This window comes from Oncorhynchus kisutch, linkage group LG21 (genome assembly GCF_002021735.2).
Source record: "Oncorhynchus kisutch isolate 150728-3 linkage group LG21, Okis_V2, whole genome shotgun sequence".
In the NCBI taxonomy this organism is placed as follows: Eukaryota; Metazoa; Chordata; class Actinopteri; order Salmoniformes; family Salmonidae; genus Oncorhynchus; species Oncorhynchus kisutch.
In genome coordinates, this window is record NC_034194.2 from 43071402 (window position 1) to 43138901 (window position 67500).

At 39.0% G+C, this 67500-nt stretch overlaps 1 protein-coding gene across 6 annotated transcripts; it reads right to left on the reverse strand.

Annotated features, from left to right (window-relative positions):
• Positions 1 to 11412: 11412 nt before the first annotated feature.
• nme6 (NME/NM23 nucleoside diphosphate kinase 6) lies at positions 11413 to 42275 on the reverse strand. 6 transcript variants are annotated; one of them, XM_031800196.1, is made up of 6 exons: positions 42205 to 42275; positions 41587 to 41681; positions 24666 to 24768; positions 18394 to 18433; positions 13319 to 13479; positions 11413 to 12524 (listed from the first exon to the last, which is right to left on the reverse strand). In XM_031800196.1, the coding sequence occupies exons 2-6, from the start codon at positions 41677 to 41679 to the stop codon at positions 12373 to 12375; spliced, it is 549 nt and encodes a 182-aa protein (XP_031656056.1). In that variant the 5' UTR covers positions 41680 to 41681; positions 42205 to 42275; the 3' UTR covers positions 11413 to 12372. The 6 variants fall into 6 exon arrangements, 4 of the variants coding, with proteins under 4 accessions (XP_031656056.1, XP_031656059.1, XP_031656060.1 ...); XM_031800199.1 differs by having other exon boundaries at positions 42076 to 42232; XM_031800200.1 differs by lacking the exon at positions 42205 to 42275 and adding an exon at positions 42127 to 42145.
• Between the last annotated feature and the right edge of the window lie 25225 nt (positions 42276 to 67500).

The window sequence follows — 67500 nt, forward strand, 5'->3', positions numbered from 1 at the left end:
TTTGTTTGAAACCAGCCGTGGTGCTGATTGCCTAAAGACACAGGCTCAGGGAGGGGGCCTTTTAAAACTGGAGCGAGACGAGGAGAAACCCGTTTGGAACTGCACAGAGACGATATGAGCCAGAACAACTGTGAATAATCAACGTTCTGAAATACCTCTCCCCTGTGTCTTCCTCATAGGTACTGATTCCATTACAATCTACCATGCATAGCAATTCCCCCATGAGTGGGTCTGTGTGTGTGTGTGTGTGTGTGTGTGTGTGTGTGTGTGTGTGTGTGTGTGTGTGTGTGTGTGTGTGTGTGTGTGTGTGTGTGTGTGTGTGCGTGTGTGTGTGTGTCCTCTTTACCATGTGCAGTAAAAAATAGGCCTTATTTAATCATGTTTGCGTGGTTGTTAGGTGTTAAATACCATTTTTATGTTAAATAAAAACAAGACTCACTTTAAGTTTGAGAAACACTATATTGTATATAGACAGCACCTTCCAGATCGGCCTACACAAGAGACATAAAGAACTGTAAATAGATGGACTTCCATTATCACCTGTCCTGGTAGAAACAATCCTGTCAGGGTAGTTGGACAGACGAGCGAGTGTTGTCTTTGGCAGGACGGGCAGGCCACCACTTTGCTCTAATGAAAAGAAGAAGAAGAAGACGGCTCATTAGCTCTGGGTCCTGACGGATGAGGAGGACAGAGCCCCCTCCACCTCTCTCTCTGTGTGTGTGTGTGTGCGTGCGTGCGTGCGTGCGTGCGTGCGTGCGTGTGTGTGTGTGTGCATGTGTGTGTAAGAGAGACGTCTGATTTATCGTAAAATATCTGTGAGTATCTGTTGCAATGTAATGACATTCTGTTTCAAATACCTCAACTTGAAAAGCAGCTGGTCAAAATGCTAAATACGCAGACGCGCGAACTCGCACGCAGACATGGTTTTTCTGCTAAGGGGACAGGACAACTTCACCGCACCAAAGGGACGTTGGACGGGGCCATGTACCGTCAAATCTTGGGTGAGAACCTCCTTCCCTCAGCCAGGGCATTAAAAATGGGCCGTGGATGGGTATTCCAGCATGACAATGACCCAAAACACACACGGCCGAGGCAACAAAGGAGTGGCTCAAGAAGAAGCACGTTAAAAGGTCCTGGAGTGGCCTAGCCAGTCTCCAGACCTTAATGCCATAGAAAATCTGTGGAGGGAGCTGAAGGTTCGAGTTGCCAAACGTCAACCTCGAAACCTTAATGACTTGGAGAAGATCTGCAAAGAGGAGTGGGACAAATTCCCTCCTGAGATGTGTGCAAACCTGGTGGCCAACTACAAGAAACGTCTGACCTCTGATTGCCAACAAGGGTTTTGCCACCAAGTACTAAGTCATGTTTTGCAGAGGGGTCAAATACTTATTTCCCTCATTAAAATGCAAATCAATTTATAACATCAATTTATAGTGTTTTTCTGGAGTTTTATTGGTGTTATTCTCTCACTGTTCAAATAAACCCACCATTAAAATTATAGACTGATCATTTCTTTGTCAGTGGGCAAACGTACAAAATCAGCAGGGGATCAAATACTTTGGTTCCCTCACTGTAGGTGTTCCTATTGTCCAGGTGGGAAGGGGCAGTGTGGAGTGCAATAGATATGGCATCTTCTGTGGATCTGTTTGGGGCGGTATGCGAATTGGAGTGGGTCCAGGCTGTCTTGGATGATGGTGTCGATGTGATCAGTCTTTCAGCGCATTTTATGACTGCAGATGTGAGTTCTGTAGCCAGGTTACCTTAGATATACAGTGGGGCAAAAAAGTATTTAGTTAACCACCAATTGTGCAAGTTCTCCCACTTAAAAAGATGACAGAGGCCTGTAATTTTCATCAGAGGTACACTTCAACTATGACAGACAAAATGAGAGAAAAAAAATTCCAGAAAATCACATTGTAGGATTTTAAATTTATTTATTTGCAAATTATGGTGGAAAATAAGTATTTGTTCAATAACAAAAGTTTATCTCAATACTTTGTTAAATACCCTTTGTTGGCAATGACAGAGGTCAAACGTTTTCTGTAAGTCTTCACAAGGTTTTCACACACTGTTGCTGGTATTTTGGCCCATTCCTCCATGCAGATCTCCTCGAGGGCAGTGGGCAGTGAGGGCAGTGAACGACCTCCACTCATCACTGTAAAACGCTCCCTGAAACACTTCTGCGAGCAGGCCTTTCTAATCGACCTGGCCGGGGTATCCTGGAAGGATATTGATCTCATCCCGTCAGTAGAGGATGCCTGGATATTTTTTAAAAATGCCTTCCTAACCATCTTAAATAAACATGCCACATTTAAGAAATTTAGAACCAGGAACAGATATAGCCCTTGGTTCTCCCCAGACCTGACTGCCCTTAACCAACACAAAAACATCCTATGGCGTTCTGCATTAGCATCGAACAGCCCCCGTGATATGCAGCTGTTCAGGGAAGCTAGAAATCATTATACACAGGCAGTTAGAAAAGCCAAGGCTAGCTTTTTCAAGCAGAAATTTTCTTCCTGCAACACTAACTCAAAAAAGTTCTGGGACACTGTAAAGTCCATGGAGAATAAGAACACCTCCTCCCAGCTGCCCACTGCACTGAAGATAGGAAACACTGTCACCACTGATAAATCCACCATAATTGAGAATTTCAATAAGCATTTTTCTACGGCTGGCCATGCTTTCCACCTGGCTACTCCTACCCCGGACAACAGCACTGCACCCCCAACAGCAACTCGCCCAAGCCTTCCCCATTTCTCCTTCTCCCAAATCCATTCAGCTGATGTTCTGAAAGAGCTGCAAAATCTGGACCCCTACAAATCAGCCGGGCTAGACAATCTGGACCCTTTCTTTCTAAAATTATCTGCCGAAATTGTTGCCACCCCTATTACTAGCCTGTTCAACCTCTCTTTCGTGTCGTCTGAGATTCCCAAAGATTGGAAAGCAGCTGCGGTCATCCCCCTCTTCAAAGGGGGGGACACTCTTGACCCAAACTGCTACAGACCTATATCTATCCTACCGTGCCTTTCTAAGGTCTTCGAAAGCCAAGTCAACAAACAGATTACCGACCATTTCGAATCTCACCATACCTTCTCTGCTATGCAATCCGGTTTCAGAGCTGGTCATGGGTGCACCTCAGCCACGCTCAAGGTCCTAAACGATATCTTAACCGCCATCGATAAGAAACATTACTGTGCAGCCGTATTCATTGATCTGGCCAAGGCTTTCGACTCTGTCAATCACCATATCCTCATCGGCAGACTCGACAGCCTTGGTTTCTCAAATGATTGCCTCGCCTGGTTCACCAACTACTTCTCTGATAGAGTTCAGTGTGTCAAATCGGAGGGTCTGCTGTCCGGACCTCTGGCAGTCTCTATGGGGGTGCCACAGGGTTCAATTCTTGGACCGACTCTCTTCTCTGTATACATCAATGAGGTCGCTCTTGCTGCTGGTGAGTCCCTGATCCACCTCTACGCAGACGACACCATTCTGTATACTTCCGGCCCTTCTTTGGACACTGTGTTAACAACCCTCCAGGCAAGCTTCAATGCCATACAACTCTCCTTCCGTGGCCTCCAATTGCTCTTAAATACAAGTAAAACTAAATGCATGCTCTTCAACCGATCGCTACCTGCACCTACCCGCCTGTCCAACATCACTACTCTGGACGGCTCTGACTTAGAATACGTGGACAACTACAAATACTTAGGTGTCTGGTTAGACTGTAAACTCTCCTTCCAGACCCATATCAAACATCTCCAATCCAAAGTTAAATCTAGAATTGGCTTCCTATTTCGCAACAAAGCATCCTTCACTCATGCTGCCAAACATACCCTTGTAAAACTGACCATCCTACCAATCCTCGACTTTGGCGATGTCATTTACAAAATAGCCTCCAATACCCTACTCAACAAATTGGATGCAGTCTATCACAGTGCAATCCGTTTTATCACCAAAGCCCCATATACTACCCACCATTGCGACCTGTACGCTCTCGTTGGCTGGCCCTCGCTTCATACTCGTCGCCAAACCCACTGGCTCCATGTCATCTACAAGACCCTGCTAGGTAAAGTCCCCCCTTATCTCAGCTCGCTGGTCACCATAGCATCTCCCACCTGTAGCACACGCTCCAGCAGGTATATCTCTCTAGTCACCCCCAAAACCAATTCTTTCTTTGGCCGCCTCTCCTTCCAGTTCTCTGCTGCCAATGACTGGAACGAACTACAAAAATCTCTGAAACTGGAAACACTTATCTCCCTCACTAGCTTTAAGCACCAACTGTCAGAGCAGCTCACAGATTACTGCACCTGTACATAGCCCACCTATAATTTAGCCCAAACAACTACCTCTTTCCCAACTGTATTTAATTTTTATTTATTTATTTATTTTGCTGCTTTGCACCCCATTATTTTTTATTTCTACTTTGCACATTCTTCCATTGCAAAACTACCATTCCAGTATTTTACTTGCTATATTGTACTTACTTTGCCATCATATGGCCTTTTTGCCTTTACCTCCCTTCTCACCTCATTTGCTCACATTGTATATAGACTTGTTTATACTGCATTATTGACTGTATGTTTGTTTTTACTCCATGTGTAACTCTGTGTCGTTTTATCTGTCGAACTGCTTTATCTTGGCCAGGTCGCAATTGTAAATGAGAACTTGTTCTCAACTTGCCTACCTGGTTAAATAAAGGTAAAATAAAAAAATAAAAAATAAAAAAGTGATGTTTTGGGGCTGTTGCTAGGCAACACGGACGTTGTCGATGCACTTCTTAATGAAGCCGGTGACTGACGTGGCAAACTTCTCAATTGTTTGGTTATGGCCCTATACAGGTCTATGCGTGCGGTCTTAGTGCCAGCATCGGTTTGTGGTGGTAAATAGACAGCTATGAAAAATATAGACGAAAACTCTCTTACCATAGTATGGTCTTAGCTTATCGTGAGGCATTTTAACTCAGGCGAGCAGAACTTTGAGACTTCCTGATATTAAAGATCGTGCATCAGTTGTTGTTAACAAAGAGAAACACACCTTCCCCCCCCCCCCCCCGTGTGTGTGTGTGTGATAACAACTTAACTGAGCTGTGACTTCCCTCTTGTGGACATAATAGTGAACATCATACTCAAAAAAATAAAGTGTGAACACAATTCAGATTCACCCTTTGGGTTGTGTTATTATTGAAATCAAACTGTACAAATAACCATAACTGACACAATACATTTGACTCACACAGACACCTCACAGTGAGCTGTTAGAGCAAGTGCTTCTGGGATTTTAGATCCAGTAGCATGAACATGTTTTTAGTTTTCAATTGATTTCAATTTAGATCGAAACCTCCCATATAAAATAAAGAATACTAATTGATTTTACAATGAGCAATTCATTACAATGTAATTAGATGTAATGCGCAATGTAAAAAAAATACATTCAGTGTGATGCTTCATTCCAGAGAAGAGCAACCTACTAACTGCCAGTAAACTGTATGGTTTTTTTCTCACTATAGTCCATGTCGAGAAGAGACACAGGAAGATTTCTTACGTGTTTTATATAAATGACATTACAAGCTCATAATACTGCATGTGCTCATGGTGCTCTTTCACGCTTGTCGCGCCAGCCCACGCGCCAGTACACAGACACACACAGTCGGCGACAGGACAGTGTCATTATTGACACAACATGTTTGCGGTGTGTCGCTGGTGGTACTCATTCGGAATCGAGAGAGGACAGGAGAAAACATAGGAAACCGGCGGATGTCCTTAAATACGATAGTAAGTAAATTTATGCAAGGCCAATGCTTGTTAAATCTTTTTCTGTCATATGAATACGCACGAAAATGGAAGGGTAGGCTACAGTTGACTGTAATCCATTCATGTTTAATCATTCATTTAGAAAAGTTGTTTTCTGTCGCATCTGTCTCATTTTCTATGGAAACGACATAAAGCCTTGCTTTATTTTGACCGGTTATTATTACCACGAGGATAGACTTGAGGTCCTGTTATCCTAAACAGCTGTGAAAATCGTATGCTACTGTTATTAGCCGTAACCTCTGTGCCAATACAACACATGCATAGACTACATATTTCGATACATTGATAGGTAAATCCAATAGTTATTTTAATTTAGCACTGAAAAAAACTGTCAAAACACATTGACATTGAAATAATCAATTAAAGCTGCAATATGTAATAAACTTGTTTTGGTGACCCACCAAATTCACATAGAAATGTGTGTGTTACAGATCTGCCATTCTCATTGAAAGCAAGTCTAAGTAGCGGTAGATCTGTTCTAATGTGGACTATTTCTATGCTTCCCGTTCTTAAGTTTAATCTTTTACTTTCGGTTTTGTACACCAGCTTCAAACAGCTCAAAATACAATAATTTTTGTTTATGGAAAATATTGTAATGACCAGACTAGATCATAAAGTAACAATTGTCCAGACAGAAGGTTGAGTTTACGAATTGACTGTTTATTAACCCAACTTTAACACAGGCTACTGTTTGGCCGTAGCCCACGCCAAATAAATGAAAGATACCCCACAAACCAACCTTGAGCTCCTCTTGTGAAGTCCAGACGTAAGAGGGAGAACAATGGCTAAACCTGGTCTTTACTTCCAATGCTCCATCCCCCTGCCCAACCCCCCTCCACGCCATTCCGCCAACCACCAGGATGCCCGGCATCAGAACATTCCAGGCATTCCTGTGATTGGCAGATAGCAGGTTGATTGGCATGTCGGACCCCGCGAACACTGGGAACTGGTAAGTACAACACAACCACCTACTAGCCTAACACATAACACACAGCTGTCTGTGCGGGTCGCTACAATATCCACATTTTTTTTCTGCCTCATGATGCCATCTATTTTGTGAAGTGCACCAGTCCCTCCTGCAGCAAAGCACCCCCACAACATGATGCTGCCACCCCCGTGCTTCATGGTTGGGATGGTGTTCTTTGGCTTGCAAGCCTCCCCTTTTTTCCTCCAAACATAACAATGGTCATTATGGCTAAACAGTTCTATTTTTGTTTCATCAGACCAGAGGACATTTCTCCAAAAAGTACGATCTTTGTCCCCATGTGCAGTTGCAAACTAGTCTGGCTTTTTATTATGGCGGTTTTGGAGCAGTGGCTTCTTCCTTGCTGAGTGGCCATTTCAGGTTATGTCGATATAGGACTCATTTTACTGTGAATATAGATACATTTGTACCTGTTTCCACCTGCATCTTCACAAGGTCCGTTGCTGTTGTTCTGGGATTGATTTGGACTTTTCGCACCAAAGTATGTTCATCTCTAGGAGACAGAACGTGTCTCCTTCCTGAGCGGTATGACGGCTGCGTGGTCCCATGGTGTTTATACTTGTGTACTATTGTTTGTACAGATGAACGTGGTACCTTCAGGTGTTTGGAAATTGCTCCCAAGGATGAACCAGACTTGTGGAGGTCTACATTTTTTAAAATCTGAGGTCTTGGCTGATTTCCCCATGATGTCAAGCAAAGAGGCACTGAGTTTGAAGGTAGGCCTTGAAATACATCTACAGGTACACCTCAAATTGACTCAAATTATGTTAATTAGCCTATCAGACGCTTCTAAATCCATGACATCATTTTCTGGAATTTTCCAAGCTGTTTAAAGGCACAGTCAACTTAGTATATGTAAACTTCTGACCAACTGGAATTGTCAAACAGTGAAATAATCTGTCTATAAACAATTGTTGGAAAAAATGACTTGTGTCATGCACAAAGTAGATGTCCTAACCGACTTGCCAAAACCATAGTTTGTTAACAAGAAATTTGTGGAGTGGTTGAAAAATTAGTTTTAATGACTTCAACCTGTGTATGTAAACTTTCGACTTTAACTGTATTCTAGTCATGGCTCATCCTATATAACTACTGCTGTCCACTTCATATGTATATACTGTATTCCAGTCATCGTTAATCCTATATCATTTATTTGGGGGGGGGGATTATGTGTGTATTGTTTGTTTTGTATTTCTAGGTATTACTGGACTAGAAACACAAGCATTTCTCTGCACCTGCGGTAACATCTGTGTACAAGACCAATAAACTTTCATTTGACACCGAACGCCATTTGGACTATTGGAGGACGAGAAAGACAAAGACAAGACCATAGAGATAGATTACTATAGAGGAAATCAGGTTTGAATCCGCTGCACAATTTGTCCACCATCTTGCCTGGTACCAGCTCTGATAAGCTCTGATAAGACAGTTCTCTATGGACACGATACTGAAGAAAAACCTTTTTTAAAGCACAAGAGGAGGAACTGAGCTGTACTGTACCGGCTAGCTGTTAGGAACTGAGCTGTACTGTACCGGCTAGCTGTTAGGAACTGAGCTGTACTGTACCGGCTAGCTGTTAGGAACTGAGCTGTACTGTACCGGCTAGCTGTTGGGAACTGAGCTGTACTGTACCGGCTAGCTGTTAGGAACTGAGCTGTACTGTACCGGCTAGCTGTTAGGAACTGAGCTGTACTGTACCGGCTAGCTGTTAGGAACTGAGCTGTACTGTACCGGCTAGCTGTTAGGAACTGAGCTGTACTGTACCGGCTAGCTGTTAGGAACTGAGCTGTACTGTACCGGCTAGCTGTTAGGAACTGAGCTGTACTGTACCGGCTAGCTGTTAGGAACTGAGCTGTACTGTACCGGCTAGCTGTTAGGAACTGAGCTGTACTGTACCGGCTAGCTGTTAGGAACTGAGCTGTACTGTACCGGCTAGCTGTTAGGAACTGAGCTGTACTGTACCGGCTAGCTGTTAGGAACTGAGCTGTACTGTACCGGCTAGCTGTTAGGAACTGAGCTGTACTGTACCGGCTAGCTGTTAGGAACTGAGCTGTACTGTACCGGCTAGCTGTTAGGAACTGAGCTGTACTGTACCGGCTAGCTGTTAGGAACTGAGCTGTACTGTACCGGCTAGCTGTTAGGAACTGAGCTGTACTGTACCGGCTAGCTGTTAGGAACTGAGCTGTACTGTACCGGCTAGCTGTTAGGAACTGAGCTGTACTGTACCGGCTAGCTGTTAGGAACTGAGCTGTACTGTACCGGCTAGCTGTTAGGAACTGAGCTGTACTGTACCGGCTAGCTTGTCGGCCATATTGAAGACATAACACAAAACGGATGTTCCTGAAGGAAACCAGTCTTGAAGTAGGTCGGTTTGTAATGTATATGTTTAGTATTTCAATAGGCAACTCGTTTGGTAGTGTTTGTTTTGTCTTGACGGATATTGTTTTTTTTTTAAACTGTAGACTACAAAGTATGTCTTCTACATTGAAGAGGCACTTTTTTTGGGGTGAACGAGTGACTTTATGAGTTGAATGTACGAACTAGTGACTGAATGAGATGACTACACATCTAGTATCAGCTCTACATGAAGAGAGCTTGATTCGAAACAGATGTATCTGTGGAGTATGATCATTTATACCCTTCATCTATTGCTACAGTAGCGTCAGAAGATCCTCCGTACAATTCTCACAAAGTTTTAGAATATTGGTTTTAAATGTACATGTTTTTTTCCCCCACCCTCATCAATGTACCGTAACTATGACTACCATAATTGCTGGACTATTAAGCGCACCTTGAATATAAACCGCACCCACTGAATTATTTAAAAAATATGTATTTTGTACATAAATACGCTGCACGTGTCTATAAGCCAGGTGTCTACCGGTACATTGAAACATGTCTATAAGCCAGGTGCCTGCCGGTACATTGAAACATGTCTATAAGCCAGGTGTCTACCGGTACATTGAAACATGTCTATAAGCCAGGTGTCTACCGGTACATTGAAACATGTCTATAAGCCGGGTGTCTACCGGTACATTGAAACATGTCTATAAGCCAGGTGCTTGCCGGTACATTGAAACATGTCTATAAGCCGGGTGTCTACCGGTACATTGAAACATGTCTATAAGCCAGGTGTCTACCGGTACATTGAAACATGTCTATAAGCCAGGTGTCTACCGGTACATTGAAACATGTCTATAAGCCAGGTGCCTGCCGGTACATTGAAACATGTCTATAAGCCAGGTGTCTACCGGTACATTGAAACATGTCTATAAGCCAGGTGCCTGCCGGTACATTGAAACATGTCTATAAGCCAGGTGTCTACCGGTACATTGAAACATGTCTATAAGCCAGGTGCCTGCCGGTACATTGAAACATGTCTATAAGCCAGGTGTCTACCGGTACATTGAAACATGTCTATAAGCCAGGTGTCTACCGGTACATTGAAACATGTCTATAAGCCAGGTGTCTACCGGTACATTGAAACAAATGAACTTGGTCACTGTCTTCCTCCTCCTGTGCACTGAAACCACTGAAGTCATCTCCTTCGGTGTCGGAGTTGAATAGCCTCAGAATTGCTTCATCCGATGTTGGATCGTTTTCATTGTCGCTCTCGTCACTTTCATCCGGAGGCAAATACCCCGGTGAGCTCATGCTGCCCCTTCAACATGCAGCAGTCCAGCCTTTCGAAACCCGTTGATGATAGTGGATTTTTTGACAATGCTCCACGCTGTCAGGACCCACTGGCAGACTTGACCATAAGTTGCTCTTCGCCTGCGGCCCGTTTTAGTGAAGGATTTCTCCCCACTTGTCATCCAAGCCTCCCACTGAACAAGGAGCGCCACCTTAAATGCACGATTTACACTGATGTTGAGTGGCTGCAAATACTTTGGGCCATCTGCTTTTCTTCCCTCTGAAAGCCTTTGTTGTCTTTTTGCACTGAGTCAGTTCCTCACGCTGCTGTTTCCAACGTCTTATCATCGACTCATTAAGGCCAAGGTCCCATGCAGCAGCTCTTTTCCTTTTCCAACAGCCAGATCGATCGCCTTCAACTTGAAAGCTGCATCATATGCATTTCTCCGTGTCTTTGCCATGATGAGGGTGACAAAATTACTACCGTAATCAGAATGATGGGAAGTTTGAGCGCGCTCGATTTTACGTCACATTATGTGACGGTGCTCAGTTTTTTGGCGGCATGAACCTTGTGAAAGCGGGAAAAAATAAATTAGCCGCGTCATTGTATAAACCGAGAGGTTCAAAGCGTGGGAATAAAGTAGCGGCTTATAGTCCAGCAATTACGGTACACACATCTCCAATTCAAATTGAAAAATGTACAATGAAAGCAGTTGGCAATGGCTTAGGATTTCCCTGGGTTGAACGATACATATTGAATCTGAAAAGGGGAAACGAGGGTCACAGGTCACAGCATACAAACACAGCAGTTTTCAATTGCGTTTTTCTATTTGATGGCAAACCGCCTCAGTTAGTATACGGTCTATTTCTACATTCTAAAGTAACAGAGCTTGTTGGTAACCTTTGTCAGGTCGTTTTGGCTCTTTAGTTGATGTTTATCGATATGGACAGTGGACATTTGTGCTGACAATAAAACAGATGACGTGCGAGTGCTTTGTGGTTTAATTTCCTTTTTTAAAGTCATGTCATAGACGTTGCATTATTTACGTAGTATCAACTACAGACAATTGTGATTGGAATATTGTCCATGGTGCATAATGTTGAAGTACATCTTTATATTTTCTACATTGTAGAATAGTAGTGAAGACGACAAAACTATGAATAACACATATGGAATCATGTAATAACCAAAAACTATTTTATATGAGATTCTTCAAAGTAGCCACCCTTTGCCTTGATGACAGCGTTGCACTCCCTTGACATTCTCTCAACCAGCTTCATGAGGTAGTCACCTGGAATGCATTTCAATTAACATGTGTTCTTTGTTAAAAGTTCATCTGTGGAATTTCTTTCTCATGAGGACCGCCACAGGAAAGGAAGACCCAGAGTTACTTCTGCTGCAGAGGATAAATTCATTAGAGTTACCGGCCTCAGATATTGCCGCCCAAGTAAATGCTTCCCAGAGTTCAAGTAACAGACACATCTAAACATCAACTGTTCTGAGGAGACTGCGTGAATCAGGCCATCATGGTTGAATTGAGTGGAGGAAAAGCAGCCAACAAGTGCTCAGCATATGTGGGAACTCCTTCAAGATTGATGGGAAAGCATTCCAGGTGAAGCTGGTTGAGAGAATGCCAAGCGTGTACAAAGCTGTCATCAAGGGAAAAGGTGGTTACTTTGAAAATTCTCAAATATAAAATATATTTTGATTTGCTTAACACTTTTTTTTGGATACTACATGATTCTATATGTGTTATTTCATAGTTTTGATGTCTTCACTATTATTCTACAATGTAGAAAATAGTAAAAATAAAAACCCTTGCGTGAGTAGGTGTGTCCAAACTTTTGACTGGTACTGTTATAAACTCTTACTGAGATATTTTATGAACGCAGGCCCCTGGTCCAGTCAAGAATTTGTTTAAATGTTTAAACTGAGATCAGCAGTTAGCTGTGAACTGGTAACGTGTTTATCTGTTTCCTCTGGTTGTCCTCCATGCGTCTCTTCCTGAACCTCAGCTCCTCTCTCTCCATCCACGTCTCCTGACTGAAGTCTGGGAAGAAGAAACTGATCTCCCTCCGCGCCGACTCTGCCGAATCTGGAAACGGGAAGAATTTTACAATTCCTTTATGAGAAGAATTTTAATTAGCCCAAGCTTGGGAAATTTACTTTGGCATGTTATTACACAAGATTATCACACAACATCAAGAGTTTATTAAAGGGTTTATGGAAATGAATATTAGTAGAATCAACTAAATCTTTAAATGACATTGATGTTATTAAAGTTATGGCATACAGTTTATGGTCAGGAGTCTCAACCACCAGCACCAGACAAAATATGAAGATAAAGTTGTATATGGGCTGCAATGCCCCCAAAGTATTGTAGACTGCAAATCAGTAGAGGAGATTACTCAAATGATTCTGGTTGTCTAATACAAAACCTATATTGATAGCTATCACACACAATTAATACCTAGATTATTTGATTGACAGCTATACATAACTGTTGTGGGTGTTGTGTGTGTGGTCCCTCATACAGAAACATTGTGTGTGTATAAATGTGTGTGTGTGTGTGTGTGTGTGTGTGTGTGTGTGTGTGTGTGTGTGTGTGTGTGTGTGTGTGTGTGTGTGTGTGTGTGTGTGTGTGTGTGTGTGTGTGTGTGTGTGTGTGTGTGTCCCTACATTATCAGGACCAGAATGTCCTAACAAGGTAAGAAAACAAGATTTTATTTTTGAAGTCTGGCCTTTTTTCTCATGTCCTGTATTTGTTAAAATTGTTAAGTCCTGCAAATGTACGTAAGAAAGTATGTGTGTGCCTGCCTGGGGGCCTTACCAGACCCACAAGAGCCCTGGGGGCCTTACCAGACCCACAAGAGCCCTGGGGGCACTTACCAGAGCCGTGTGTGGTATTCCTGGTGTCAGTGAGTCCATACTGGGCTCTGATGGTTAAGGGAGAGGTATAGCGGGCCCTGAACACCTTGGTAGGACCCATCAGTTCTCTCCAGTGGGTTATGGCGTCCTCTCTAGCCAGGACGTAGGCCCGCATCGGACCACTGAATCACAACAGAGCAATGGGGGGGGGGGAAGGTTCAGACTAGGGAGTCTTTTGACAAAGAGTTCCACCTAATCTGTGTGAAGTAGGATACAACAGCACAAGAGTATCATCTTTAAAATATCCAGCCAGTGATGGCCTCAATTTATATTTGCTTTGACTACAGGTCAAAATGCAGTGGTTGCTTAAAATGTCCGTATGATGAAAACATGGTAAAAGACCAGGTCCACTCAGAGACATCCTACTCAAAGACCCCCCCCCTCCCATCGATACCCAGTAGCCAACGGGTGGTAAAAGACCAGGTCCACTCAGAGACATCCTACTCAAAGACCCCCCCCCCCTCCCATCGATACCCAGTAGCCAACGGGTGGTAAAAGACCAGGTACACTCAGAGACATCCTACTCAAAGACCCCCCCCCCCCTCCCATCGATACCCAGTAGCCAACGGGTGGTAAAAGACCAGGTCCACTCAGAGACATCCTACTCAAAGACCCCCCCCCTCCCATCGATACCCAGTAGCCAACGGGTGGTAAAAGACCAGGTCCACTCAGAGACATCCTACTCAAAGACCACCCCCCCTCCCATCGATACCCAGTAGCCAACGGGTGGTAAAAGACCAGGTCCACTCAGAGACATCCTACTCAAAGACCCCCCCCCCCTCCCATCGATACCCAGTAGCCAACGGGTGGTAAAAGACCAGGTCCACTCAGAGACATCCTACTCAAAGACCCCCCCCCCCTCCCATCGATACCCAGTAGCCAACGGGTGGTAAAAGACCAGGTCCACTCAGAGACATCCTACTCAAAGACCCCCCCCCTCCCATCGATACCCAGTAGCCAACGGGTGGTAAAGGACCAGGTCCACTCAGAGACATCCTACTCAAAGACCCCCCCCCCCCCTCTCCCATCGATACCCAGTAGCCAACGGGTGGTAAAAGACCAGGTCCACTCAGAGACATCCTACTCAAAGACCCCCCCCCCCTCTCCCATCGATACCCAGTAGCCAACGGGTGGTAAAAGACCAGGTCCACTCAGAGACATCCTACTCAAAGACCCCCCCCCCTCTCCCATCGATACCCAGTAGCCAACGGGTGGTAAAAGACCAGGTCCACTCAGAGACATCCTACTCAAAGACCCCCCCCCCCCCCCTCCCATCGATACCCAGTAGCCAACGGGTGGTAAAAGACCAGGTCCACTCAGAGACATCCTACTCAAAGACCCCCCCCCCCCTCTCCCATCGATACCCAGTAGCCAACAGGTGGTAAAAGACCAGGTCCACTCAGAGACATCCTACTCAAAGACCCCCCCCCCCCTCTCCCATCGATACCCAGTAGCCAACGGGTGGTAAAAGACCAGGTCCACTCAGAGACATCCTACTCAAAGACCCCCCCCCCCCTCCCATCGATACCCAGTAGCCAACGGGTGGTAAAAGACCAGGTCCACTCAGAGACATCCTACTCAAAGACCCCCCCCCCCTCTCCCATCGATACCCAGTAGCCAACAGGTGGTAAAAGACCAGGTCCACTCAGAGACATCCTACTCAAAGACCCCCCCCCCCCCCCCCCACTCCCATCGATACCCAGTAGCCAACAGGTGGTAAAAGACAACCCACCCCCCCCCCCCTCTCCCATCGATACACAGTAGCCAACAGGTGGTAAAAGACAACCCACCCCACAAAAGGAGAAGACAGTCGAACCTATAAACAAAACAAACAAAAAGAAGCATAAAACATCCTTGAACGTTAAAACAAAACACGGCTCTACTTCAAGCTGTGATGTAACCACCAACACTCATCTATGTATTCTTTCAGGAGTTCAGAACGAGAAAGAAAAGAAAATAACATGGCCGGACCGGACCGGGCCGGGGGCCCCCCCCCCCCAGGATCGGTTGCCGCGGCAACCACCAACCCGTTGTTTCATTTCATATCCTTCCTGTTTGGCCCTGTCCGGGGGTGTCCTCGGATGGGGCCACAGTGTCTCCTGACCCCTCCTGTCTCAGAGCCTCCAGTATTTATGCTGCAGTAGTTTATGTGTCGGGGGGCTAGGGTCAGTTTGTTATATCTGGAGTACTTCTCCTGTCCTATTCGGTGTCCTGTGTGAATCTAAGTGTAAGTTCTCTAATTCTCTCCTTCTCTCTTTCTTTCTCTCTCTCGGAGGACCTGAGCCCTAGGACCATGCCCCAGGACTACCTTACATGATGACTCCTTGCTGTCCCCAGTCCATCTGATCGTGCTGCTGCTCCAGTTTCAACTGTTCTTCCTTATTATTATACGACCATGCTGGTCATTTATGAACATTTGAACATCTTGGCCATGTTCGGTTATAATCTCCACCCCACATAGCCTGGTTCCTCTCTAGGTTTCTTCCTAGGTTTTGGCCTTTCTAGGGAGTTTTTCCTAGCCACCGTGCTTCTCCACCTGCATTGCTTGCTGTTTGGGGTTTAATGCTGGGTTTCTGTACAGCACTTTGAGATATCAGCTGATGTACGAAGGGCTATATAAATAAATTTGATTTGATTTGATTACCGTTTGCTGCCTATGACACAGGCTCGTGTCCCAAATGGAACACTATTCCCCATGTAGTGCACTAAACTTAAGCGGCTTAAACCTGACTCAAAAGTAGTACACAGCATAAGGAATAGGGTGGCATTTGGAGCCAAAGGCACGGGAGAACACCTTTAGAAGCCAGAGAGGCTGCCCTGCATGGGGGGGGGGGTCTATAAATGAGCTATGTCCTCCTCGGTGCCCAAGCCCCTTTATGAATGAGCTGACGACAACAGACACCCAGACACCCCCCACAGAGCCTCAAAGACTGGATGGATAGAAGTGGTTCGTATGACTGGACAGATAGAAGTGGTTCATATGACTGGACAGATAGAAGTGGTTCATATGACTGGATGGATAGAAGTGGTTCGTATGGCTGGATGGATAGAAGTGGTTCGTATGACTGGATGGATAGAAGTGGTTCGTATGACTGGATGGATAGAAGTGGTTCGTATGACTGGATGGATAGAAGTGGTTCGTATGACTGGATGGATAGAAGTGGTTCTGGTTCATATGACTGGATGGATAGAAGTGGTTCGTATGGCTGGACAGATAGAAGTGGTTCGTATGACTGGATGGATAGAAGTGGTTCGTATGACTGGATGGATAGAAGTGGTTCATATGACTGGATGGATAGAAGTGGTTCGTATGACTGGATGGATAGAAGTGGTTCGTATGACTGGACGGATAGAAGTGGTTCTGGTTCGTATGACTGGATGGATAGAAGTGGTTCGTATGGCTGGACTTATAGAAGTGGTTCGTATGGCTGGACTGATAGAAGTGGTTCGTATGACTGGATGGATAGAAGTGGTTCTGGTTCATATGGCTGGATGGATAGAAGTGGTTCGTATGACTGGACGGATAGAAGTGGTTCTGGTTCGTATGACTGGATGGATAGAAGTGGTTCGTATGGCTGGACTGATAGAAGTGGTTCGTATGGCTGGACTGATAGAAGTGGTTCGTATGACTGGATGGATAGAAGTGGTTCTGGTTCGTATGACTGGACTGATAGAAGTGGTTCGTATGACTGGACAGATAGAAGTGGTTTGTATGACTGGACAGATAGAAGTGGTTCTGGTTCGTATGGCTGGACGGATAGAAGTGGTTTGTATGACTGGACGGATAGAAGTGGTTCATATGGCTGGACAGATAGAAGTGGGTCATATGACTGGATGGATAGAAGTGGTTCGTATGACTGGACGGATAGAAGTGGTTCGTATGACTGGACAGATATACGTGGTTCGTATGACTGGATGGATAGAAGTGGTTCGTATGACTGGACAGATAGAAGTGGTTCGTATGACTGGACAGATAGAAGTGGTTCATATGACTGGATGGATAGAAGTGGTTCATAAGACTGGACAGATAGAAGTGGTTCGTATGACTGGACTGATAGAAGTGGTTTGTATGGCTAACTTTTCTAATCAATACAGTTAGGCATTTTTAAAATGCTCACCTCCTGGGCCCAGTCTGCACAAGATAAGGGTTTAGCTGTCCTAAAGTTAAGTACATTTCCAAGAAGAAATCCTAAAGCATTATTTTCAAGAATCCCATTTCTTCTTATCTTTTTTCTTAGGAAGAAATTTAAGAAAAACCTAAAGAACATTTAGGTAACTTTATTGAGGAATAGCAACTTTGCTTAACTTTCTTCTTAAGTCTATAGTTAAGGGGGAAAAAATGGCAGTTAAGAAGATATTTCTTCTTCATTTTATTTAACCTTTATTTAACTAGGCAAGTCAGTTAAGAACAAATTCTTATTTACAATGACGGCCTACTGGGGTACAGTGGGCAGAATGACAGATTTTTACCTTGTCAGCTCAGGGATTCGATCAGGCAACCTTTCGGTTACTGGCCCAACGCTCTAACCACTAGGCTACCTGCCGACCCAAGTATCCTTAAGGTTTTGTGAATCCGGCCCCAGTACTTGAGTTTCCATGTGATTGCATCTCAGCAGTATGAATGTGACAACGCCCGCGTTTACACAGGCAGACCAATTCTGATTCTCTTTCCACTAATTGATCCGTTGACCAATCAGATCAACTCTTTTGTCCAATAATTGGACAAAATATCAGAAGTGGACGAAGATACGCCATCGAGTCGAAGTGACATACTGTGTTTAGTTGTCAAGATGCTTTTGTCTTCACATTCAACAGCGCTTGCATCACATCACAGTGGGAGATAAAGGTAAATATGTGACAAATACAATTTGATAAAGGGGAAGTTATACAATGAATGAGTCAGAGGTGTGTGTCTCAAACAGCAGCCTATTCCCTACAAAGTACACTACTTTAGTCCAAATAGGGTGCCATTTGGCACACACATTAAAGTTATGTTCGCTACATTAAAGTGTGAGGAGAAATGACTTGAAGCTTACCTGGACATGAACTCAACCAGTCTTTGGTAGAAGAACCGTCCTGAGAGATGAGACAAAACACACAAAGACGCATCAACGATATATAGTGGTTCTACGTGGTGATACGAGGCGGTTCTATGTGGTGATACGTGGTGGTTCTATGTGGTGATACGTGGTGGTTCTATGTGGTGATACGTGGCGGTTCTATGTGGTGATACGAGGAGGTTCTATGAGGTGGTTCTATGTGGTGGTTCTATGAGGAGGTTCTATGTGGTGATATGAGGTGGTTCTATGAGGAGGTTCTATGTGGTGATACGAGGAGGTTCTATGTAGTGATATGAGGAGGTTCACAACGCAGAACGAACCACGCTACAGCATACAATAACATTCTAGACGATTCTGTGCTTCCAACTTTGTGGCAACAGTTTGGGTAAAGCCCTTTCCTGTTTCAGCATGACAATGCCCCCTTGCACAAAACGAGGACCATACAGAAATGGTTTGTCAAAAATCGGTGTGGAAGAACTTGACTGGCCTGCACAGAGCCCTGACCTCAACCACATCAAACACCTTTGGGATGAATTGAAACGCCGACTGTGAGTCTGGCCTAATTGCCCAACATCAGTGCACCGACCTGACTAATGCTCTTGTGGCTGAATGGAAGCAAGTCCCCGCAGTAATGTTCCAACATCTAGGGGAAAGCCTTCCCAGAAGAGTGGAGGCTGTTATAGCAGCAATGTTCCTACATCTAGTGGAAAGCCTTCCCAGAAGAGTGGAGGCTGTTATAGCAGCAATGTTCCAACATCTAGTGGAAAGCCATCCCAGAAGAGTGGAGGCTGTTATAGCAGCAATGTTCCTACATCTAGTGGAAAGCCTTCCCAGAAGAGTGGAGGCTGTTATAGCAGCAATGTTCCAACATCTAGTGGAAAGCCTTCCCAGAAGAGTGGAGGCTGTTATAGCAGCAATGTTCCAACATCTAGTGGAAAGCCTTCCCAGAAGAGTGGAGGCTGTTATAGCAGCAATGTTCCAACATCTAGTGGAAAGCCTTCCCAGAAGAGTAGAGGCTGTTATAGCAGCAATGTTCCTACATCTAGTGGAAAGCCTTCCCAGAAGAGTGGAGGCTGTTATAGCAGCAATGTTCCTACATCTAGTGGAAAGCCTTCCCAGAAGAGTGGAGGCTGTTATAGCAGCAATGTTCCAACATCTAGTGGAAAGCCTTCCCAGAAGAGTAGAGGCTGTTATAGCAGCAATGTTCCAACATCTAGTGGAAAGCCTTCCCAGAAGAGTGGAGGCTGTTATAGCAGCAATGTTCCAACATCTAGTGGAAAGCCTTCCCAGAATAGTGGAGGCTGTTATAGCAGCAATGTTCCAACATCTAGTGGAAAGCCTTCCCAGAAGAGTGGAGGCTGTTATAGCAGCAATGTTCCAACATCTAGTGGAAAGCCTTCCCAGAAGAGTAGAGGCTGTTATAGCAGCAATGTTCCAACATCTAGTGGAAAGCCTTCTCAGAATAGTGGAGGCTGTTATAGCAGCAATGTTCCTACATCTAGTGGAAAGCCTTCCCAGAAGAGTGGAGGCTGTTATAGCAGCAATGTTCCAACATCTAGTGGAAAGCCTTCCCAGAAGAGTAGAGGCTGTTATAGCAGCAATGTTCCAACATCTAGTGGAAAGCCTTCCCAGAAGAGTAGAGGCTGTTATAGCAGCAATGTTCCAACATCTAGTGGAAAGCCTTCCCAGAAGAGTGGAGGCTGTTATAGCAGCAATGTTCCAACATCTAGTGGAAAGCCTTCCCAGAAGAGTAGAGGCTGTTATAGCAGCAATGTTCCTACATCTAGTGGAAAGCCTTCCCAGAAGAGTGGAGGCTGTTATAGCAGCAATGTTCCTACATCTAGTGGAAAGCCTTCCCAGAAGAGTGGAGGCTGTTATAGCAGCAATGTTCCAACATCTAGTGGAAAGCCTTCCCAGAAGAGTAGAGGCTGTTATAGCAGCAATGTTCCAACATCTAGTGGAAAGCCTTCCCAGAAGAGTGGAGGCTGTTATAGCAGCAATGTTCCAACATCTAGTGGAAAGCCTTCCCAGAATAGTGGAGGCTGTTATAGCAGCAATGTTCCAACATCTAGTGGAAAGCCTTCCCAGAAGAGTGGAGGCTGTTATAGCAGCAATGTTCCAACATCTAGTGGAAAGCCTTCCCAGAAGAGTAGAGGCTGTTATAGCAGCAATGTTCCAACATCTAGTGGAAAGCCTTCTCAGAATAGTGGAGGCTGTTATAGCAGCAATGTTCCTACATCTAGTGGAAAGCCTTCCCAGAAGAGTGGAGGCTGTTATAGCAGCAATGTTCCAACATCTAGTGGAAAGCCTTCCCAGAAGAGTAGAGGCTGTTATAGCAGCAATGTTCCAACATCTAGTGGAAAGCCTTCCCAGAAGAGTAGAGGCTGTTATAGCAGCAATGTTCCAACATCTAGTGGAAAGCCTTCCCAGAAGAGTAGAGGCTGTTATAGCAGCAATGTTCCAACATCTAGTGGAAAGCCTTCTCAGAATAGTGGAGGCTGTTATAGCAGCAATGTTCCTACATCTAGTGGAAAGCCTTCCCAGAAGAGTGGAGGCTGTTATAGCAGCAATGTTCCTACATCTAGTGGAAAGCCTTCCCAGAAGAGTGGAGGCTGTTATAGCAGCAATGTTCCAACATCTAGTGGAAAGCCTTCCCAGAAGAGTAGAGGCTGTTATAGCAGCAAAGGAGGGACCAACTCCTATTTATTGCCTTACCTCCCTTATCTTACCTCATTTGCACACACTGTATATATACCTTTCTATTGTGTTATTAACTGTATGTTTGTTTTACTCCATGTGTAACTCTGTTGTTGTTGTTGTTTGTGTCGCACTGCTATGCTTTATCTTGGCCAGGTCGCAGTTGTAAATGAGAACTTGTTCTCAACCAGCCTATCTGGTTAAATAAAGGTGTTCTCAACCAGCCTACCTGGTTAAATAAAGGTGTTCTAAACTAGCCTACCTGGTTAAATAAAGGTGTTCTCAACTAGCCTACCTGGTTAAATAAAGGTGTTCTCAACTAGCCTACCTGGTTAAATAAAGGTGTTCTAAACTAGCCTACCTGGTTAAATAAAGGTGTTCTCAACTAGTCTACCTGGTTAAATAAAGGTGTTCTCAACTAGTCTACCTGGTTAAATAAAGGTGTTCTCAACTAGTCTACCTGGTTAAATAAAGGTGTTCTCAACTAGTCTACCTGGTTAAATAAAGGTGTTCTCAACTAGCCTACCAGGTTAAATAAAGGTGTTCTCAACTAGTCTACCTGGTTAAATAAAGGGGAAATAAAATCGAATTGTGCTTTTAAAGCTGTAGTTGAAGCTGTGCCTTAAAAAGCTTGTCACAGTTAAAAGTTGTTCAAGCAGGAAAATGGATCATTAATTTCTAGCAGATTTCCACATAATAAACATGGGTCTGTCGGACATTTTAAGTTTGTTGTGATTGTAGCGGCTACAACTGGACAAGACATTTTATTACCAGACGGTGTCCATAGCATTCCTTCGGTTTGGCTTAACCTTCAGCTGCGTGCTCGGAAGAAAACACATAGAGAATACTGTGGCGACCATTTGTGCATAACTCCGGATATTGACTCTGCCACACAAGCTTTTTGTGGCAGAGTCGATGGAGCGCAGAGCTACGAGCCAGAAGTTTGAGGGATTCGAGCCGCACTCCCTGCCTGTTTCATTACACTGGTGTCAGGAATATCACCACAGACGAGCTCACTCTCCCTGCCTGTTTCATTACACTGGTGTCAGGAATATCACCACAGACGAGCTCACTCTCCCTGCCTGTTTCACTACACTGGTGTCAGGAATATCACCACAGACGAGCTCACTCTCCCTGCCTGTTTCATTACACTGGTGTCAGGAATATCACCACAGACGAGCTCACTCTCCCTGCCTGTTTCATTACACTGGTGTCAGGAAGATCACCACAGACGAGCTCACTCTCCCTGCCTGTTTCACTACACTGGTGTCAGGAATATCACCACAGACGAGCTCACTCTCCCTGCCTGTTTCATTACACTGGTGTCAGGAATATCACCACAGACGAGCTCACTCTCCCTGCCTGTTTCACTACACTGGTGTCAGGAATATCACCACAGACGAGCTCACTCTCCCTGCCTGTTTCATTACACTGGTGTCAGGAATATCACCACAGACGAGCTCACTCTCCCTGCCTGTTTCACTACACTGGTGTCAGGAATATCACCACAGACGAGCTCACTCTCCCTGCCTGTTTCATTACACTGGTGTCAGGAATATCACCACAGACGAGCTCACTCTCCCTGCCTGTTTCATTACACTGGTGTCAGGAATATCACCACAGACGAGCTCACTCTCCCTGCCTGTTTCACTACACTGGTGTCAGGAATATCACCACAGACGAGCTCGCTCTCCCTGCCTGTTTCATTACACTGGTGTCAGGAATATCACCACAGACGAGCTCACTCTCCCTGCCTGTTTCACTACACTGGTGTCAGGAATATCACCACAGACGAGCTCACTGTCCCTGCCTGTTTCACTACACTGGTGTCAGGAATATCACCACAGACGAGCTCACTCTCCCTGCCTGTTTCATTACACTGGTGTCAGGAATATCACCACAGACGAGCTCACTCTCCCTGCCAGTTTCATTACACTGGTGTCAGGAATATCACCACAGACGAGCTCACTCTCCCTGCCTGTTTCACTACACTGGTGTCAGGAATATCACCACAGACGAGCTCACTCTCCCTGCCTGTTTCACTACACTGGTGTCAGGAATATCACCACAGACGAGCTCACTGTCCCTGCCTGTTTCATTACACTGGTGTCAGGAATATCACCACAGACGAGCTCACTCTCCCTGCCTGTTTCACTACACTGGTGTCAGGAATATCACCACAGACGAGCTCACTGTCCCTGCCTGTTTCATTACACTGGTGTCAGGAATATCACCACAGACGAGCTCACTCTCCCTGCCTGTTTCACTACACTGGTGTCAGGAATATCACCACAGACGAGCTCACTGTCCCTGCCTGTTTCATTACACTGGTGTCAGGAATATCACCACAGACGAGCTCACTGTCCCTGCCTGTTTCACTACAATACATATAAAGCTAATGTGTTTTCTATGGTAGAACCATATCTAGCTTATAAAATGTACCTGCATGTTCCGAATAGAACCCATAAAGATACGTTCTAATTTGACGGTAGAACCATCTAGAACCTTAACTGCATGTTCCGAATAGAACCCATAAAGATACGTTCTAATTTGACGGTAGAACCATCTAGAACCTTACCTGCATGTTCCGAATAGAACCCATAAAGATACGTTCTTATTTGACGGTAGAACCATCTAGAACCTTACCTGCATGTTCCGAATAGAACCCATAAAGATACATTCTTATTTGACGGTAGAACAAACTAGAACCTTACCTGCATGTTCAGAGTAGAACCCATAAAGATACGTTCTAATTTGACGGTAGAACCATCTAGAACCTTAACTGCATGTTCCGAATAGAACCCATAAAGATACGTTCTAATTTGACGGTAGAACCATCTAGAACCTTACCTGCATGTTCAGAGTAGAACCCATAAAGAACCCTCGGATGGGGCCACAGTGTCTCCTGACCCCTCCTGTCTCAGCCTCCAGTATTTATGCTGCAGTAGTTTATGTGTCGGGGGGCTGGGGTCAGTTTGTTATATCTGGAGTACTTCTCCTGTCCTATTCGGTGTCCTGTGTGAATCTAAGTGTGCGTTCTCTAATTCTCTCCTTCTCTCTTTCTTTCTCTCTCTCGGAGGACCTGAGCCCTAGGACCATGCCCCAGGACTACCTGACATGATGACTCCTTGCTGTCCCCAGTCCACCTGGCCATGCTGCTGCTCCAGTTTCAACTTCCACCTGACTGTGCTGCTGCTCCAGTTTCAACTGTTCTGCCTTATTATTATTCGACCATGCTGGTCATTTATGAACATTTGAACATCTTGGCCATGTTCTGTTATAATCTCCACCCGGCACAGCCAGAAGAGGAATGGCCACCCCACATAGCCTGGTTCCTCTCTAGGTTTCTTCCTAGGTATTGGCCTTTCTAGGGAGTTTTTCCTAGCCACCGTGCTTCTACACCTGCATTGCTTGCTGTTTGGGGTTTTAGGCTGGGTTTCTGTACAGCACTTTGAGATATCAGCTGATGTACGAAGGGCTATATAAATAAATTTGATTTGATTTGATAAAGATGCGTTCTAATTTGACGGTAGAACCATCTAGAACCTTACCTGCATGTTCAGAGTAGAACTTCTCAGAGTCCTGTCTCCTCCACACCAGGTCTTTGGACCTGACAATGATGAAGTTGTTCTCTAGGATTCTCTGGTGAAGGGCCTGGAATGTAGAGAAGTATATATTACTTCCTATTCTCTAGGATTCTCTGGTGAAGAGCCTGGAATGCAGAGAAGTATATATTACTTCCTGTTCTCTAGGATTCTCTGGTGAAGGGCCTGGAAGGTAGAGAAGTACACAGTGCCTTGCGAAAGTATTCGGCCCCCTCGAACTTTGCGACCTTTTGCCACATTTCAGGCTTCAAACATAAAGATATAAAACTGTATTTTTTTGTGACGAATCAACAACAAGTGGGACACAATCATGAAGTGGAAAGACATTTATTGGATATTTCAAACTTTTTTAACAAATCAAAAACTGAAAAATTGGGCGTGCAAAATTATTCAGCCCCCTTAAGTTAATACTTTGTAGCGCCACCTTTTGCTGCGATTACAGCTTTAAGTCGCTTGGGGTATGTCTCTATCAGTTTTGCACATTGAGAGACTGACATTTTTTCCCATTCCTCCTTGCAAAACAGCTCGAGCTCAGTGAGGTTGGATGGAGAACATTTGTGAACAGCAGTTTTCAGTTCTTTCCACAGATTCTCGATTGGATTCAGGTCTGGACTTTGACTTGGCCATTCTAACACCTGGATATGTTTATTTTTGAACCATTCCATTGTAGATTTTGCTTTATGTTTTGGATCATTGTCTTGTTGGAAGACAAATCTCCGTCCCAGTCTCAGGTCTTTTGCAGACTCCATCAGGTTTTCTTCCAGAATGGTCCTGTATTTGGCTCCATCCATCTTCCCATCAATTTTAACCATCTTCCCTGTCCCTGCTGAAGAAAAGCAGGCCCAAACCATGATGCTGCCACCACCATGTTTGACAGTGGGGATGGTGTGTTCAGGGTGATGAGCTGTGTTGCTTTTACGCCAAACATAACATTTTGCATTGTTGCCAAAAAGTTCAATTTTGGATTCATCTGACCAGAGCACCTTCTTCCACATGTTTGGTGTGTCTCCCAGGTGGCTTGTGTCACTCTCAACGGTCTAGCTCTAGCTGGGATGTGTGAACCCCACCTTTATCCTCTAGACTCTTTGCTTCACCACTAATTGGTCCTTGAGTTATTATTAAGCACTAGTCCTACCAGTCTCTATATGATTTCCCTGTGGTTGAGTATTTCCCCTCTGTGATGTATCTAGTTTAAAGTGTGAAGACCTTTAGTCAACTTAGTCTCACTACTCTGCCCGTCGGCTATGTATCGCTTGGAAAATAAAACTTAGATCGATCGATAAGACAATTAAATGAATCACTACTGGACACACCTTCCTCCTTGTCTTTTAATGGTAACTCATTCTGTCATAGAGCATTGATCCCCGTTTCCAGTGTCCCGGTAGCGGGGAGTGTCAGAGTTGTTATCTCCCGTGCCGTTAACTGTCTTTGAGAGATCCTTTTACTCGAGACAAAACAAGACTACCGTTTATTTTTGAAAACACTCTGTTTTTTGTCTTTTACAATCAAACACACTTCAAAATACACAATTTGTTACTCGGTCACACACAACGTTAATCAAAAACATGCAAATGCCTTAATGCTCTTATAAAATGCCTGGTACAATGATAACACTTATCTCTATATTAAATGCTTATAATAGGTATTTAATTACCTTTGAGAGATGACGAGGAGACCCACGAGATCAGGAGCAGAGTTTCAATCGGTCAGAATTTGAGAAATTTAGTTTAGTGTAGCGACTCCCCTCTAACTGCCGAGAGGTTGAATTGGAGTCGTTATTTTAACTAAATTGGATTCAGGTTATATTGAATAAGGAAACTAGAGTCGTTCTTGGTCAACTGATCGTCTACTGATGTTTCACTATCCTCCAACGAAAACCCCCTGGGTTCAGTGTTTAAGTCCTGTCTCGGGATATAGGAAATGGTACGCTCGGGATGCCAAACTATTTCCAGTAATGCCGGTGATTAGACCTTTGTCTCTTTTCTCTTAGTGACTTGTCCCGGCATTGTTGCCTTATTATCAGCTCTGGCCCTCATTCTCAAATATACACCATCTGTATGTCTACATCTAGTAGCTATTCTACCATGTTCAAATATATCAGCATATTCTCTCTCCATAGGCCAAACCTCATGTTCGTCCTCGCTATACCACTCCTGTCTTTTTCTAGCACAACTCTGACAACATAAGCATCTCTTGCCAAGCGGCATAACACTAACACCATCCTTATTGCCCCACTGGGAGGTGTACTTTCCTCTGAATCCTGATTCACAGCCTGTGCATCTTTGAACCCGTCTCTGTTGTCCTTCTTCTCCAACCTGTTGAATAGGTCTCGTAAGCCATCCCATGTAATTCAACAGTGCCAGTTCTCTTATCCCAGTCTACTTCTTGTCCCTTGTAAACCATTGTAAAATGTAACTCTTCTGGCTCTTCTACGTGTCCCCATCTGTCTCCCTTGTTCACTATGGGTTTTAGGGTTGGCCACTTATCTCTGCGGGCTAGACACATCATACATACGCTGTCTAACAGTCGTCCTCTTAACATTCATCTCCCGCTGAGTACCCCTTCAGTACTTCTATCACATGAGCCACATGTTTTAAAAGCGTCTGGGTGAGGAATTATTACTACTGGTGCTATCCACCCTACAGGATAATCCCTAGTGTCTGGGACTCAGTCATACCCTTACGTTCTAATTCTTGCCATCTGGTTATTACTCTGTGCCCTATTGGCCTATTAACTTCTTCCCAATCTTCTCCCCCGGACTGGGTGTCTTCCATGGGGCCCTGGAGAAAGAAAGGTTATTCTCCTATTGTCTACCTTGCCCCTTCCTGGTTCTCTTTTTGTCCCTGCGACTTTGAGGTCCATCGTTCCCCTGGGGGTCTTTCTGCGTCAGAGCTCCTACAGCTCTTTCTGCGGCCAGGGTCAAGTCGGCCAGTCTATGGCCTAAGCCTGCGAGGTTCTCCCTATATCTTAGCTCTAACTTTGTGTCTGGACCATTCCTTTCAGGCCCTCTTTGCTGGGGTCTGGGGGGCACTGAGGTAATACAAGTGTGCCCGTAAGAATGTCTATGATTCCCTGGCTCCCTAAGCCTGAACCCATTTTGCCTCCTAAGGCCTCTTTGGGTTCCTCTTCTGTGCTTCCTACTGAAGTCAGCCAGAGTTTCACTTCCCCCTGTCTCAGTACACCCAATCACTTTGGACATTGGCTCTCTCCTAGCCTTTCTAATGGCTATTTTATCGTCTGCGCTAGGGAACCAGTGGTCCTTTACGGCCACATAATTGCTTAGGTTCCACTGGTCACAGCTGAGTCTTTCCCTTTTTGGTGGGAAGATTTGGCAACTCAGTAGTGGTCTAGCACTCCCGCACATAAACCAAGGGCTCTGTTTTAGCATGGTGAGGTCTTCCTGAGACCAATGGGCTTCCAGGTCTTTGACTACCAGAGCCTCGTCCCACTGCCCGGTCAGCGTACCATTTCCTATGTCCCCAGCCACCCATCTGTCCCCCTCCTCTGTTACTGGCCCCGTGGCTCCCCACGAAGTCACTGGGCCCGCATAAATACCAATGGGGTCATGGCTACGCCTAATGCGGTATGCTACACCCCCTTGGTAACAATGAGCACAGAAGGTGAAGGTGAAGGTGGTTCCGCCTAACACTACCCCGTTGGTAGAGTCTATCCCTAGTGGCAATGGATCCAATTGGCCACAACCCCCACAATTCGTATATGCCTTAAGGGCATCTAAATGTCTTGCCCACATGTCTATGAACCATATCCTCCTCTCCCTCTATTACTACCCCTGCTTCCCCTATTGGTTCTGTCACTGGGGGGGGGGGGGGGCACTATGACTTTAGCCATCCTTACCCCATCCCATGGCTTGACGTGTTCCTCCTGGTCCTGCTGGGAGTGGGGGGAAAGAATATGGGTAAACACAATCCCCAAACTACTTTCAAAATGTTTGTGGGCCACCCCATTTCTTCTCCGCAACTTAGGATCAATAGGACAGTTACCCAGAGGACCAGTGGGACAGTTACCCAGAGGACCAGTGGGACAGTTACCCAGAGGACCAGTGGGACAGTTACCCAGAGGACCAGTGGGACAGTTACCCAGAGGACCAGTGGGACAGTTACCCAGAGGACCAGTGGGACAGTTACCCAGAGGACCAGTGGGACAGTTACCCAGAGGACCAGTGGGACAGTTACCCAGAGGACCAGTGGGACAGTTACCCAGAGGACCAGTGGGACAGTTACCCAGAGGACCAGTGGGACAGTTACCCAGAGGACCAGTGGGACAGTTACCCAGAGGACCAGTGGGACAGTTACCCAGAGGACCAGTGGGACAGTTACCCAGAGGACCAGTGGGACAGTTACCCAGAGGACCAGTGGGACAGTTACCCAGAGGACCAGTGGGACAGTTACCCAGAGGACCAGTGGGACAGTTACCCAGAGGACCAGTGGGACAGTTACCCAGAGGACCAGTGGGACAGTTACCCAGAGGACCAGTGGGACAGTTACCCAGAGGACCAGTGGGACAGTTACCCAGAGGACCAGTGGGACGGCCTTTAAGGTGTTCAGCTGATCTTTTGGTTTCAGTTTTCTCATTCATTTGACTATTTGGACACATAGCATGCCAACTAGGCCTGCTTCAATGATCCGCGCCACATAGTGTATTCCAATTATGGTAGCGCACATAGGTTCCATTTTACCGTCTGTTCCGTTCTTCTCTATTGCACCTATTGAGTGGCTGCTGCCAACACACTGACACTGACTCAACTCCAGCCACTTTAATAATGGGAATGGATGGGAAATGATGTAAATATATCACTAGCCACTTTAAACAATGCTACCTTATATAATGTTACTTGCCCTACATTATTCATCTCATATGCATACGTAGATACTGTACTCTATATCATCGACTGCATCCTTATGTAATACATGTATCACTAGCCACTTTAACTATGCCACTTTGTTTACATACTCATCTCATATGTATATACTGTACTCGATACCATCTACTGTATCTTGCCTATGCTGCTCTGTACCATCACTCATTCATATATCCTTATGTACATATTCTTTATCCCCTTACACTGTGTATAAGACAGTAGTTTTGGAATTGTTAGTTAGATTACTTGTTGGTTATTACTGCATTGTCGGAACTAGAAGCACAAGCATTTCGCTACACTCGCATTAACATCTGCTAACCATGTGTATGTGACAAATTAAATGTGATTTGATTTTACTTACTACAGTCATAGCTGCAGCTAAGGCTTCTAAGCATAGACAGACCAAATAACATTTTCCTAATATTGTGTACATTCTCTGGATTAGTATTATCGGTACAACGGACAGCATTATTTTTTTGTCCCATTGTTAACCCTAGTTTATCAATGGCCACTAATGAATTGATAAATAGAGCAACCCAAGTTACTAAGCCATTATTATGCCTATTTTCCCATGCTATTTTCCCAAAAACTACGAGAACTAATATTTGACAACAGATGTTTTCCCATACCTGGTCAGTGAAGGGACTGCATGCCTCAGCCGAGGTGTCATGGTCAGTTTCGTTGGAAGTCATGGTAGAGGATATCTTTAAGTTTCACTGCCTAAAGATTCTGGTTGTTTATTTAAGTTGTGTTGAGAGCAGGATGATTCTTTATCTCTGATCAGGAAGGTGTCGTGACCTGAGTTGTTCAGGGTTCACTTATGTAGTCACTTTTTGGCCCCTTAAACTTGGGTCACATCCGTTCCTCTCGGGGTCATGAGCAGTACATCCTGTTCAACAGGAACTGCTGGTCCCTGTCTTCTAGGAGGGTGCACTCTCTCATATACCACGCTCCAGATGATCAGTCCTTTTAACAACCATCTGATCCCCTTGAAGATTGACCAGGTAATTGTTAGGGCCAGTTTACTTATTTTAACCAGTAGTTTAAACAGCCCTTTCCAAATTCTCTTGAACACTTTGTCTATCGGCATGCCTCATTTTTGTGCATACCCTAACGCTGCCATTATTGTGACATTTTCACCTAGGCTGTTGTTCCATTTAGTGTAATTAGTTCTGCTTTTTAGCTTTACAGTGGGGCAACCTGGACACTCAGTTTTATTGGCTGTGTCACATTGTACCAGTATGCCCCATTTCTTTGTGTTATGTTCTAAATGTGATTAAGTCACTTTCACATTTTTTGTTGCTCTAGGTATTTTACTCTTCCTGTTGCTCTAGGTATATTACTCTTCCTGTTGCTCTAGGTATATTACTCTTCCTGTTGCTCTAGGTATATTACTCTTCCTGTTGCTCTAGGTATTTTACTCTTCCTGTTGCTCTAGGTATATTACTCTTCCTGTTGCTCTAGGTATATTACTCTTCCTGTTGCTCTAGGTATATTACTCTTCCTGTTGCTCTAGGTATATTACTCTTCCTGTTGCTCTAGGTATTTTACTCTTCCTGTTGCTCTAGGTATATTACTCTTCCTGTTGCTCTAGGTATATTACTCTTCCTGTTGCTCTAGGTATATTACTCTTCCTGTTGCTCTAGGTATATTACTCTTCCTGTTGCTCTAGGTATTTTACTCTTCCTGTTGCTCTAGGTATTTTACTCTTCCTGTTGCTCTAGGTATTTTACTCTTCCTGTTGCTCTAGGTATATTACTCTTCCTGTTGCTCTAGGTATTTTACTCTTCCCATTTCTACATTTTCTTGATTGTATTTTAGGCCCAAATACAATCCTAATATGGGGACGCGAACTATAATTAAAAACATACTCACCCACCAGCATCATCCTATCTTACATTCCCTATGCTTTGTTCTGTACTCCCCCAACTTCATATTTCCAGTGAAATATAAGAGGGAGAGCATCTTTTAGTTTATTTTTTAACTATTGGGTTTCTGGGTTTGGATAGGCCCTCTCCAGGGTCTGATCAAAATGCCAGTTTCACCCTAGCCAGGAATGATTTTCTTAGGTGGGCTATATTCTCTTTTGAGTGCTGCCTTTTGTTGACCTTTTCCCTCTCCAGCAGCACTATCTCTACATATGTACTTGTGACAAGAGTAGACTCCTTCAGTTTTATACACGGGGTCCTGGGCTAAGTACAGCTGCCATCCTAGGCCTAACCTGTACCTTCTCCTGCCATCTCCATCATGGGGAGGGACATCATTTCCTCCAGTCATGGGGGTGACGAAAGTGAACATTTGTTCCTTTTCCATTGCTCTGCCTGCCCCAGTGTAGCTCTCTAACTGGCCTGCACTGACCTTCCCACCAACACCTTCTCATCCATCCAGGATGTTTGTTGGTTGTTGTCTAGGGGATATTTGTCCACCTGGTCCCAACCCGTGGACTCCAGAAGCACTCCATCCCAGGCTACACTAGGGTCTACTAGGATCCATTCACCTTGTCCTGTTTCCATCCAGGCCTGTCTGTTGACTCTGTCTATCCCATATCCATCACTAGGTCCCTCTCCAAGGTCCCTATCTCTCAGATACTCATAGCTGGAGTTAAATTGGAACCTTTGACCTGTTAGAGCTGGGTCTGGGCCTGCAGTTCCAGTGGGAATGGGCCAGAGTGGTGCTTCTATTCTAACTGGGGTTAAGAGGGCACTTCTGGTTAGTTTGACCTCTGTGACCCTCTGTCTGCGACATTCCAGGCAATCTTTGTCTGAGATGTTTTCCATATCTATCCCAGGCACACTGGCACCCTCTGAGGTCCCAGGAACCATTAATGGTCCTTATGTCCAGTGCACAGTTGGTCATGGTGTTGCAGTTGCACCTGCCACACGTCTGAACTCTTCCATACCTGCACCTATACTCTCCTGAGGCTCCATCAGAGCACATCTCTAGTTGCCTGATGCTTAGCTCAGCGGGCCCTTCGTATTGCATATCGCCAGTGGGCTCATTGCATACGTCACAAGGGACACACTTCAGTCTGCTTGAGCCAGGTAGACCTGTCGGAACGCTTCGTTCCCAGAGTACTCTTCCTGTGCTCCCTCCTTTGAAGCCCTGTCTGGCTAGTTCCTCATGTCTAAAGTGCCTGCCTACCCAAATGGTGTTTGGACTCCTCCTGACTTGGAGGCTGCTCTGCACTCTAGGAGGTATTTCCAGTCTGGTACGATTATGGAAGACATACTTTCTGAAGTTGTGCTATGTCAACTGTTCTTCCGCAAGCTGTCCTCACAGTATTAGTGTTTATTACTTCCTCAATAATACGCCTTTTACCGTATTTCTTTGGTACTACCAGGTCACTTTTATCTGCCGCTGGATTTGTTCTAATCCTGATCCAGTCTCCTACCTTTAAAACACAAGGTAGAGGGGTAGACTGGGGATTAGGAACATCCACCGTACTATTTTGCCCTGGTAATCCCATTAACTCTCTTGGACTAGGCCCTGAACTGGTTGGGGTGCTATTTAACTCTATGCATGCTTGCACTAGCTTTGGTCCCCAATCTTTGTCCGCTCTCCACAACCCCAAAGTTGTTTTGAGTTTGCCAATGGTCCTCTCTGCACACCCATTTGCTTGAGGTGTGTAGGGAGGTGAGAAAGTGTGCTTTACTCCCCTCTGGGTGCACCATTTCCTCTACCTTTTTGTTTTTATACTGACGTCCATCGTCAGTCCTGATCGATTGAAACCGTCCTAGGGTCAAAGTCAAAAGGTTAAGCATCAACACAGGCAGAGCATTGCATGTTTTCGCTATGTGTGTACCATTGTGTAGCCTGTTGCCATGCACACCGCTACTATAGCATACCTATGTCCCAGTACCGTAGCACTTTTCATGGGACCCATAGTGTCTAATGCTATTTGACTCCAGGGCGTGCATGTTTTGATGTGTTGATCAGACACTCTTCCTAGATTACTAGGCTTTTGCTCTTGACAGGTAATGCACTGCTGGCACACCAGTTTGGCCTCTACTGGGTCAAATTCTATCTGGTCCTGTCTAAGACGCTTCATAAAGATTTTTGGACCTAGATGTCCCCAATCTATGTGTAACGCCTTGAGTTAGTCTGCTGTCCATCTGGACTAGTTCATCTACTTCCCTGTTGCCTTGTTGATTGAAGTCAGCTTCCTTTCCACCCCCATCTACTGTGTGGGCTTTTTGGTGACTGACAACAACATCCATTCTATCCATTAACTCATGGATCTTTCTCCACTCTCCTTCGTGCTGAATTGTTTTGTTTTTAGCACTTCTGTAACCGTTGTTCTGCCATATATTTTTGTCAGAAGTCATGGCCTGGGCACTGTCGTAACTGTCTGTAACCAGTTCTATTTTAGATTGGATGTAGAACAGTGTAGCAGTGCTTCCTTTATGGCCATGACTTCTGCTTTCTGGGCAGTGCCTGCTATTTCGTGTTCCCTTTTTATGAGTGTTTCGCCAGTGGCTTTGTTTTTTACAATAAAACCCCACTTGGTTACTTCCTGTTTTCTCACTTCCATCCGTGAGCACTACTATGTCCCTAGGTTTATCCTCTTTTGGTTTTACCTTGACTGTTGTAGGTCCTGGTCCTGGTTCGTCAGTGTCCCATCCTTGGTCACTGATGAACACAACTCCTTTGGTGGAATGTACGTTCCTCCACTTATCCCAAGTGGTGGTTGTAATACCTACCATTTTTTTTCGTATGGTTAGTGGCCCATAGTTCGTTTAGTTCTGTGTCTTTTATGATTATGGCCTGTCCTTGGGCAAGGGACACTATTTTGTTCCAGAATAGCTCTAGCAGGGCCCTTTTAGCACCTGTACTGGAGAACTTCATTGTGGGCTGTTTGATGTAACATTTTAATAGTTTTTCCTGCTCATTCGAAATCCAAATGTAGCCATCCCTCACCACCTCTAGCCCTTCAAGTTTCAGACACAGCCAGAGGGGTACGTTGGGGTCTCTGGGGCTTATTTTCTTGGGCTTCTATGGCCATTAATTTCAAATTCCATTTTCTTGTCCCATGTTATGGTTTGTCTACCATATTCTTTGTGTGACATGGCCTTTTGATGCCCTTCTCTTGTTATGCCTCTGTAGCAATGCTTTGCAGCTCTGTTATAACCTTTGACGTGGTTTCTTAGATACCCTATTTTGCCTAGGGCCCTCTGCATTTCCTTTACTGTGTGAGGCTTGCTGAGCTCTGCTAATTTTTCAAAGAAATGTTGGCTTGCGGTGATTCCAGTGCCTATAGTGAAACCGAGAAAGTTCACTTCCTCTCGACCTATTTGGCTCTTTGTCAAGTTCAGTTTCATGCCTGCTCTGTTGAGTCTGTCTAGGGCTGCTATTACTGCCTCTGTGTGTTCTGACTCTCTCTATTTGGTCTGGAACCAAAAAAAAAATCATTTTTTATGACTCCCCTTACTTATAATTTTTTTTTGCGTCCGATAAGCTGAGGAGATTTTCTTCTCCTTGTAGCATATTTATCCCTATGTGGTTTATTATTTTCAGATCCTTTTTTTTAAAGTCCATCCTGAAATTTTACCGGTGAGGCATCCACTCTTTGCATTATTTACTTCCATATAACGTCCCATTGCCCTACTCCTGTGTCAGTGTCTAACTGACCTAATACATTTGCACATGGGTCACTATCTGTCTCAGCTCTTTCAATGTAGTTCTGTCTATGTTTAACTTCCTCTTAACTGCTGCTTTTAATGACTGTGGTTTAAAACCGGCCTTTTTCGCTTCTGCATCCTGTTGCTGCAGCTAATACTGACAGTACCAGATATGGTCTCTGTTTCCAAATATTGACTGACTTGTCTCACTGTCTCCCTGTTTACACTAATGCATTTTATAGAACTCAACATTTTTATGTAGTAACCTATAAGATAATTATATAGTTCAACTTAATTAACCCGATACTCTCAATGACCCTGGGTCACAACAGATGCAATATATTCTTGTTGTTTTTCTACTATGTGAAGACAAACCTTCAAATGATTAGATAAGGCCAGAACACCGCTAAACATAGGATATGTTTTCTGTACTAATGAAATCTCTCTATCGGGAGTCCACTGTAATTTATTTAACAATAACCTGGGTTAATCTTATCTGTAAGTTTATATATGTTGCGTGGTATGGGATCCGTTGTCTACAGTACCTTATTATCCCTAAGAACTGCAACATATTTGTTCTCCTAATTAAATGTAATGCTTATAAAATCACTCCTTTTCTATCTTCATCTTTTTTCTGCCCTGTTGGCTTAAAATATATCCTAAATATTTAACATAAGTCTTCCTGCATGGCTCTCAACATTACACTAGTGTCTCCTAGATTCGTTGGAGTCCCATCTTGTAGCAGGGCCATTGCCATGGGGTACCAGGGCTGTGCATAGAAGCCCACTTTGCCACAATACACACTTACATCCTCTGGCCCCCCTTCTTTTTCTGGGATGATCTTTAATTAGAACCCAATTTCGTATTACTACGAGGTCTGCCTGCCTTAACGGCGCTGAAAATAATTCACTCTTGTTAACATATCTTCACCTTGAGGTTTGTATAAATTTCCTATTTAGTTATAAACTCTGTAATATTTTCTAGTTTCCTCAGGGATTTTTTACTCAAAGAGTAGACTCTAACCCGCCATTGCTCTCTACCTCGAGATTTAATTTAGATGTAAGTAGGTTATGTAAATAGGTTATAAACTCTATAGTACTTTCTTATTTCTCAGGGATTTTCCCTCATACAACGCCCATAGTGACACTTACGCACTGTTAGCTTTACTTTCCCAAGGAAATAATACAAATTCAAAGTAGTTATACACTTTGAATAGAGACTGGTGTTCCTTAATCATCGTATAATTAATTTCCACCTGTTCCAACAATTTCTAGTGAAGTTGATCAGTCTTCGCGGGAAATTCTTAGGATTCAGGGCTATTTGCCTAATCCTGTTATTGGAGGGACCATCTGTTCCCTCTTGGTCAGCGGCCCCAGGGTATTCCTGGTACGCAGATTGCGAGCCTAGTGCTGGGTAGACCTGCCTTTTGCCTGCGTATCATTTCCTGTTCTGTACCATTATTTTCTAGCCTGCTTTGCTCCTCCTGAGCTGCCGTAGTATCTATGGTAGTTGCCATTTAGGGTTCTTTTCTGGAATTTTTTATCATCCCAGAAAGTGGTCTACCCTCAAATCCTAGAAGGTATTTTATGGCTGTCTGGTCTATACCGTTCTCAGTTTACCCCATGGTAAACCCGGTACGAAGAAACATCCTGATGGTTTGTAAGGTAAGGCACTAGCTCGCCTAGTCCTTTGTAATTCCTCCTCGTCCGCATGGAGAGCCAATGCTCTTGCGTCTGGGTAGGTTGGTACTGCCGTAGCCATATCTCTAACTCTTTAAAGATACTTTAGTAAGTTGTTTGGAAATAGAGCGCTGGTAGGGGCCGTTAACTCAGGTAGTAGTAGAGTCTTAAATAGAGGTGTGGGGCCCCACGTTGGGCGCCAAGTGTCGCAATACGAAACCTTCAGCCCCGCCCCTTGGCCGGCAGCGGGGTGCTAGAGGTGGTTAGCGTCCCGTTCCCTGGATTGGACAGGGCACTATAGATACTTCAGGTTATCTCGGTATAACCAGGAGCGCTCGCGTAGCCCTGCCTCTCTTTCTATATCGAAGCGTTGTCCGAGTAGAGAGGTCTTTTGCCTTGTCACTCTCAACGGTCTAGCTCTAGCTGGGATGTGTGAACCCCACCTTTATCCTCTAGACTCTTTGCTTCACCACTAATTGGTCCTTGAGTTATTATTAAGCACTAGTCCTACCAGTCTCTATATGATTTCCCTGTGGTTGAGTATTTCCCCTCTGTGATGTATCTAGTTTAAAGTGTGAAGACCTTTAGTCAACTTAGTCTCACTACTCTGCCCGTCAGCTATGTATCGCTTGGAAAATAAAACTTAGATCGATAAGACAATTAAATGAATCACTACTGGACACACCTTCCTCCTTGTCTTTTAATGGTAACTCATTCTGTCATAGAGCATTGATCCCCGTTTCCAGTGTCCCGGTAGCGGGGAGTGTCAGAGTTGTTATCTCCCGTGCCGTTAACTGTCTTTGAGAGAACCTTTTACTCGAGACAAAACAAGACTACCGTTTATTTTTGAAAACACTCTGTATTTTGTCTTTTACAATCAAACACACTTCAAAATACACAATTTGTTACTCGGTCACACACAACGTTAATGAAAAACATGCAAATGACTTAATGCTCTATAAAATTCCTGGTACAATGATAACACTTATCTCTATATTAAATACTTATAATAGTTATTTAATTACCTTTGAGAGATGACGAGGAGACCCACGAGATCAGGAGCAGAGTTTCAATCGGTCAGAATTTGAGAAATTTAGTTTAGTGTAGCGACTCCCCTCTAACTCCCGAGAGGTTGAATTGGAGTCGTTATTTTAACTAAATTGGATTCAAGTTATATTGAATAAGGAAACTAGAGTCGTTCTTGGTCAACTGATCATCTACTGATGTTTCACTATCCTCCAACGAAAACCCCCTGGGTTCAGTGTTTAAGTCATTTCTCGGGATGCCAAACTATTTCCAGTAATGCCGGTGATTAGACCTTGGTCAGGCGATCACAAAGCAGGGACTGTCATATAGTGGACAAAGCCTCAAGAACCACACACTGCCAGTAGTAATGGTTTGGAATAGATAGGAACACGAGGAGTCTCAGCACAATAATCTAGTCCAAATTCAATAGAGTTAGAATCTAGAGATGAGCCAGGCACCAATACCTGGTTCAAATGGTTATCTCTATGAATTCAGAATTCAAGAAGTCAGCGCCAAAGTAATGGCAAATGTCTCTTTTATATACCTTTTGATTCTCTGCACCCGATCCGCTGCTCCTCCCATTCCCCCAGAGCAGAGAGGGTGATGACATATCTTACAACAGGAAATGCTTTTCTTACAGTGCATATATGGGCCTCTGGTTATGACAGAGCCTATTACTCTAGCAACAATGAGGAAACACTTTTCTTACAGTGCATATATGGGCCTCTGGTTATGACAGAGCCTGTTACTCTAGCAACAATGAGGAAACACTTTTCTTACAGTGTGCATATGGGCCTCTGTTTATGACAGTGCCCTTACTCTATCAGCAATGACTCTATCAGCTGTTCCCATTCAGAGGTGTCACTTGAGGCAGAGGGTGATTCTTCCTGACACCAGTCAGGTTCAGTAGTTGGTTGGCTTGAATCGTCTTCTGGTGGCTTTGCCCAATCCGGTATTTCAGTAGGCGAGGTCATCTCTGTCTCTACCCTTGGTGGGGAAGACTGGGGAAGAGGACCAGGAGGTAGATCCATTTGGCGTTTTACTACACTTCCATAAAGGCCAGATTTGTGCAATATACGACTGATTGTTGTCCTATGGACAGAGTCTCCCACCTCAGCTGTAGATCTCTGCAGTTCATCTAGAGTGATCATGGGCCTCTTGGCTGCATCTCTGATCAGTCTTCTCCTTGTATGAGCTGAAAGTTTAGAGGGACGGCCAGGTCTTGGTAGATTTGCAGTGGTCTGATACTCCTTCCATTTCAATATTATCGCTTGCACAGTGCTCCTTGGGATGTTTAAAGCTTGGGAAATCTTTTTGTATCCAAATCCGGCTTTAAACTTCTTCACAACAGTATCTCGGACCTGCCTGGTGTGTTCCTTGTTCTTCATGATGCTCTCTGCGCTTTTAACGGACCTCTGAGACTATCACAGTGCAGGTGCATTTATACGGAGACTTGATTACACACAGGTGGATTGTATTTATCATCATTAGTCATTTAGGTCAACATTGGATCATTCAGAGATCCTCACTGAACTTCTGGAGAGAGTTTGCTGCACTGAAAGTAAAGGGGCTGAATAATCTTGCACGCCCAATTTTTCAGTTTTTGATTTGTTAAAAAAGTTTGAAATATCCAATGTCGTTCCACTTCATGATTGTGTCCCACTTGTTGTTGTTTCTTCACAAAAAAATACAGTTTTATATCTTTATTTTTGAAGCCTGAAATGTGACAAAAGGTCGCAAAGTTCAATGGGGCCGAATACTTTCGCAAGGCACTGTATATTACTTCCTGTTCTCTAGGATTCTCTGGTGAAGAGCCTGGAAGGTAGAGAACTATATATTACTTCCTATTCTCTATGATTCTCTGGTGAAGGGCCTGGAAGGTAGAGAACTATATATTACTTCCTGTTCTCTAAGATTATCTGGTGAAGGGCCTGGAAGGGAGAGAGGCGTTACTTCTCATCCAGATACTAAATAGAGTACACAGTACTACTCTCATCTAAATACTAGACTTTCACCTACAATGTGGGACTCCAGTGGATATCATCACCATTGTCTGAGTTCTCAGTCATAAATCTTATTTACACCATTTAAAATTTTGGAACTCTGAAAAAATGGCAACATCCCAAATATTGATGGATTTTATTACATCTTAGAAATCCCGCCCCCCTCAAACTGCCCTCCTGTGCTGATAAAGGGAGACAGACAGACAATCAGCTTTAAAGGAACTGAAGTATTTAAATAGAACAGTGCATTAAATTGAATCTTTTGATGATCATTGCATTTTTCCCTCTCCTTTCTTTGAGCCAGTGGGCAAGGTAATTAAATCAGAAAAGAACAGAGAAGTCTAAATAACTGCTTGTTGCCTCTCATTCAGTTAATTTATAATCCTATGTGCACAATTAGAATATGCCAATAAGCTCTGTCCACTCTCCAATTGTGTAGTTGATAACATTTCATTGAAGATGCAGCTGAAATTGGTGTTTGCTATGGACCATTGAAAATGACTTCATAAATCAACTTCTCACAATCAATGTTTTGAAAAGCTGATGTGATCAACTCCTAATATTATCAAGTGTTTACAATAGGCAAAGATATTATCACACTGGTAACTAACTACACGATACTATCACACTGGTAACTAACTACACGATACTATCACACTGGTAACTAACTACACGATACTATCACACTGGTAACTAACTACACGATACTATCACACTGGTAACTAACTACACGATACTATCACACTGGTAACTAACTACACGATACTATCACACTGGTAACTAACTACACGATACTATCACACTGGTAACTAACTACACGATACTATCACACTGGTAACTAACTACACGATACTATCACACTGGTAACTAACTACACGATACTATCACACTGGTAACTAACTACACGATACTATCACACTGGTAACTAACTACACGATACTATCACACTGGTAACTAACTACACGATACTATCACACTGGTAACTAACTACACGATACTATCACACTGGTAACTAACTACAAGATACTATCACACCGGTAACTAACCACAAGATACTATCACACCGGTAACTAACCACAAGATATTATCACACCGGTAACTAACCACAAGATACTATCACACCGGTAACTAACCACAAGATACTATCATACCGGTAACTAACCACAACATACTATCATACTGGTAACTAACCACAAGATACGATCATACTGGTAACTAACCACAAGATACGATCATACTGGTAACTAACCACAAGATACGATCATACTGGTAACTAACCACAAGATACGATCATACTGGTAACTAACCACAAGATACTATCATACTGGTAACTAACCACAAGATACGATCATACTGGTAACTAACCACAAGATACGATCATACAGGTAACTAACCACAAGATACTATCAGACCGGTAACTAACCACAAGATATTTATTCCCCCTTTTGTCTGTGCAATATGTGTTTTCAAACAGTAGCTAATCTGGCTAAATGGCTGATATGTGATGTGGATCATTGTAATTTGGTCCACAAAAACACATGATTTCAAAATGTTTATCTGAATAGCCTAATGTATGTGTGTGTGTCTATAGCCTACAGTATAATGTAGCCAGTATTTACAATCACAGATTCCATTAAACAAAAGCCATTGGCTCTCACTGACCTCCAAGATGACAGGATGCGCCACTGCATCAGGCTTGATCACTGCGAGGGTGAGCTGCAGTGCTTTCGCACAGCGACTTGTGGTTATTAACATGCCTGGATAAAATGGCAAAGAACAAAAAAGGTAAACAACTAAATTGTCGTGGTAAGCAAAGAACACACGTCCCCCGTTTGCACAACAGTACCAGCCATCATTCAGATTCAATTTAGCTGGACAACATTACAGAATACGGAAACAAATTGCACTGCGCAGAATAATGTAACGTTACTGTAATTAACGTTAGATAGCTAACTTAGCTCGTATTAGAAAACGAACAGGTGCATTGGAAATAGCAGGCCACTCCAGTTACCTTGACAGTCTACATTTAGCAAGAAAGTAAAAGATCTGAAGGTACAAACGCGTGTTTATTAGTAGCTAGATAATGTCATGTTTGCAGTGTTATTTATATGGGCGCCGCCATTTTTGGTAAATGTAACTTGCGATAGTTACCATTGTTATTCGCAATATCAAAGTATTAATTATATATCGACAATAACATACGTTTGGAGAAGTTACAAGCTAGCTTTGAATCTTAATTACATATTAACATTCATTAGAATTTTCTGCACTTTCTCCTACCTGATCCGCTCTTAAAGAGTCCCCAAATATCTCAACCCCAATTTTAGGTTCCACGTGTTTAATGTTCCGCGTATTTGACACATTATACAGTAGCCCAAAGGTCGTCAGATGGCGATATTGAGTCGTTTCATTTTACCTTCATCTTAAAGGGACTGCATGCAGCCGGCTGTACATAAAACATTCTCCATCCCGGCTGCAAAGCCGTCAATTTCTTCCTTAACTCGATTTTATGGAGAAAAGGCAGGGGGTAAAAGACATGGGAAATATGTGTATTTTCTATAAGAAACAACATTTTCTACCACTGCTAGAGTGACTAATGCTACTTCCTGATGTTGCACCTATGTTCAGTCAGCAGATTTGCTGAACTCAAAATGCAACATCCGGGAATAGCATTCCAAGGATCCACTCTAGCATGGTGGTGGAAAGTTGCTAAGTAGCATTAGCACAGTGACACTAAGTCTATGTTAACTGCTAGCATGCTAGTAGATACCATAGACTTCCAGTCATTGCACTAAAGCTAGTTAGCATTTGGCTTGCGAAACTACCTTTGACTTCCTTCGTACTGAATGCAGAGACATAAAACGGTATCTGTGAGTTAATCTGACTCTGGGGAAGTAGATAAAGGGCTTCGTTAACAAAATCCCAACTATCCCTTTTATTAAGAAAGAAATCCGCATCTTTGCAGCCTGAACTGAGAATGTTTTAGGTATGAACTGGTCCATGGGGGACGGTAAGATGAAACTACTCAATAAAATAATGGTCATATGTCTTGTGTAAATACACTGGTGTTCAATTTGACAAATTCATTTTTTGTAATGCCTATGCACTTCAAATATGAACGATTTTTTTCCCAAAAAATATTTCTGCAAGAAAATGACTAATTTCTGTTGGTATAATCAAGGTATAATAAAGGACAGTCAAACATTGGGAGTTACAATGGAATGGTAACAATGAGGATGGAGGGAACAGACACTGAGTGTACAAAACATTAAGGACACTTTCCTAAAATTGAGTTGGGCTGCAGTTCTAGACACACCTGGACACACTTATATATTTTGTCACCCTCTGAATAGCACACATACTGTACACAATCCATGTCTCAATTGTTTCAAGGCTTAGCCATTCTTATTTAACCTGTCTCCTCCCCTTCATCTACACTGATTGAAGTGAATTATCTTTCACCTGAATCCACATTGGTCAGTTTATGTCATGGAAAGAGCAGGTGTTCCTAATGTTTTGTACACTCAGTGTCGATGACAGATCTTTGTCTTTGGAATCCTGTCAATGTGAAAAACTGGCCATGACAGCTCTGAACACCTGGCAACACATTCCCACAGGGAGGGATGTCACACCCTGAAAAGAAGGATGACATTCAGGGGAAAATACACAGGGGGGGGTGAGAGAGAGAGAGAGAGAGGTGGGGAAGGAAGAGAGAGAGAGAGGTGGGGAAGGAAGAGAGAGAGAGAGAGGTGGGGAAGGAAGAGAGAGAGAGAGAGAGAGGTGGGGAAGGAAGAGAGAGAGAACTGGAATGCTATTTGGCCCTGAACAAAGAGTGCACAGTGGCAGAATACCTGACCACTGTGACTGACCCAAACTTATTAAGGAAAGCTTTGACTATGTACAGACTTAGTGAGCGTAGCCTTGCTCTCTCAGAGAGAGAGAGAGGCCACCGTAGGCAGACCTGGCTCTCAAGAGAAGACAGGCTATGTGCACACTGCCCAAAAAAATTAGGTGGAAACAGCTGCCCTTCCTAACCTCCTGCCAAATGTATGACCATATTAGAGAGACATATTTCCCTCAGATTACACAGACCCACAAAAAACTCTACAGTGTGCCATCACAGCAGCAAGACTTGTGACCTGTTGGCACAAGAAAAGGGCAACCAGTGAAGAACAAACACCATTGTAAAGACAACCCATATTTATGTTTATTTATTTTCCCTTTTGTATACATCGTTACAACACTGTCAAAAGCCATAATAGGACATTTGAAATGTCTCTATTCCTGTGGATGGTTACTGTTCATGCTTGATTGTTTACGTCAATGTTGTTTATTGGCCATTTCCTTTGCTTTGCCATATGTGTCCCATGTCAATAAAGCCCTTTTAATTTATTTGAATTGAGAGACAAATAAAAATGGAAGTAGAGGTGGGGAGGGGAGTTTGGTGGCCCACAGATTTGGTCCCACCTGCCACAGCCATGTGACACCACAGCTGTTACCTCCTCTGAAGAGGGGAAGGGAGAGGGTGGGAGAGAGAGAGAGTGGGGAGGGAGAAGATGGGGAAGGAGAAAGAGAGGGGGGGGAGAACGAGAGGGGGGGAGAAGAGAGGGGGAGGGAGGGAGGAGAGGCGGGGAAGAGAGGGGTAGGGAGAAAGAGAGGGGGGAGAGAGGGGGAGGGAGAAAGAGAGGGGTAGGGAGAAAGAGGGGTGAGAGAGGGGGAGGGAGAAGAGGAGGGGAGAGAGAGAAGAGGGTGGTGGGAGGGGTGGTGGTGGTGGTGGTGGTGAGAGGAGAGGGTGGTGGTGAGAGGAGAGGGTGGTGAGAGGAGGGGGGGGGGGGGGTGAACTAAATGCTTATGTTCCAGCACATCACACTTATTCTATAAAGCTAAATACCACAGCGCACACCACTCAATCAGCTTTCTGAATTGCCCTAGAGGCACCAGAACATCAAATGTAAGAATAATTGTTTTTTAAAAAGATTGTTCCACAAATAACGTGCAAGAAACCAAAAGCTTATTTACATACTGTAACTCAGTAGAGACTAGAGGTACCCATCCCTGAGACCGGTTGTGGTAACTAGTATGTTTCAAGTTTAGTAATGATGTTTGGTACAGTGGGACTTTTTTGTAAAAGGGCTTTATAAATGAAAACGTAGCAATGTATCAACTTACGTTGACATCACAGAGGACCAACCAACTTTCTGGTAGAGAATGCAGTGATGACATCACAGAGGACCAATCAACTTTCTGGTAGAGAATGCAGTGATAACATCACAGAGGACCAACCAACTTTCTGGTAGAGAATGCAGTGATGACATCACAGAGGACCAATCAACTTTCTGGTAGAGAATGCAGTGATGACATCACAGAGGACCAACCAACTTTCTGGTAGAGAATGCAGTGATGACATCACAGAGGACCAACCAACTTTCTGGTAGAGAATGCAGTGATGACATCACAGAGGACCAATCAACTTTCTGGTAGAGAATGCAGTGATGACATCACAGAGGACCAACCAACTTTCTGGTAGAGAATGCAGTGATGACATCACAGAGGACCAATCACCCATAATAAAGTGATGTGAGTTATGATAAACTGCATCTAATGGCTTTAATGAGTTTGAGTTTTATTTTATTTTTTACAGGGACAGGACAAAATTCATAAAAGCAACAAAGTGTTTCCACACCTCACAAGTTACAGACAACAGACAATATGGAAAGTGGCAGCTGAGTTCATGTAGATGATGTCGCCGTAGTCTATGACCGATAGGAACGTCGACTGAATAACCTGCTTTCTACTATGTAGCGAGAGCCAGGACCTGTTTTCTAAACAAGAAGCCCATTGTTATTCTCAGCTTCTTCTTAACTAACTCATCAATATGCTTTTAAAAAAAGACAGCTTTCATCTTTCCAGATCGTCAGATATTTGTAAGCACGGACATGTTCAATGAACACCATCCAAAGTACACATGCTTAATTATTCAGAGTTATATTTATGCGCTCTAGACAACAACATGTACTTAGTTTGACCTGCATTCAATACTAATTTCCTCTCAATAAAGTTTTTACAACGAAGGCAGACTGTAGTTCAGATAGAGAAAGGGTCAACCGTGAGGGGCAATAGCATACAATGTGCAGGATACAATTTTCCATACTGTTCATGTAAAAAGTACAGGACCCAAAATCGATCCTTGCGGGACACCTTTCGTTATATCCAGGGAACCTGATGTAAAGACCATCAGTAGATACACATTGAGTTCTATTTGTGTGTCAAGGCATGTTTAAACCAGTTACACGCAGCCTGGACTAGGCCAATTGAGGAAAACCTCTGAATTAGTGATCAACAGTATCGAAAGCCTTTGACAGGTCAATGAAGAGGGCGGCACAATGTAAATGATGATTTAAAAACATCACTTATCACTCTATAAATGCTACAGCGCATCACACCACTCTATGAAGCTAAATGCTACAGCGCATCACACCACTCTATGAAGCTAAATGCTACAGCGCATCACACCACTCTATGAAGCTAAATGCTACAGCGCATCACACCACTCTATAAAGCTAAATGCTACAGCGCATCACACCACTCTATGAAGCTAAATGCTACAGCGCATCACACCACTCTATAAAGCTCAATTCTACAGCGCATCACACCACTCCATGAAGCTAAGAACAATCCGAAATTCCTTTTTGATACTGTCGCAAAGCTAACTAAAAAGCAGCATTCCCCAAGAGAGGATGACTTTCACTTTAGCAGTGATAAATTCATGAACTTCTTTGAGGAAAATATTATGATTATTAGAAAGCAAATTACGGACTCCTCTTTAAATCTGTGTATTCCTTCAAACCTCAGTTGTCCTGAGTCTGCACAACTCTGCCAGGACCTAGGATCAAGAGAGACGCTCAAGTGTTTTAGTACTATATCTCTTGACACAATGATGAAAATAATCATGGCCTCTAAACCTTCAACCTGCATGCTGGACCCTATTCCAACTAAACTACTGAAAGAGCTGCTTCCTGTGCTTGGCCCTCCTATGTTGAACATAATAAACGGCTCTCTATCCACCGGATGTGTACCAAACTCACTAAAAGTGGCAGTAATAAAGCCTCTCTTGAAAAAGCCAAACCTTGACCCAGAAAATATAAAAAACTATCGGCCTAAATCGAATCTTCCATTCCTCTCAAATATTTTAGAAAAGGCTGTTGCGCTCTCTCTGATCTTGTATCATCTTTGTTCTCTCTCTGATCCTGTATCATCTTTGTTCTCTCTCTATCTATCTATCTCTCTATCTCCGACTCAGGTATCAAACATCCTCAGCTGGTCTACAGGCAGGCAGAGAGGCACGGATGCTCCTAGGTCCATACACACATGCCGTCACCATCCCCCAACTCCCCTGGTTGACTATCTGGGCCTGGGCGTTGCTGCTGTTACTAGGCCCTGCCTGCAGTTGTCGCTCCTTTTGGTGGAACGGACGGACGGTTAGGGCAGCTGTCTGGCAAACTGACCCTCAGAGGAGCTTGGGTGTCTCGACCAACCGGCTGGCATTCTGCAAGCAGAGCAGGGGGTCATGTGAAGGAGATGTGTGTCACATGGCACGAGGTTGATCACTTCTCTGTAATAATACAGATTTTTTATGCTGATCACTTTCTCTGCTATAGATCTGCCAGGTTTTCATGCTGATCACTTTCCTCTGCTATAGATCTGCCAGGTTTTCATGCTGATCACTTTCCTCTGCTATAGATCTGCCAGGTTTTCATGCTGATCACTTTCCTCTGCTATAGATCTGCCAGGTTTTGATGCTGATCACTTTCCTCTGCTATAGATCTGCCAGGTTTTCATGCTGATCACTTTCCTCTGCTATAGATCTGCCAGGTTTTCACGCTGATCACTTTCCTCTGCTATAGATCTGCCAGGTTTTCACGCTGATCACTTTCCTCTGCTATAGATCTGCCAGGTTGAAGCCTGTCAATGAAGCCTGTCAATGAAGCCTGTCAATGAAGCCTGTCAATGAAGCCTGTCAATGAAGCCTGTCAATGAAGCCTGTCAAATAGAGTCATCCTCTATAAATATCTGACATTACCTGGCTACCCAAAACTCCTTGCTCCAGCCAAACGCAACGCCAGCCAAACGCTACATTAGTTTCCTCTCCCCAATGAGGATCTGAGTACCTCTCCGATGATTTCTAGAACGCAAACACATTCTAACTGTTCTGATTGGTCCCAGAAACTAACGGGCTGGGCCAAAAAACACAGGTGGATAAAGACGCGTTTTGACAAATGTTGTCATTGGCTTTGATACTCTGGAGTGGTTATCGTTGAGGACTTTTGTTTTTGGTCAACACCCCTCATTTTGACCTCAAATGACTTCCACGAGGGCAGTATGGCACGAATAGAGCATATTGGAAGAAAAACAGTTTGAGTCGTCAGGCAGCATCTGACAGGTTCAAAGAATCACTCGGGGGGGGGGGGGGGGGGGGGGGCTGCCCTGTGGGGGGGCCTGTCCTGACCATGGCTGAGTCCCATACGAGACCCTATGCACTACATAGTGCACTATTTCTGACCAGGTTCTATAGGGCTCTGGTCAGAAGTAATGTACTACTTAGGGAATAGGGGGACATTTTGGGTTGCAACAGTCCATTACAACAGGGTTGCCGACACCAGCTACAGCAGGAGCACACGTCCCATTGTATCATGTGTTGTTTGTCGGGTGAAGAGAGAGGCTAAGGGGGGTTGGTGTAGGTCAGAGGTGTACCTCCTGTCAGTATCATACCATCTGGGATTCGCAGAGCATGGAGGCAAAGTAGTATTTTTCACCTACAAAAAGGCCCTATTTTGACATGGGTTTATAAGTAGCTTTTACATTGGAATGCCACTGTGTTGTATTCTCAATTAAGATGCATGTTTTCTTCTGATCAGGATGTATCTGAAGGGTACATTAGTTCTGGAAGGGCATGGAGGGGAATCAATGCATAGAAGATTCCCAGCCTGTCAATCAACTGATGGACATGAAGAGATATCAGTTGTCTTCCTAGATCAGCTGATGTTGATGTATGTTTATGTCTGTTCCTAGATCAGCTCATATTGATGTCTGTTCCTAGTTCAGCTCATATTGATGTCTGTCGATGTCTGTTCCTAGATCAGCTCATATTGATGTCTGTTCTCAGATCAGCTCATATTGATGTATTTTCCTAGATCAGCTCGTATTGATGTCTGTTCTCAGATCAGCTCATATTGCTGTCTGTTCCTAGATCAGCTCGTATAGATGTCTGTTCTCAGATCAGATCACCTTGATGTCTCTTCTCACCAACAGTCTTCTAGGACTGTGACGGACCGCCACAGGAGTAGTCTCAGCGCCACGACAGCTGTGTCAACCTCAGCCCGGGCAACTGGCAACTGGCGAGGCTCAGTGAAGAACAGCTAGCATGAATGTCACATCAATCAAATGACCACGTTACCATGGACACCAATATCCCGTTATTAATCAGTATACTCAAGTATTCTGTTTTTTTAGTGTTTTTTTTTAGGCACAACAAACATCATATCCCGTTTACAATACCCTGAAAAAGCTTGTATCCCGGTTATGAGAAAGCCAGATAAGATGCCTGTGATAGGCTGCTATAAGATGGGATACTGTGGCACGTCAGTATCTTATCCCATTTACTGTTGTTTTTGCAATCTGCGCACGCTCAGTTTCACGTAACATGGGTATTGTGTGACTATGGTTTCAGCTGATTGTCCCAAAAAAAACATAACTTCAAAAAGTAGGCTACCTACGCAGTTCCATCCACTATAATAATTTATTTTTGCTGATACTCTGTACTGGACCCTGTAGCCTAAATGCAAGATTCCCCAAATTTTATTTTCATTATTTTGGGGGGGATGTAAAAGACTGTGAAAACACCAGTAAATCATCTCCAAGTATTCCCAGGCATAATATAAAGACATGATCATATACACATGTAAGCAAGGTTTTAGTCAAATATTACATACGTTTGGGCTTCTTGCGGTCAATTTGCAAATTATTTGTAATTGGGGCATTCTTGGGCTGCGGTATTACTAGAATATTTGAACAAATTTTTACTAGAATAAATGCATTTTCTGAACAAAACGTGAAGAACATTTTAAACCCTCAAGAAAACATATTCTCCCACCTCAGGAATTAAAGCCCTTTGATTACTATACTGTAATACTATACTGTAATACTATACTGTAATACTATACTGTATTACTATACTGTATTACTATACTGTAATACTATACTGTATTACTATACTGTAATACTATACTGTATTACTATACTGTATTACTATACTGTATTACAATACTGTATTACTGTATTACTATACTGTATTACTATACTGTATTACTATACTGTATTACTGTATTACTATACTGTAATACTATACTGTATTACTATACTGTATTGCTATACTTTATCACTGTATTACTATACTGTACTACTATACTGTATTACTATACATTATTACTGTATTACTATACTGTATTACGATACTGTATTACTATACTGTATTACTATACTGTATTACTATACTGTATTACTATACTGTATTACTATACTGTAATACTATACTGTATTACTATACTGTATTGCTATACTTTATCACTGTATTACTATACTGTACTACTATACTGTATTACTATACATTATTACTGTATTACTATACTGTATTACGATACTGTATTACTATACTGTATTACTATACTTTATTACGATACTGTATTACTATACTGTATTACTATACTTTATTACGATACTGTATTACTATACTTTATTACTGTATTACTACACTGTATTACTATACTTTATTACTGTATTACTATACTGTATTACTATACTGTATTACGATACTGTATTACTGTACTTTATTACGATACTGTATTACGATACTTTATTACTGTATTACTACACTGTATTACTATACTTTATTACTGTATTACTATACTGTATTACTATACTGCATTACTATACTATTACTATACTGTATTACTATACTATTACTATACTGTATTACTATACTATTACTATACTATTACTATTGTATTACTATACTATTACTATACTATTACTATACTGTATTACTATACTGTATTACTATACTATTACTATACTGTATTACTATACTGTATTACTATACTATTACCATACTGTATTACTGTATTACTTACCTTTATTACTATACTGTATTACTACACTATTACTATACTGTATTACTGTATTACTATACTGTATTACTATACTGTATTACTGTATTACTATACTGTATTACTATACTATTACTATACTGTATTACTGTACTGTATTACTATACTGTATCACTATACTTTATTACTGTATTACTATACTGTATTACTATACTGTATTACTATACTTTATTACTGTATTTATATACTGTATTACTATACTGTATTACGATACTGTATTACTGTACTTTATTACGATACTGTATTACGATACTTTATTACTGTATTACTACACTGTATTACTATACTTTATTACTGTATTACTATACTGTATTACTATACTGTATTACTATACTATTACTATACTGTATTACTATACTATTACTATACTGTATTACTATACTATTACTATACTGTATTACTATACTATTACTATACTATTACTATACTATTACTATACTATTACTATTGTATTACTATACTATTACTATACTGTATTGCTATACTGTATTACTATACTATTACTGTACTGTATTACTGTACTGTATTACTATACTATTACCATACTGTATTACTGTATTACTTACCTTTATTACTATACTGTATTACTACACTATTACTATACTGTATTACTGTATTACTATACTGTATTACTATACTGTATTACTGTATTACTATACTGTATTACTACACTATTACTACACTGTACTACTGTATTACTATACTGTATTACTATACTATTACTATACTGTATTACTGTACTGTATTACTATACTGTATTACTATACTATTACTATACTGTATTACTATACTGTATTACTATACTGTATTACTATGCTGTACTACTATACTGTATTACTATACTGTATTACTATACTGTATTACTATACTGTATTACTATGCTATTACTATACTGTATTACTATACTGTATTACTATACTGTATTACTATACTGTATTACTATAGTATTACTATACTGTATTACTATACTGTATTACTATACTGTATTACTATACTATTACTATACTGTATTACTATACTGTATTACTATACTGTATTACCATACTGTATTACTATACTGTATTACTATACTGTATTACAAAACTGTATTACAAAACTGTATTACTGTATTGCTTACCTTTATTACTATACTGTATTACTATACTATTACTATACTGTATTACTGTATTGCTATACTGTATTACTATACTATTACTATACTGTATTACTGCATTACTTACCTGTATTACTATACTGTATTACTACACTGTATTACTACACTATTACTATACTGTATTACTGTATTACTATACTGTATTACTGTATTACTATACTGTATTACTATACTATTACTATACTGTATTACTGTATTACTTACCTTTATTACTATACTATTACTATACTGTATTACTATACTGTATTACTATACTGTATTACTATACTGTATTACTATACTGTACTGTATTACTTTACTGTATTACTATACTGTATTACTGTATTACTATACTGTATTACTATACTGTACTGTATTACTATACTGTATTACTATACTGTATTACTATACTATTACTATACTGTATTACTATACTGTATTGCTATACTGTATTACTATACTATTACTATACTGTATTACTATACTGTATTACTATACTATTACCATGCTGTATTACTGTATTACTTACCTTTATTACTATACTGTATTACTACACTATTACTATACTGTATTACTGTATTACTATACTGTATTACTATACTGTATTACTGTATTACTATACTGTATTACTACACTATTACTATACTGTATTACTATACTGTATTACTATATTGTATTACTATACTATTACTATATCGTATTACTATACTGTATTACTATACTGTATTACTATACTGTATTACCATACTGTATTACTATACTGTATTACAAAACTGTATTACAAAACTGTATTACTGTATTACTATACTATTACTATACTGTATTACTGTATTGCTATACTGTATTACTATACTATTACTATACTGTATTACTGCATTACTTACCTTATTACTATACTGTATTACTATACTGTATTACTATACTGTATTACTATACTATTACTATACTGTATTACTATACTGTATTACTATACTGTATTACTATACTGTATTACTATACTGTATTACCACACTGTATTACTATACTGTATTACTGTACTTTCTTACTATACTGTATTACTATACTGTATTACTATACTGTATTACTGTATTACTATACTGTATTACTATACTATTACTATACTGTATTGCTGTATTACTTACCTTTATTACTATACTATTACTATACTGTATTACTATACTATTACTATACTGTATTACTATACTATTACTATACTGTATTACTGTATTACTATACTGTATTACTATACTATTACGATACTATTACTATACTGTATTACTATACTATTACCATACTGTATTACTATACTATTACTATACTGTATTACTATACTATTACTATACTGTATTACTATACTATTGCTATACTGTATTACTGTATTACTATACTGTATTACTGTATTACTATACTGTATTACTACACTATTACTATACTTTATTACTATACTCTTACCATACTGTATTACTGTATTACTTACCTTTATTACTATACTGTATTACTATACTGTATTACTATACTATTACTATACTGTATTACTGTACTGTATTACTATACTATTACTATACTATTACTATACTGTATTACTATACTGTATTACTATACTGTATTACTATACTGTATTACTATACTGTATTACTATACTGTATTACTATACTGTATTACTATACTGTATTACTATACTGTATTACTATACTGTATTACTATACTATTACTATACTGTATTACTATACTGTATTACTATACTGTATTACTATACTGTATTACTATACTGTATTACTATACTGTGCTATTACTATACTGTATTACTATACTGTATTACTATACTGTATTACTATACTGTATTACTATACGATTGCTATACTGTATTACTATACTGTATTACTATACTGTATTACAGTATTACTATACTGTATTACTGTATTACTATACTGTATTACTATACTATTACTATACTGTATTACTGTATTACTTACCTTTATTACTATACTATTACTATACTGTATTACTATACTGTATTACTATACTGTATTACTATACTGTACTGTATTACTTTACTGTATTACTATACTGTATTACTGTATTACTATACTGTATTACTATACTGTACTGTATTACTATACTGTATTACTATACTGTATTACTATACTATTACTATACTGTATTACTATACTGTATTGCTATACTGTATTACTATACTATTACTATACTGTATTACTATACTGTATTACTATACTATTACCATGCTGTATTACTGTATTACTTACCTTTATTACTATACTGTATTACTACACTATTACTATACTGTATTACTGTATTACTATACTGTATTACTATACTGTATTACTGTATTACTATACTGTATTACTACACTATTACTATACTGTATTACTGTATTACTATACTGTATTACTATACTATTTTACTATACTGTATTACTTTACTGTATTACTATGCTGTATTACTATACTATTACTATACTGTATTACTATACTGTATTACTATACTGTATTACTATACTGTATTACTATACTATTACTATACTGTATTACTATACTGTATTACTATACTGTATTACTATACTGTATTACTATACTATTACTATACTGTATTACTATACTGTATTACTATACTGTATTACTATACTATTACTATACTGTATTGCTATACTGTATTACTATACTGTATTACTATATTGTATTACTATACTATTACTATACTGTATTACTATACTGTATTACTATACTGTATTACTATACTGTATTACCATACTGTATTACTATACTGTATTACTATACTGTATTACTGTATTACTATACTGTATTACTACACTATTACTATACTGTATAACTGTATTACTATACTGTATTACTATACTATTTTACTATACTGTATTACTTTACTGTATTACTATACTGTATTACTATACTATTACTATACTGTATTACTATACTGTATTACTATACTGTATTACTATACTGTATTACTATACTATTACTATACTGTATTACTATACTGTATTACTATACTGTATTACTATACTGTATTACTATACTATTACTATACTGTATTACTATACTGTATTACTATACTATTACTATACTGTATTGCTATACTGTATTACTATACTGTATTACTATATTGTATTACTATACTATTACTATACTGTATTACTATACTGTATTACTATACTGTATTACTATACTGTATTACCATACTGTATTACTATACTGTATTACTATACTATTGCCATGCTGTATTACTGTATTACTTACCTTTATTACTATACTGTATTACTACACTATTACTATACTGTATTACTATACTATTACTATACTGTATTACTATACTGTATTGCTATACTGTATTACTATACTATTACTATACTGTATTACTATACTGTATTACTATACTATTACCATGCTGTATTACTGTATTACTTACCTTTATTACTATACTGTATTACTACACTATTACTATACTGTATTACTATACTGTATTACTATACTGTATTACTGTATTACTATACTGTATTACTACACTATTACTATACTGTATTACTGTATTACTATACTGTATTACTATACTATTTTACTATACTGTATTACTTTACTGTATTACTATGCTGTATTACTATACTATTACTATACTGTATTACTATACTGTATTACTATACTGTATTACTATACTATTACTATACTGTATTACTATACTGTATTACTATACTGTATTACTATACTGTATTACTATACTATTACTATACTGTATTACTATACTGTATTACTATACTGTATTACTATACTATTACTATACTGTATTGCTATACTGTATTACTATACTGTATTACTATATTGTATTACTATACTATTACTATACTGTATTACTATACTGTATTACTATACTGTATTACTATACTGTATTACCATACTGTATTACTATACTGTATTACTATACTATTACCATGCTGTATTACTGTATTACTTACCTTTATTACTATACTGTATTACTACACTATTACTATACTGTATTACTGTATTACTATACTGTATTACTATACTGTATTACTGTATTACTATACTGTATTACTACACTATTACTATACTGTATTACTATACTGTATTACTATATTGTATTACTATACTATTACTATATCGTATTACTATACTGTATTACTATACTGTATTACTATACTGTATTACCATACTGTATTACTATACTGTATTACAAAACTGTATTACAAAACTGTATTACTGTATTACTATACTATTACTATACTGTATTACTGTATTGCTATACTGTATTACTATACTATTACTATACTGTATTACTGCATTACTTACCTTTATTACTATACTGTATTACTATACTGTATTACTATACTGTATTACTACTGTATTACTATACTGTATTACTATACTGTATTACTATACTGTATTACTATACTGTATTACCACACTGTATTACTATACTGTATTACTGTACTTTCTTACTATACTGTATTACTATACTGTATTACTATACTGTATTACTGTATTACTATACTGTATTACTATACTATTACTATACTGTATTGCTGTATTACTTACCTTTATTACTATACTATTACTATACTGTATTACTATACTATTACTATACTGTATTACTATACTATTACTATACTGTATTACTGTATTACTATACTGTATTACTATACTATTACGATACTATTACTATACTGTATTACTATACTATTACTATACTGTACTACTGTATTACTATACTGTATTACTGTATTACTATACTGTATTACTACACTATTACTATACTTTATTACTATACTATTACCATACTGTATTACTATACTATTACTATACTGTATTACTATACTATTACTATACTGTATTACTATACTATTGCTATACTGTATTACTGTATTACTATACTGTATTACTGTATTACTATACTGTATTACTACACTATTACTATACTTTATTACTATACTCTTACCATACTGTATTACTGTATTACTTACCTTTATTACTATACTGTATTACTATACTGTATTACTATACTATTACTATACTGTATTACTGTACTGTATTACTATACTATTACTATACTATTACTATACTGTATTACTATACTGTATTACTATACTGTATTACTATACTGTATTACTATACTGTATTACTATACTATTACTATACTGTATTACTATACTGTATTACTATACTGTATTACTATACTGTATTACTATACTATTACTATACTGTATTACTATACTGTATTACTATACTGTATTACTATACTGTATTACTATACTGTATTACTATACTGTGCTATTACTATACTGTATTACTATACTGTATTACTATACTGTATTACTATACTGTATTACTATACGATTGCTATACTGTATTACTATACTGTATTACTATACTGTATTACAGTATTACTATACTGTATTACTGTATTACTATACTGTATTACTATACTATTACTATACTGTATTACTGTATTACTTACCTTTATTACTATACTATTACTATACTGTATTACTATACTGTACTGTATTACTTTACTGTATTACTATACTGTATTACTGTATTACTATACTGTATTACTATACTGTACTGTATTACTATACTGTATTACTATACTGTATTACTATACTATTACTATACTGTATTACTATACTGTATTGCTATACTGTATTACTATACTATTACTATACTGTATTACTATACTGTATTACTATACTATTACCATGCTGTATTACTGTATTACTTACCTTTATTACTATACTGTATTACTACACTATTACTATACTGTATTACTGTATTACTATACTGTATTACTACACTATTACTATACTGTATTACTGTATTACTATACTGTATTACTATACTATTTTACTATACTGTATTACTTTACTGTATTACTATGCTGTATTACTATACTATTACTATACTGTATTACTATACTGTATTACTATACTGTATTACTATACTGTATTACTATACTATTACTATACTGTATTACTATACTGTATTACTATACTGTATTACTATACTGTATTACTATACTATTACTATACTGTATTACTATACTGTATTACTATACTGTATTACTATACTATTACTATACTGTATTGCTATACTGTATTACTATACTGTATTACTATATTGTATTACTATACTATTACTATACTGTATTACTATACTGTATTACTATACTGTATTACTATACTGTATTACTATACTGTATTACCATACTGTATTACTATACTGTATTACTATACTGTATTACTGTATTACTATACTGTATTACTACACTATTACTATACTGTATAACTGTATTACTATACTGTATTACTATACTATTTTACTATACTGTATTACTTTACTGTATTACTATACTGTATTACTATACTATTACTATACTGTATTACTATACTGTATTACTATACTGTATTACTATACTGTATTACTATACTATTACTATACTGTATTACTATACTGTATTACTATACTGTATTACTATACTGTATTACTATACTATTACTATACTGTATTACTATACTGTATTACTATACTATTACTATACTGTATTGCTATACTGTATTACTATACTGTATTACTATATTGTATTACTATACTATTACTATACTGTATTACTATACTGTATTACTATACTGTATTACTATACTGTATTACCATACTGTATTACTATACTGTATTACTATACTATTGCCATGCTGTATTACTGTATTACTTACCTTTATTACTATACTGTATTACTACACTATTACTATACTGTATTACTATACTATTACTATACTGTATTACTATACTGTATTGCTATACTGTATTACTATACTATTACTATACTGTATTACTATACTGTATTACTATACTATTACCATGCTGTATTACTGTATTACTTACCTTTATTACTATACTGTATTACTACACTATTACTATACTGTATTACTATACTGTATTACTATACTGTATTACTGTATTACTATACTGTATTACTACACTATTACTATACTGTATTACTGTATTACTATACTGTATTACTATACTATTTTACTATACTGTATTACTTTACTGTATTACTATGCTGTATTACTATACTATTACTATACTGTATTACTATACTGTATTACTATACTGTATTACTATACTATTACTATACTGTATTACTATACTGTATTACTATACTGTATTACTATACTGTATTACTATACTATTACTATACTGTATTACTATACTGTATTACTATACTGTATTACTATACTATTACTATACTGTATTGCTATACTGTATTACTATACTGTATTACTATATTGTATTACTATACTATTACTATACTGTATTACTATACTGTATTACTATACTGTATTACTATACTGTATTACTATACTGTATTACCATACTGTATTACTATACTGTATTACTATACTATTACCATGCTGTATTACTGTATTACTTACCTTTATTACTATACTGTATTACTACACTATTACTATACTGTATTACTGTATTACTATACTGTATTACTATACTGTATTACTGTATTACTATACTGTATTACTACACTATTACTATACTGTATAACTGTATTACTATACTGTATTACTATACTATTTTACTATACTGTATTACTTTACTGTATTACTATACTGTATTACTATACTGTATTACTATACTGTATTACTATACTGTATTACTATACTATTACTATACTGTATTACTATACTGTATTACTATACTGTATTACTATACTGTATTACTATACTATTACTATACTGTATTACTATACTGTATTACTATACTGTATTACTATACTATTACTATACTGTATTGCTATACTGTATTACTATACTGTATTACTATATTGTATTACTATACTATTACTATACTGTATTACTATACTGTATTACTATACTGTATTACTATACTGTATTACCATACTGTATTACTATACTGTATTACTATACTATTGCCATGCTGTATTACTGTATTACTTACCTTTATTACTATACTGTATTACTACACTATTACTATACTGTATTACTGTATTACTATACTGTATTACTATACTGTATTACTGTATTACTATACTGTATTACTACACTATTACTATACTGTATTACTGTATTACTATACTGTATTACTATACTATTTTACTATACTGTATTACTTTACTGTATTACTATACTGTATTACTATACTATTACTATACTGTATTACTATACTGTATTACTATACTGTATTACTATACTGTATTACTATACTATTACTATACTGTATTACTATACTGTATTACTATACTGTATTACTATACTGTATTACTATACTGTATTACTATACTATTACTATACTGTATTACTATACTGTATTACTATACTGTATTACTATACTATTACTATACTGTATTGCTATACTGTATTACTATACTGTATTACTATATTGTATTACTATACTGTATTACTATACTGTATTACTATACTGTATTACTATACTGTATTACTATACTGTATTACCATACTGTATTACTATACTGTATTACAAAACTGTATTACAAAACTGTATTAGAAAAATGTATTACTGTATTGCTTACCTTTATTACTATACTGTATTACTATACTATTACTATACTGTATTACTGTATTGCTATACTGTATTACTATACTATTACTATACTGTATTACTGCATTACTTACCTTTATTACTATACTGTATTACTATACTGTATTACTATACTGTATTACTATACTATTACTATACTGTATTACTATACTGTATTACTATACTGTATTACTACACTGTATTACTATACTGTATTACTGTACTTTCTTACTATACTGTATTACTATACTGTATTACTATACTGTATTACTGTATTACTATACTGTATTACTATACTGTATTGCTGTAGTACCAACCTTTATTACTATACTATTACTATACTGTATTACTATACTATTACTATACTGTATTACTATACTATTACTATACTGTATTACTGTATTACTATACTGTATTACTATACTATTACTATACTATTACTATACTGTATTACTATACTATTACTATACTATTACTATACTGTATTACTGTATTACTATACTGTATTACTGTATTACTATACTGTATTACTACACTATTACTATACTTTATTACTATACTATTACCATACTGTATTACTATACTATTACTATACTGTATTACTATACTATTACTATACTGTATTACTATACTATTGCTATACTGTATTACTGTATTACTATACTGTATTACTGTATTACTATACTGTATTACTACACTATTACTATACTTTATTACTATACTATTACCATACTGTATTACTGTATTACTTACCTTTATTACTATACTGTGTTACTATACTGTATTACTACACTATTACTATACTGTATTACTGTATTACTATACTGTATTACTATACTATTACTATACTGTATTACTGTACTGTATTACTATACTGTATTACTATACTATTACTATACTATTACTATACTGTATTACTATACTGTATTACTATACTGTATTACTATACTGTATTACTATACTGTATTACTATACTGTATTACTGTGCTATTACCCTACTGTATTACTATACTGTATTACTATACTCTATTACTATACTGTATTACTATACTGTATTACTATACTGTATTACTATCCTGTATTACTATACTGTATTACTATACTGTATTACTGTACTGTATTACTATACTGTATTACTATACTGTATTACTATACTGTATTACCATACTGTATTACTATACAGTATTACTATACTGTATTACAAAACTGTATTACAAAACTGTATTACTGTATTGCTTACCTTTATTACTATACTGTATTACTATACTATTACTATACTGTATTACTGTATTGCTATACTGTATTACTATACTATTACTATACTGTATTACTGCATTACTTACCTTTATTACTATACTGTATTACTACACTGTATTACTACACTATTACTATACTGTATTACTGTATTACTATACTGTATTACTATACTGTATTACTATACTGTATTACTATACTGTATTACCACACTGTATTACTATACTGTATTACTGTACTTTCTTACTATACTGTATTACTATACTGTATTACTATACTGTATTACTGTATTACTATACTGTATTACTATACTATTACTATACTGTATTGCTGTATTACTTACCTTTATTACTATACTATTACTATACTGTATTACTATACTATTACTATACTGTATTACTATACTATTACTATACTGTATTACTGTATTACTATACTGTATTACTATACTATTACGATACTATTACTATACTGTATTACTATACTATTACTATACTGTACTACTGTATTACTATACTGTATTACTGTATTACTATACTGTATTACTACACTATTACTATACTTTATTACTATACTATTACCATACTGTATTACTATACTATTACTATACTGTATTACTATACTATTACTATACTGTATTACTATACTATTGCTATACTGTATTACTGTATTACTATACTGTATTACTGTATTACTATACTGTATTACTACACTATTACTATACTTTATTACTATACTCTTACCATACTGTATTACTGTATTACTTACCTTTATTACTATACTGTATTACTATACTGTATTACTATACTATTACTATACTGTATTACTGTACTGTATTACTATACTATTACTATACTATTACTATACTGTATTACTATACTGTATTACTATACTGTATTACTATACTGTATTACTATACTGTATTACTATACTATTACTATACTGTATTACTATACTGTATTACTATACTGTATTACTATACTATTACTATACTGTATTACTATACTGTATTACTATACTGTATTACTATACTGTGCTATTACTATACTGTATTACTATACTGTATTACTATACTGTATTACTATACTGTATTACTATACGATTGCTATACTGTATTACTATACTGTATTACTATACTGTATTACAGTATTACTATACTGTATTACTGTATTACTATACTGTATTACTATACTATTACTATACTGTATTACTGTATTACTTACCTTTATTACTATACTATTACTATACTGTATTACTATACTGTATTACTATACTGTATTACTATACTGTACTGTATTACTTTACTGTATTACTATACTGTATTACTGTATTACGATACTGTATTACTATACTGTACTGTATTACTATACTGTATTACTATACTGTATTACTATACTATTACTATACTGTATTACTATACTGTATTGCTATACTGTATTACTATACTATTACTATACTGTATTACTATACTGTATTACTATACTATTACCATGCTGTATTACTGTATTACTTACCTTTATTACTATACTGTATTACTACACTATTACTATACTGTATTACTGTATTACTATACTGTATTACTATACTGTATAACTGTATTACTATACTGTATTACTACACTATTACTATACTGTATTACTGTATTACTATACTGTATTACTATACTATTTTACTATACTGTATTACTTTACTGTATTACTATGCTGTATTACTATACTATTACTATACTGTATTACTGTATTACTTACCTTTATTACTATACTATTACTATACTGTATTACTATACTGTATTACTATACTGTACTGTATTACTTTACTGTATTACTATACTGTATTACTGTATTACTATACTGTATTACTATACTGTACTGTATTACTATACTGTATTACTATACTGTATTACTATACTATTACTATACTGTATTACTATACTGTATTGCTATACTGTATTACTATACTATTACTATTCTGTATTACTATACTGTATTACTATACTATTACCATACTGTATTACTGTATTACTTACCTTTATTACTATACTGTATTACTACACTATTACTATACTGTATTACTGTATTACTATACTGTATTACTATACTGTATTACCGTATTACTATACAGTATTACTACACTATTACTATACTGTATTACTGTACTACTATACTGTATTACTATACTATTACTATACTGTATTACTGTATTGTATTACTATACTGTATTACTATACTATTACTATACTGTATTACTATACTGTATTACTATACTGTATTACTATACTGTATTACTATACTGTATTACTATACTATTACTATACTGTATTACTATACTGTATTACTATACTGTATTACTATACTATTACTATACTGTATTACTATACTGTATTACTATACTGTATTACTATACTATTACTATACTGTATTACCATACTGTACTACTATACTGTATTACTATACTATTACTATACTGTATTACTATACTGTATTACTATACTGTATTACCATACTGTATTACTATACTGTATTACAAAACTGTATTACAAAACTGTATTACAAAACTGTATTACTGTATTGCTTACCTTTATTACTATACTGTATTGCTATACTATTACTATACTGTATTACTGTATTGCTATACTGTATTACTATACTATTACTATACTGTATTACTGCATTACTTACCTTTATTACTATACTGTATTACTATACTGTATTACTATACTATTACTATACTGTATTACTATACTGTATTACTATACTGTATTACTATACTGTATTACCATACTGTATTACTATACTGTATTACTGTACTTTCTTACTATACTGTATTACTATACTGTATTACTATACTGTATTACTGTATTACTATACTGTATTACTATACTATTACTATACTGTATTACTGTATTACTTACCTTTATTACTATACTATTACTATACTGTATTACTATACTATTACTATACTGTATTACTATACTATTACTATACTGTATTACTGTATTACTATACTGTATTACTATACTATTACTATACTATTACTATACTGTATTACTATACTATTACTATACTGTATTACTGTATTACTATACTGTATTACTGTATTACTATACTGTATTACTACACTATTACTATACTTTATTACTATACTATTACCATACTGTATTACTATACTATTACTATACTGTATTACTATACTATTACTATACTGTATTACTATACTATTGCTATACTGTATTACTGTATTACTATACTGTATTACTGTATTACTATACTGTATTACTACACTATTACTATACTTTATTACTATACTATTACCATACTGTATTACTACACTATTACTATACTGTATTACTATACTGTATTACTATACTGTATTACTATACTGTATTACCATACTGTATTACTATACTGTATTACTTACCTTTATTACTATACTGTATTACTATACTGTATTACTATACTGTATTACTTACCTTTATTACTATACTGTATTACTACACTGTATTACTACACTATTACTATACTGTATTACTGTATTACTATACTGTATTACTACACTGTATTACTATACTATTACTATACTGTATTACTGTATTACTATACTGTATTACTGTATTACTATACTGTATTACTACACTGTATTACTATACTATTACTATACTGTATTACTGTATTACTATACTGTATTACTATACTGTATTACTGTATTACTATAGTGTATTACTACACTATTACTATACTGTATTACTGTATTACGATACTATTACTATACTGTATTACTACACTATTACTATACTGTATTACTATACTGTATTACTATACTGTATTACTGTATTACTATACTGTATTACTACACTATTACTATACTTTATTACTATATTACTATACTGTATTACTATACTGTATTACTATACTGTATTACTGTATTACTATACTGTATTACTACACTATTACTATACTTTATTACTATATTACTAAACTGTATTACTATACTGTATTACTACACTATTACTATACTTTATTACTGTATTACTATACTCAAATCAAATCAAATCAAATGTATTTATATAGCCCTTCGTACATCAGCTGATATCTCAAAGTGCTGTACAGAAACCCAGCCTAAAACCCCAAACAGCAAGCAATGCGGGTGTAGAAGCACGGTGGCTAGGAAAACTCCCTAGAAAGGCCAGAACCTAGGAAGAAACCTAGAGAGGAACCAGGCTATGTGGGGTGGCCAGTCCTCTTCTGGCTGTGCCGGGTGGAGATTATAACAGAACATGGCCAAGATGTTCAAATGTTCATAAATGACCAGCATGGTCGAATAATAATAAGGCAGAACAGTTGAAACTGGAGCAGCAGCACAGTCAGGTGGAAGTTGAAACTGGAACAGCAGCATGGCCAGGTGGACTGGGGACAGCAAGGAGTCATCATGTCAGGTAGTCCTGGGGCATGGACCTAGGGCTCAGGTCCTCCCGAGAGAGAGAAAGAAAGAGAGAAGGAGAGAATTAGAGAACGCACACTTAGATTCACACAGGACACCGAATAGGACAGGAGAAGTACTCCAGATATAACAAACTGACCCCAGCCCCCCGACACATAAACTACTGCAGCATAAATACTGGAGGCTGAGACAGGAGGGGTCAGGAGACACTGTGGCCCCATCCGAGGACACCCCCGGACAGGGCCAAACAGGAAGGATATAACCCCACCCACTTTGCCAAAGCACAGCCCCCACACCACTAGAGGGATATCTTCAACCACCAACTTACCATCCTGAGACAAGGCTGAGTATAGCCCACAAAGATACTGCATACTGTATTACTACACTATTACTATACTTTATTACTGTATTATGATACTGTATTACTATACTGTATTACTACACTATTACTATACTTTATTAATGTATTACTATACTGTATTACTATACTGTATTACTACACTATTACTATACTGTATCACTACACTTTTACTATACTTTATTACTGTATTACAATACTGTATTACTACACTATTACTATACTGTATTACTATACTGTATTACTACACTGTATTGCTATACTGCATTGCAATACTGTATCACAATACTGTATTACTATACTTTATTACTAGACTGTATTACTATACTGTACTACTATACTGTATTACTACACTATTACTATACTTTATTACTGTATTACTATACTGTATTACTACACTATTACTATACTGTATTATTTTACTGTATTACTATACTGTATTACTATACTGTATTACTGTACTGTATTACTATACTGTATTACTATACTGTATTACTGTACTTTCTTACTATACTGTATTACTATACTGTATTACTATACTGTATTACTACACTATTA

Bases quoted from the DNA above. Each gene is read 5' to 3' on its own strand.
- nme6 (XM_031800196.1), bottom strand. From the start codon at position 41,679: ATGTTAATAACCACAAGTCGCTGTGCGAAAGCACTGCAGCTCACCCTC. The intron at 24,769-41,586 runs GTCAGTGAGAGC...TCTACATTCCAG, and splicing joins CGCATCCTGTCATCTTGGAG to GCCCTTCACCAGAGAATCCT. The intron at 12,525-13,318 runs GTAAGTGCCCCC...TCCCGTTTCCAG, and splicing joins GAATACCACACACGGCTCTG to ATTCGGCAGAGTCGGCGCGG.